Source organism: Salmo trutta, chromosome 16, assembly GCF_901001165.1.
Source record: "Salmo trutta chromosome 16, fSalTru1.1, whole genome shotgun sequence".
Taxonomy (NCBI): Eukaryota; Metazoa; Chordata; class Actinopteri; order Salmoniformes; family Salmonidae; genus Salmo; species Salmo trutta.
This window is the reverse complement of record NC_042972.1, coordinates 35,415,628-35,487,716: the sequence shown is the minus strand read 5'-3', so window position 1 is coordinate 35,487,716 and position 72,089 is coordinate 35,415,628. Positions and strand designations below refer to the sequence as shown.

Genomic DNA, 72,089 nt, shown 5'->3' with positions numbered 1-72,089 from the left:
TGTTTGTACAGATGAATGTGGTACCTTCAGGCATTTGGAAATTGCTCCCAAGGATGAACCAGATTTGTGGAGGTCTACAATTTTTTTTTTTCTGAGGTCTTGGCTGATTTTTCCATGACGTCAAGCAAAGAGGCACAGAGTTTGAAGGTGAGCCTTGAACTACATCCACAGGTACACCTCCAATTGACTCAAATGATTTCAATTAACCTATCAGAAGCTTTTAAAGCCATTACATTTTCTGGAATTTTCCAAGCTGTTTAAAGTCACAGTCAACTTAGTGTATGTAAACTTCTGACCAACTGGAATTGTGATACAGTAAATAATCTGTCTGTAAACAAATGTTGGAAAAATTACTTGTCATGCACAAAGTAGATGTCCTAACCTACTTGCCAAAACTATAGTTTGTTAACAAGAAATTTGTGGAGTGGTTGAAAAACAAGTTTTAATGACTCCAACCTAAGTGTATGTAAACTTCCGACTTCAACTGTATGTCTCTTATAAAAATATGTTCTTGAGTTTTTGACACAAATCAACTGTACTAAAATGTCAATTGTCTGCATAATCAAATAACATTCAGCTCAGACACCCATACATTTCCCACAAGACATGCCATCAGGTGTCTCATCACAGTCCCCAAGTCCAAAACTAATTCACGGCAACGCACAGTATTATACAGAGCCATCTTCAATTACTCAAGCAAACATCAAAATGACCTTTAAAAAACGGATAAAAAAACATCTCATGGAACAGCGGTGACTGTGAGGAGACAAGCACACAAACACATGGTTTTAGTTGTTTTGATTGTTTTCTTTTTTTGTTGTATTGTTTTTATTTTAAATTTGTGTGACTGTCCTTGTGTATCAGTGTTTTACTACTTATCATGTCTTGTGTTTTTTGTTGTGGACCCCAGGAATAGTATCAAAACATTTTCTGCAATTCTACACATTTTCCCATAGGCTGGAGGCAAATGTCTGCAGTTTTTAATATGATAACTGATAATCAATGGGCCCCACCTCCGGCGGTAATTCGACCATGCTTACATCAAGTTCCGATTGATAGGTTAGCTGGCCGCTAGACAATCTAAAAATGTTTTGCTGACATGGGCTAATTGAGTGACTGCTGATGCACAACCACATTTCAAAATTGCACCTTGTGTATTCTACTATTCTAACTCTCAACAGTAAGTTGAGAACACAACTGAGTTCCAAAAAATTGGTCCTTAAGTCTACAAAAGGGGGGCTGCCAGGTGCCCATCCCTGGTCTAGACCAATCTTTGTCTTCAATATTGACCCTAAATGATACAGCTGAGAGACCTAGTACCTTTTACATGTCAACCTAAATCAAACTGGCTTCATACAAAATAGACAAACTCAATATAATAAGAACCCTCCATATCATGGTTACTATAGACATAGATTTTTTCTTTCTAGTGAGCCTCAATGCAGAAAAAAGCATGACTCTAAACTGGGGCTTCTTTATGCCACAATGGAAAAATGTGGCTTTAACGAATCAAGTAGAATCATCCTAACTCTATACTGCAAATCTCATGCTAAAGTGGAAGTAAATGGACAACTATCAAATAAACCTAGAAAGGAAAGCAAGACAAGGTTGCTATCCCCACTTCTCATTTCCCTCTACATCAAATCATCGAACCACTTGCCCAAAACACAAAACAAAATAGACATTAGGGGTGAACAGAACACAAAAAAACAAAGTGTGTGTGTGTGTGTATATCAAATGTTATTAGTCACATGCGCCGAATACAGTGAAATGCTTACTTACGTGCCTCTAACCAACAATGCAGTTTTAAAAAATATGTATAAAAATAACAAAGTAAAGTGTGTGTGTGTGTGTGTGTGTGTGTGTGTGTTTTTCCCTGTCATGCAGACACTGCCTCCACAGCCACCCTACCAACTCCAGTCATGGCCAGGAATCTACTGAAGAACCCAGCTGGGGAAGGTATAAGAACACACCTGTCTGTAGGGATAGGTGAAAGCACATTTCCAATAGGCATTCTCCATAGTGCTTTCAGAGGAGTGAGATGTTGTCGGCAGAGAGTGACTCAACACTTTCCTCCCAGAGCAGATGGAATTCTGGGAGCTGACAGAGAACGGCGGGAGCCAATGGCAGGTGGAAGAGATGCCGGGAGACTGTGGCTACGACTTCGGTGACAATGGAGTGACCAAATACTTCAGCACCTCCTTTGAGTGAGTAACTGAACATGGTCACAAAGTAGGGTCTGTGTATAGACTGCTGTCCAACTCTCCTCTCTGAAGTGTGCAATCGTTCATGGATAAAGGATTGGAGTAGTGCAGGAAATATGGTGGAAACTCCCTTACACCAATCAGCGCTTTTAAAACCATTGTGGGGTGTGACCAATGCAAACTTGGGATATGTTGGGAATGCAGTCACAGGGTCCATCGTTACCACCAACAGAGTGACTGTGAGTGTGCTTGTGCAAGTATATGTTTGTGTGTGAGAACATCTCTCTCCGTCTCTATGTTGGCTCTGTCTCTCTGTGTGTTAGGCTGTGTCTGAAGAGGCAGGTGGTTGACCTAGTGGCAGAGGGTTACACTCCTGATGACCTCGATGCCCAGCCAGCTGTCAGTGTGGAAGACTGGTGAGACATACACACAGACATGCACATATTGTTTAGGACAGCCATTTCAGCTCAGCTAACACCAGCAAGAAATATGTGTGTTTTTGTGTGTGTATGTAGGTACAGTGGGAGGACAGACTGTGGGTGCACCTACCAGTTGACAGTGTGTCTGTTGGATGAGAATGAGGAAATTCTTCAGGAATTTAAACCAGAATCAGTCACCATGGACCCAGATTGTGATGACTGCTCCTGGAAACAGGTATTGTGGGAAAGCTCAAAATAGCATAATATGATCACTTCTCGTCACATCCATTTCTCATTTTTGTCTTATTTCCAGGTGAACCACACTTTCTCTGATTACGGTCCTGGCCTGCGCTTCATCTCGTTTGAACATGGAGGACAGGACACCAAGTACTGGGACGGCTGGTTTGGAGTTCGAGTCACTAGGAGCTCTGTTATTGTAGAGGCCTGAGAGGGGAAGGGGGCGGCAGGTATGGAGAGGAGGAGAGAGGGAAATTGAAATTGAGGACAAAAAGAACGAGAACAAGAGAAAAGAGATGAGGGGACCAGCAATGCCCTGTGCACCATCCTTACATGGCAGTAAATAAAAAGTCAAGCATAAAAATGTATGCCTTAGATACAGTAGTATCCACTCAATAGCTGCTTCAGAAACGTATGGCATGAGCAAGACCTGCAAGCTTGGACCCTTAGTGCTTAATAACACTGTAGAAACCATTATAGTATACAGATGAAATATTCTCCCAGTGTAGCTTTATAAACAGTTATGAATGAGTTATAAATGACTAACACTAAATGAGATGGGGTGAGTGAGGGTCTACAAACTGCTACCTATGGACAGATAGTTTGTTCTGGTGGTCTTATCAGCTAGGTTTCTTTTCTTGGTTAAGTGGTGTGTAAGGGCTCATTGCTGAGTGATCACTGATCATACATAGAGGTTGTAACCAATGATTAGAATGATGGTTGTAACATCTCATAGATTAGGATTGTAACATATGCATTATTTTGATCCAAACTGTATCAAATTCACACTAACCAGGTTCACTTTTCAGGTTATTCACAATGCAAATGAGAGCCAAATAAAAATCAATCAAGGATTTGCCTAGTCTGTTCCTGTATTACATTTAACTGAACATCCATGTAGGCAAATCATAAAGCTGTCATAGCATGTCCTAATTTGCCATAAGATGTACTTCCATTGTAAGGGGAGTTTTGCAATCTGATCTCTCCTTTCAGGATCAACACTGTCACACGCGCAAACATGCTCGCACAGAATCTGTCTGTGTGGAACACCTTGGTATGTATGCGTGCATCTCTGTCTCTACATGTATGTGTTCGCGTGACATGATGGAGTCATTATTGGAGAAGAGGCATTTCTAGGGCTCTGTAAAGCTGTCATCAAGAAGGGGAATAGGAGTGATGAGAGGGGTTACAGAGAAAGGGGTGATAACTGATTCCACGGGCAGACACTACAGAGAAAGAAAGCTTATTCTCATAACACCCAGGTCTGACCCACCCCAGAGACCGCTGTCTATATGGAGTGAGATCATTTAATCCAAGTACAAATTCCCTGTCTTAGGTCAGTTAGGATCACCACTTTATTTTAAGAATGTGAAATGTCAGAATAATAGTTGAGTGATTTATTTCAGCTTTTATTTCTTTCATCACATTCCCAGTGTGTCAGAAGTTAACACACTCAATTAGTATTTGGTAGCATTGCCTTTAAATTGTTTAACTTGGGGCAAACATTTCAGGTAGCCTTCCACAAGCTTCCAACAATAAGTTGGGTGAATTTTGGCCCATTCCTCCTGACAGAGCTGGTGTAACTGAGTCAGGTGTGTAGGCCTCCTTGCTCGCACACGCTTTTTCAGTTCTGCCCACCAATTTTCTATGGGATTGAGGTCAGGGCTTTGTGATGGCCACTCCAATACCTTGACTTTGTTGTCCTTAAGCCATTTTGCCACAACTTTGGAAGTATGCTTGGGGTCATTGTCCATTTGGAAGACCCATTTGTGACCAAGCTTTAACTTCCTGACTGATGTCTTGAGATGTTACTTCAATATATCCACATAATTTTCCTTCCTTATGATGCTATCTATTTTGTGAAGTGCAACAGTCCCTCCTGCAGCAAAGCACCCCCACAACATGATGCTGCCACTCCCGTGCTTCACGGTTGGGAGGATGTTCTTCGGCTTGCAAGCCTCCCCCCTTTTTCCTCCAAACATAATGGTCATTATTGCCAAACAGTTTTATTTTTGTTTCATCAGACCAGAGGACATTTCTCCAAAAAGTATGATCTTTGTCCCCATGTGCAGTTGCAAACCGTAGTCTGGCTTTTTTATGGTGGTTTTGGAGCAGTGGCTTCATCCTTGCTGAGCAGCCTTTCAGATTGTTGATTATAGAACTCGTTTTACTATGGATATAGATACTTTTGTACCTGTTCGCCCCAGCATCTTCACAAGGTCGTTTGCTGTTATGGGATTGATTTGCACTTTTCGCACCAAAGTATGTTCATCTCTAGGAGACAGAAAGTGTGTCCATCATGAGCGGTATGACGGTTGCGTGGTCCCACAGTGTTTATACTTGCATACTATTGTTTGTACAGATGAACGTGGTACCTTCAGGCGTTTGGAAATTGCTCCTGTTGTGGAAAAATATTGACTCCGATACCGGAGCTTGTGAATTCGATTAGACTTTATCACAGAGAGCAACGAAGCCGAGTTAGTTCATGAAACAACAGAATCTTCATTCTTAGTGCTTGGTTTTTATACAGTCTTACCCTTACATCACATTATCACCCCATTTTCCGAATCTTGTTGTCTTACTTAGTTTCCATTCTCTTATTGGCTCAGACATTGGGGCATAGATTCTATTGGTGGCATGACATGCATACCCCTTAGCTAATGCTCCTGTCCAAAGGTATTCACAAGTTCAGACTCACGTTGTCTTATGTATGATTAACCCATGTGCATGTCCAGTAGCCTTCACAAGATCAGATATGGCCCAGACCAGACACATCTTGTTCGTCTACCTTGCCTCATCTATACAAATTCTCCTTACGTTCTGTTTTTTACATGTCCAATGGTCAATTCGATGTTGGTCCAGCTTTGTACACTCACATGGGCTTCAGCCTTCACATGTCTAATATTTAACCTTATTGATTCTTCTTTCTACTTCAAAGAGAAAAGTATAGGTACTGAGAATCATCAGATGACTGGAAAATCTCCAACATAATCCCCCCTTTGAAACTCAGTTTCACACAATTACATTTTCCAGTATAGATGAGAATGGGAGCACCTTCTGAAACTCTATGGAGATAATCAACCTCACATCCATCTTAACAATCTGAGCTCCACTTTCCTATATACACTGGTGAGTCAGGACATAGTGTTAAAGCATGTGCATTTCTTAGCCTTACATGAGGTTCTCAGTTGAATACAAGAAAAATAGTAAACAATAAAATCAATATACATCCTAAACCCTAATGTCATTCTCAATATGATACCTAAACATATTGCCCTTCCTCACAGACATCTCTCTAACAACTATTTTTGACATAAGTGAAAAACCTGTTAGATTGAGGACAACCCTATGTCACATACATGTCTAGGTGAAAAGATATTCGGAAGGTCTAACAGCATTTATCATTCAGCAACTGTTACATTGAGTACATGGTTATACTTTGTTATACTATGTGTATACATTTTTCTGTCCCCACTGAGCCCACTTATACCAGCCATTTGTTATTGCTTTTCAAAATGTTTGGTCAATGTTTGATTCTGGGGTAGTTTCTTCATTATGGCTACACCAGTTGGTAACAGATGTCCAGATTTTCTGCAACAACTTAGTTGGTGTACTAATGCATGTGGGAGGTGAGTTTACAATTTCTTCTAGGTTGGTCGCTGTTAAGGCCATTCTACCGTTCTTCATCTGTCCTGGTTTTCACTTTCACTCTGTTAGAAAGACCATGTGAGGGCAGAGAAGTCGATGGTAAGAAAGTCTCCTTCCCATTCTCCTGTCGCTGTTTCTCCGCCCCCTTGGACAGCGCCTCTGTCAGGGGTATCTGCCAGAGTAGATATGTCCTCCCCATCCCTGGACTCTGGATATTCAGGCGAGAACATCTGTTGTTAGAAGATGCTCCTTGATCCGCCTCTCCTTCGGCTTCTTCCTGGCTCCTGCCTGGCGCACTGACCTCCTCTGCTCCCGTTCCCTCCGGACACCCGCCTGGTTTATCAGCATCCTCATGGCTCGGTGGTCGCCTCCTTCTCCCCGCTAGGACTCTGGTGCAGTGGTTTAGTTGGTACCAGAAGTTGCTTCCTTTCACCTGGACGACTGTTGGTGTTGCTAGGACCACTCTGTAGGGACCCTCTCGCCTTGGCTTGTTCCACTTCCTCTGGAACACTCGATGTAGTCCTGGTCCCCTGCGATCACTGGACGTGGAACCTCTGGTCCTGGTTCAGGCTGTTTCCATGAGGTTTTCAAACAGACTTATGGCCTCTGTTCTATGATTACACCATCTCTCATCACACAACAAAATGCCATTCCAGCTGAAGCTGGTGACTTCAGCTGAGCTGCTTTTAGTTTCTCCACTTTCTCCTTCTGATTCCTAAGAGAGTGATCGCATAAGACTTGCAAAGCAACGAAAAACACAAAACATAACCGTATTAATAATGTGGTAAGTTATGCCTAAGTATATTCATGAAACCCGAAGTCTGAGACCATGACAATTCCCACTCTCTCTTCACCTGATTCTATGCCTCCAGGATACTTTTCTGCTGGACTCCACAAAAATAAAAGCCCTTATGAAGCTTTCACCCAGTCTTCCCTTTTCGGCCCCAGGTTCTGAGAGGTGTTCCCAAGCCATGTCATTTTAACTTTTTTTATTGCCACTTAATAGGCACGTCACCTGATTGGCAAGTGCGTTTCCCTAATCAACGTTACATCCTCTTGAGGTAACTCAGCACTGTACATGCTTTCACATGAATGCCTTCAACATGTTGTTTAGAGCACAATTACCCTAACATCTATCCTTTGTCATATGATGCATTAACCAATAGAACAAGTAGCTCCTAGACTTAATAACCCATCTGCATGTATGTCTACAGTGGAATCTAGTCTCTCTCTCTCTTTAGCTCCGCTTCCTCTGTCATGGTGTTTTCAAGCTCATCCATTATGCAGCTGGACCTTACTTCTTGTGAGAATTATGCACCCACCGAAGAGAGACATGACGATCTTTACCACTGCTGCAAGGAGTACTGTATGTGTGGACCAGACCAAATCTATCCCAACACCCCCTCCTAGTGTATCTGGATGTTCACTCAATCTCCAGAATTCAGCCCATGCCCTTGGTTATCTCTGTTTTCACCTGAGGATATACACATGGGTCATTTCCTGACATCATTTGTGACATTTGAATAACCGCATCCCCTGTACTCCCATCAGTCTCCCAGTTACCAATCCATGTGGCATGAGTCTTCATATACTGATATCCCAACAATGCTATTAAAGTGACCCCTGCTACTACGAACATGGCCCATGCCTATAATCTCCTTCAATTACAATCCCTTCGGCAACTGCCATGAGAATAACTACTGCCTGTAATCTATCAAGTATTCGCCAGCTGTTAGAAATTGGGAAAGAGATTAACGAGTTGGAAGAATATTCAACCTACATATCCTTCCATCTAACCCATAACACACGTCACTACTCCTAATTTACCACCACAGTTAGACATACTAAAACATTCTCAAATCAATTTAGTCAATATACATCAATCCCTCCTTTGGAAAAGAGATCACTCTTATGTTCCACAACCTAAAAACATATTGACCTAACAAGAAAAGAGAAATAAATACATGTTTAATAACTTCCCACTAGTCGTAATGTAACTAAAACTGGGAAAAACTGTCCATCCGTTACGTGCCCATGTTATGCTGGTCTCCATGCTGTCTCCATCTCCATCGTTGGGTGTTATTACAAAACAGACTATAAACCTTATATGCAATGACTTGTATTCTATCACCCAGACATCTCTATTTATCAATAGTGTAACATGACATAATAAACCAAAAGAAACAAAAACCAAACACCTTTATGTTTACCCAAGCTTTCATCAAATAAATTCTAACCCCCCTAGCAAAGGATACTTAGCGATAAGGTTTCCAGAGCTTCCATAGGCCTAATACATTTCAACAGTTCTAAATCCAAAACATAACTAAAACATTTTATAAGTGATCCAACCCAAATTCAGAATAACAGTCCTTAGTGCTTACTATAACTGAAATTCAAACTTCTCAATTTAGCACATCATCCCTATTAAAATGTCCAAAAATAAAACAATAACTATTCTCATTACAACCCCCTCAGTTCCTGTTTTCCTGTCATGAGTGGCCTGGTAATGAAACATCAGCAACTCAATGCATACTTTAGTCCAAACTGTTGACAGTGTGTAGACTCAGAAGTGCTAAAGGTCACTATCATATTGCACACCCTTGTTGCCCTTTCTCCAGCCGGTTAGGAGGACTTTGAGGTTCACACACACTGTTTGTGGTAAATTTTTCCTACCATGCATTAAGACACAATCTGACGTCACCTTCCATGGATATCATAAGGTGAATGCACCAATTTGTAAGTCGCTCTGGATAAGAGCGTCTGCTAAATGACGAAATGTAAAAATAACTCGTTTATTCTACTGACGACGAGTTATTCTACTCTCGGACGAGTTACAGATCATGAAGTTATCAACATAACCCCTCGCAGAAACCCACACTCCAGTATCGCAATCTTGTGAATTTTGTATCGAAACAAACAAATTAAATCATCAATACATATCACAATCCATTTGGAGAAACTGTCATCCCTTGTTAACATATTTTTCCCTTCTATATGCAGACTGAACAAAGTACATAGAGGTCGACCGATTTATGAACACCGATACCGATTATTGGAGGGCCAAAAAAGCCGATACCGATTAATTGGTCTTTTTAAAATTTATTTTACATTTTATTTATTTGTAATAATGACAATTACAACAATACTGAATAAACACTTATTTTAACTAAATATAATACATCAAAATCAATTTAGCCTCAAATAAATAATGAAACATGTTCAATTTAATTTAAATAATTCAAAAACAAAGTGTTGGAGAAGAAAGTAAAAGTGCAATATGTGCCATGTAAGAAAGCTAACGTTTAAGTTCCTTGCTCAGAACATGAGAACATATGAAAGCTGGTGGTTCCTTTTAACATGAGTCTTCAATATTCCCAGGTAAGATGTTTTAGGTTGTAGTTATTATAGGACTATTTCTCTCTCTACGATTTGTATTTCATATACCTTTGACTATTGGATGTTCTAATAGGTACTTTAGTATTGCCAGTGTAACAGTATAGCTTCCGTCCCTCTCCTCGCTCCTACCTGGGCTCGAACCAGGAACACATCGACAACAGCCACCCTCGAAGCAGCGTTACCCATGTAGAGAGCAAGTGACGTTTGAAACGCTATTAGCGCGCACCCCGCTAACTAGCTAGCCATTTCACATCGGTTACACCAGCCTCATCTTGGGAGTTGATAGGCTTGAAGTCATAAACAGCGCAATGCATTGCAAAGGGCTGCTGGCAAAACGCACGAAAGTGCTGTTTGAATGAATGCTTACGAGCCCGCTGCTGCCTACCACCGCTCAGTCAGACTGCTCTATCAAATCATAGACTTAATTATAATATAATAACACACAGAAACACGAGCCGTAGGCCATTATTATGGTCGAATCCGGAAACTATCATCTCAAACAAAACGTTATTCCAGTTACATTGCACAACCTCCAGTGTTATGTCATAATTACGTAAAATTCTGACAAATTACCCAAAGTGTTGCATATACCCTGACTGCGTGCAATGAACGAAAAATTACATAATTTCACCTGGTTGTTAATGCCTGCTAACCTGGATTTCATTTAGCTAAATATGCAGGTTTAAAAATATATACTTCCGTGTATTGATTTTAAGAAAGGCATTGATGTTTATGGTTGTGCAACGATTGTGCTTTTTTCACAAAGGCGCTTTTGTTAAATCATCCCCGTTTGGCGAAGTCGGCTGTCTTTGTTAGGAAGAATAGTCTAAACAGTTTTCACAGTTCGTAACGAGCCAGGCGGCCCAAACTGCTGCATATACCCTGACTCAGTTTACAAGAGAAGTGACACATTTTCCCTAGTTAAATTCATGTTAGCAGGCAATATTAACTAAATATGCAGGTTTAAAAATATATACTTGTGTATTGATTTTAAGAAAGGCATTGATGTTTATGGTTGGAGCAACCTGTACGTAAGCGATTATATGCAACGCAGGACAGGCTAGATAAACTAGTAATATCATCAACCATGTGTAGTTAACTTGTTATGGATAGGGGGCAGTATTTTCACGGCCGGATAAAAAACGTACCCGATTTAATCTGATTATTACTCCTGCCCAGAAACTAGAATATGCATATAATTATTAGCTTTGGATAGAAAACACTCAAGTTTCTAAAACTGTTTGAATGGTGTCTGTGAGTATAACAGAACTCATATGGCAGGCCAAAACCTGAGAAGATTCCTTACAGGAAGTGCCCTCTCTGACCATTTCTTGGTCTCTGCTGTAACGTGACACTTCCTACGGCTCCCATAGGCTCTCAGAAGGCGGAAGAACGGGGAATGATGACTTTGCAGGACATGGCTGAAAAACAGTAGCGCATTTGGATAGTGGTTGATCTGAGAACAATAAGACTGGGGGCGTGTGCACGAGCCGACACCATGTTTTTATTTTTTAGTCTGAACGAAAACAGGGTTTCCCGGTCGGAATATTATCGCTTTTTTACGAGAAAAATGGCATAAATTGATTTTAAACAGCGTTTGACATGCTTCGAAGTACGGTAATGGAATATTTTGACTTTTTGTCACGAAATGTGCCGGGCGCGTCACCCTTCGGATAGTGTCTTGAACGCACAACAAAACGCCGCTATTTGGATATAACTATGGATTATTTGGAACCAAACCAACATTTGTTATTGAAGTAGAAGTCCTGGGAGTGCATTCTGACGAAGAACAGCAAAGGTAATCCAATTTTTCTTATAGTAAATCTGAGTTTGAGGGCTAAACTTGGTGGGTGTCAAAATAGCTAGCTCGTGATGGCGAGCTATCTACTCAGAATATTGCAAAATGTGCTTTCACCGAAAAGCTATTTTAAAATCGGACATAGCGATTGCATAAAGGAGTTCTGTATCTATAATTCTTAAAATAATTGTTTTTTGTGAACTTTTATCGTGAGTAATTTAGAAAATTCACCGGAAGTTTGCGGTGGGTATGCTAGTTCTGAACGTCACATGCTAATGTAAAAAGCTGTTTTTTGATATAAATATGAATTTGATTGAACAAAACATGCATGTATTGTATAACAATGTCCTAGGAGTGTCATCTGATGAAGATCATCAAAGGTTAGTGCTGCATTTAGCTGTGGTTTTGTTTTTTGTGACATTATATGCTAGCTTGAAAAATGGGTGTCTGATTATTTCTGGTTGGGTACTCTGCTGACATAATCTAATGTTTTGCTTTCGCTGTAAAGCCTTTTTGAAATCGGACAGTGTGGTTAGATAAAGGAGAGTCTTGTCTTTAAAATGGTGTAAAATAGTCATATGTTTGAAAAATTGAAGTTTCCGGATTTTTGAGGACTTTGTATTTCGCGCCACGCCCATCATTGGATATTGGAGCAGGTGTTCCGCTAGCGGTACGTCTAGATGTAAGATTAACTAGTGATTATGATTGATTGATTGTTTTTTTATAAGATAAGTTTAATGCTAGCTAGCAACTTACCTTGGCTTCTTACTGCATTCGCGTAACCTCGTGGAGTGCAATGTAAAGCAGGCGGTTAGAGCGTTGGACTAGTTAACCGTAAGGTTGCAAGATTGAATCCCTGAGCTGACAAGGTAAAAATCTGTCTTTCTGCCCCTGAACAAGGCAGTTAACCCACCGTTCCTAGGCCGTCATTGAAAATAAGAATGTGTTCTTAACTGACTTGCCAAGTTAAATAAAGGTCTAAAAAAAAAAAAAGATTGGGTGGGCTATTTACAGATGGACTATGTACAGCTGCAGCGATCGGTTAGCTGCTCAGATACCTGATGTTTAAAGTTAGTGAGGGAAATGTAAGTCTCCAGCTTCAGCGATTTTTGCAATTCGTTCCAGTCACTGGCTGCAGAGAACTGGAAGGAAACGCGGCCAAAGTAGGTGTTGGCTTTGGAGATGACCTGTGAGATATACCTGCTGGAGCGCGTGCTACGGGTGGGTGTTGTTATCGTGACCAGTGAGCTGATCCAAACTGTCTGAATCATAAGTCCTACTATTTCTCCCACATGGCAGTCAAGCACCCAAGCTAACGTTAACTTGCTAAAGTTGGCTAATTTATCTAACGCTACTTCCAGATATATACAAGAAAATACATCTTCCCTCTCCATTCTACTCACCTAGCAAAGATGATTAGGCTCTTTACTTGTTTGATAAACACGTTGGTGACTAACTGTGCTGCTTGCAATAATTCAAATTACGTTATTTCCCTGACGTTTACTGACACCGACCATGTTCAATCAAACTTCGAGATTTTGTAAAAGCATTAGTTATTCTGCACTCTGGTATACCCAATCTAGTACTTTGAAATTCAACCAAAATAGCCTGCACGACATTACCAAGTACCCCATTTTACACTACTCATTCTCAAAAATTGTCCAGTGAGTGTAATGACGCAGATAGAACGCTAACTTCAATACTCTTGTATATTGAGCTTCTTATTCTGGTTTTATGCGTTTGTTCTAATTCAGAATTGCCTCCCTGAATTGTTTATTTGATTTGAATTCTCCTGTTAATTAGGTAATGTTGCCCTACGTTATCTAGTTTACTCTTTCATATTCGACCAGAATTGGTAGAATTTTTGTGCGCCTCTTTCAGCGACTCCATGGTTTTAAAATAACTATTTTCCAAGGTAGGGCTATCCACTTCCCCGGACAATAATTAATTAGTCACGGCACTTAACCTATTTAATCCCATCAGTCACAATAGTGACCATAAAAAACGTTTCCAGTTATAAGGCTCTAAAACTTTAACTGCATGATATCAATGCATTTCCAGTAAATATTGAAATAATAAAGGGTTTCAATGAAATATGTGCAGTGTCACATGACCAGAGCTGTTTACTTCCTGGTTGCACCATGGGAAGACGATGTCTGCATCAAAGCTCCCAAACAAGAGGTTAGTCAAGTATGTTTACATTAAGATTGGACAAATATTTTTGGTACACATCATCTTTAAGGTGTCTAGTATTGATATATGCATTTGCAATTACTCAACTTTGTTCAGTGTGGTCATAGAATGAGTAAACATGGTAACGGCAACAATAGTGACCGGCGGGATAACACAGTGCATCTAGGTATACACATAGTTATACACACGCATAGTTCTTGTTCTACCCAACTTTCTACTGTTCTTTCTTTTAGTTTCACTTTGAGTCAAGTTCTGGATATGTTGGATCTAGGTGACTGCTCAGACAAGGCGTGCAACATTGCAGTTATCCTGCAGAGATTGTGATAGCGATGGGTCAGATATGGACTATGAGGGGGAGACAGGCCATTTGCCAGCCAGGATGTTGAATGTATATGCTGAACCTATACAAACTGATCATGACAGGAACGTTATCCCTCACCACCCCACACTCTCCTCCCTGAGACTGGGTTGGGTCATGGACCCAGTGTCATTCTTGGTGTTGCAGAGCAATCTCAGGTGCCTCAAGGTTGCAAGTTCCTTTATGACAACCTCTTCACTTCGCTTGCACTCCTCGATGAAATGACAAAAAGAGGATATGGGAGCTCTGGAACGATGAGGCAAAATCACCTGTTTGATGTCCCATTCAAGCCACAGAAGGACTTCATGAAGTTACCCCGGGGAACCTCTGAGGTTCTGACCCAAGGAGACAAGTTGCTGGTCCATTAGAAAGACAATAATATTGTCACAGTAGCAACAAACATGGAGGAGAAATACAGTGAGACCTCTGTCAAGAGATGGAACAAGGAGTGACGTGCCTTTTGACAAAGTCCCACAACCAAAATGCATCAACCGATACAATAACGACATAGGTGGTGTTGAATTTCACAACCTACAGGTTTCAAGATACCATATCTCCATCAGGTCTAAGAAGTGGTGGTGGCCCATCTTTGCATGGTCTCTCAACAGTGCACTCATAAACAGCCATTTATTTTACAGAGATGTTATGGGAGGGACCATCAACCTGCTTACCTTCTTATGGATAGTGCCACAGTCTCTTATGCAAAAGTTTGGCACGAAACCACTGAGCCACGGAAGGAGATGTCTATTGGCTGCTATTGTTGAAGATCAGGCAAGATATGACAAAGCTTCTCACTGGCCAATCAACACGATGCACCAGTTCCATAGATGTCGTCATTGTGACAAACGCATCACCTATGCATGTGAGAAATGCAAAGCGCCACTGCAAATTGAGTGTTTCAAGATATACCATGGAGAGTAGAAACGGAGATGAGAGCGAATGAAAAAGGGCTGAAAAAGCTAATAAAATAAAAATAGAAAAGTCAAAGGGTGAGGAGAAGCAGTACAACGGACTCTAGGAAGAAAAGAAAAGTTGACGAAAAAGACAATCAAAATGACTGAAATGTTTTTGGAAAAAAGGATCAATTGATTCAAGACATACTGTATGACAATAGGTCTGACTGATCGTAGTTCAAAATAGTGATGCACAAACTAATCGTGCACTTGGTTCCTACCTCTAACCTCTATAATACATATAAAATCGTGCACTTGGTCCCTACCTCACACATATATATTTATTTATTTATTATGTTCGGTGTAGGCCTCTACTTGACTGATCGTAGTTGTGAATGAATGACAAGACTGCTATACAGTTGTTTGTGAATGTTGCACTAAAATGTCACAATGAATATTGCACGAAAGTACAAGTTCAAATGTTACAATAAAGTTTCAATATTAATGTTTCAATACATGTTGCACTAAAGTAAATGTTACAATGTATGTTACAATAAAGTAACAATGTTGAAATACGTTGATGGTTGTTGTTTCTTTGTTTTGCTCTCAGTATTCATATCGGTGTTGTATAAGGGTTTTTGATATGTAAAATAGTCACATTAGAATGTGATGGGGCATTCTAGTGGCAATGCTGGGGACTGCCAGTGACAGAGTTTTAAGTGTTAATAACTGGGCTGGGATATGAGAATTTTCATGACTGCATAGGAGAAATATGTTAATTCAGTATACATCACATTATCCCACCGGTCACAATTGTGCCCGACCATAAAACACACTTTTTCATGAAAATTCAAAAAAATTATGATTATTTCAAAGGCTTACTAATGACACAAGATTTGGATATTTTCATGTCTGGAAAAAAATTGGGATTAAATGGGTTAATACCTTGTATTAGAATCTATACTATAATGTCTGCAAATTTATTACTGGTTTATATAGATGACGTAATGTCTTATTCCAGTATAGCGCCTCAAATATCACTTATTGATAACCCATGTTACCAACGCCATTCACACTTGTCTTCCTATTTCCACATAATCTTTCATAACAGTTAAACTTTTCTGGGTTCCTTCCTGCACCTTGCTCACCTTGCTCAGCTCCCCTGTCCTTTCCAGGTCCTTTTCTTTTACCTAAGAGGGCACAGAGAGAGTCTCCTTATCATCTTTCACCTCTATTTCTCTCTTTATTTCCACAACTCCAGGTTTTGTAAACTATTCCACCTTCTTTCTGTCTGACTTTTCATTGTCCTTCAACATTCCTCTAGCTTTCTTTATACTTTTCAACAATCCTTCTTTAAACATTCTCAGTTTTTTGTTTTCTTTCTTGTCCTATTGCTACTGATATCCTTACTTTCAAATTTGTATTTAATGTCTAGTTATTCTTTTAGCTTCCTATAATTTCCGCACTATCTATGCTGTCTTAGTTTTTTTTATTGTGCTATTCACCTAATTAAAACCAATCCTCCTCTGTTGCTTTAATATATATCTTCCTAGTGGTCTGTTAACTAGTATGGGCTATGTGGGACGCTAGCGTCCCACCTGCGGGACACAGCCAGTGAAATAGCAGGGCAGCAAATTCAAAAAAGCTAAAATCTCATAATTCAAATTTCTCAAACATAACTATTTTACGCAATTTTAAAGATACACTTCTCCTTAACCCAACCACGTTGTCCGATTTCAAAAAGGCTTTACGGCGAAAGCAAAACATTAGATTATGTTAGCACAGTGCCTAAAAAATAAAAGCCACACAGCCATTTTCCAAGCAAGGACAGGCGTCACAAAAACCAGAAATACAGCTAAAATTAAGCACTAACCTTTGATCTTCATCAGATGGCACTCATAGGACTTCATGTTACACAATACATGTTTTACTCGATGAAGTTCATATTTATATCCAAAAACCCCATTTTACATTGGCCCGTAATGTTCAGAAATGCTTTTCCTCTGAAAACCTCTGGTGAATGAGCACATCAATTTATAGAAATACTCATCATAAACGTTGATAAAATATTAAACTGTTATTCAAAGAATTATAGATAAACATCTCCTTAATGCAACCTCTGTGACAGATTTCAAAAAAGCTTCACGGGGAAAGCACACTTTGCAATAATCTGAGTACGGCGCTCAGAAAACAACAGCAGGCAATACAGATACCCGCCATTTTGGAGTCATCTAAAATCATAAATAGCATTATAAATATTCACTTACCTTTGATGATCTTCATCAGAATGCACTCCTAGGTATCCCAGGTCCACAATAAATTTTGTTTTGTTCGATAAAGTCCATTTATGTCCTCTTTGTTAGCGCGTTCAGTAAGCTACTCCAAATGTTGGAAGCGCGCAGAAAATTTTACAACGAAAAGTTTAAAAAAAAGGTCTATTTACGTTCGTAGAAACATGTCAAACGATGTATAGCATCAATCTTTAGGGCCTTTTTAACATAGAACTTCAATAATATTCCAACCGGACGATTCCAATGTCTTGAAAAATGTAATGGAACACAGCTACCTCTCACGTGAATGTGCGCCAATGAACTCATGTCCTTTCCTGAGTCAACAACTTCCTTTGTTTGCTCTCTGTTCACCATAGAAGCCTCAAACAACTTTCTAAAGACTTGACATCTAGTGGAAGCCTTAGGAAGTGCAAAATGAATCCTAAATCACTGTATACTGAATAGGCCCAGTCTTGAAAAACTACAAACCACTTCCTGGTTGGATTTTTTCTCAAGTTTTTGCCTGCCATATGAGTTCTGTTATACTCAGACATCATTCAAACAGTTTTAGGAACTTCAGAGTGTTTTCTATCCAAATCTACTAATAATATCCATATCCTACGTTCTGATCCCGAGAAAGAAGGCCGTTTAATTTGGGCACGTCATTCATCCGAATTTCCGAATACTGCCCGTCACTAAAAAGTTAAGTCGTGGATTGCTCGACCATACTCTGTTTCCTCCTACTGTTATCCACGCTACTTTAATATCTCTAGTTATTGTTGCTACGTGGCGTATCATATGTCCCGTCTTCACATGTCTATAATCATTATTCCTCCAGTAGTATAGTTTCTTTAAATGTTATTATATCCATGTTTCCCTGTACTGCATATTCCTCTACCTCACACCCCAGTATACATTTTCTATAAACCTTACTGGACACTCGCCTATGATGTTTATACACCTCTATATGATTCATAGTATTTCTTCCTAACTTCTAGTATTGTGCAATTCCACTAGTCTTCCTATATAATTTACACTCCTCTCTCCTAGTGCAGGATCAAATGCGTCCTTCCTGCCAGGTCACACTTAAGTGACGTCACAGGATGGTTGTGCAATCTCCCTCACTCAGGACAGGCAACTTCCACACACACACACTCTTACACACTACGTTTGACCTAAAACGACCTGCAGCTTCTAGCCTATCCTGATGCACTTCCTCAAACACAGGGAGACTTTTTATTCATACAGGGTTTTTGTGCAACAGGACCTTGCAAAATCGGGTCAAAGTTCTGTTGCACCCTAATTGTTCACCCAAGCGGACCCCTTTCCCTAAGGGCGGTATCGCGAACACCTATCCACACAGTCTCCTACTAATTTATTGGAGCTGTGTCATAGGCTTTCTACCTACTTATTTATGCAGACCTCTACTCTTTAGAGGTGCATTCATAAGTAACCTATCCAAGCAGACCTTCTACAAATTTTTATCGAAGCGGTATCATAGGCCTTTTCTATTTATTTATTTGTGTTGACAATACAAACAGGCAGCAGCGATGCCACACCAGGCCACGCAGCTAGCTAGTCAGGGCAGACAAACACACCAGCCAGGCTGGACAAGTTCCCCAGATGAACGGTCCGGAGAGAGGGACAACCTGAATCACACACCCAACTCGGACCGCCTGATCAAGTTGAATGGGTTGTGTTAACGCACAAGCCCAGACAGGTCCCGAAACAGTCGTGCCCGGCCAAGCAGAATCAGACAAATCCCTAATCAAACAGGCCACCCATGCAGGTCCGTTGGACAGTCCGACCAGAGCAAGTGAAAGCCCCTCCCTACCGACCACCCAACTCCAGCAAGGCACACAACTCCCTATCCATCAAATCCACACAAATGTCTATCAATAACTATTTTTAACCCCCCAAAGCTTAAGCATGCATGCAGTTATTGAATTCAAAAGCTTTCAGTATTACTTGGTTCTTTAAAAAATTTGGAGAGACCAACGCGGTGCTTCTATCGCCGAGACAGGACTCCCAAAGCAAATCACACAAACATTATACTATAGTAAGAACAAGCTTACCTGTAATAATTTAGTGGCCACCTGTTTGTGAGATTGCCCGGAAGGACCGTTGTCAGCTACAAAAGCGTCATTGTCTACTGGTCCCTATAGCCACTCCTGGCAAGCTCGCCATTATGTTGTGGAAAAATATTGACTCAAATACTTCTCAGATACCGGAGCTTGTGAATTCGATTAGACTTTATCACAGAGCGCAACAAAGCCGAGTTAGTTCATGAAACCACTGAATCTTCATTCTTAGTGCTTGGTTTTTACAGTCTTACCCTTACATAACGTCATCACCCCATTTTCCGAATCTTGTCTTACTTAGTTTCCATTCTCTTATTGGCTCAGACATTGGGGCATAGATTCTATTGGTGGCATGACATGCATACCCCTTAGCTAATGCTCCTGTCCAAAGGTATTCACAAGTTCAGACTCACGTTGTCTTATGTATGATTAACCCATGTGCATGTCCAGTAGCCTTCACAAGATCAGATATGGCCCAGACCAGACACATCTTGGTCATCTACCTTGCCTCATCTATACAAATTCTCCTTACGTTCTGTTTTTTACATGTCCAATGGTCAATTCGATGTTGGTCCAGCTTTGTACACTCACATGGGCTTCAGCCTTCACATGTCTAATATTTAAACTTATATTGATTCTTTTTTCTATTTCAAAGAGAACAGTATAGGTACTGAGAATCATCAGATGACTGGAAAATCTCCAACACTCCCAAGGATGAACCAGACTTGTGGAGGTCTACAGTTTCTTTTGAGGTCTTGGCTGATTTCTTTTGATTTTCCCAGGATGTCAAGCAAAGAGGCACAGAGTTTGAAGGTGAGCCTTGAACTACATCCACAGGTGCACCTCCAATTGACTCAAATGATGTCAATTAGCCTATCAGAAGCCTCTAAAGACATGATATAGTTTTCTGGAATTTTCCAAGCCGTTTAAAGGCACAGTCAACTTAGTGTATGTAAACTTCTGACCAACTGGAATTGTGATACAGTAAATAAGTGAAATAATCTGTAAACAATTGTTGGAAGAATTACTTGTCATGCACAACGTAGATGTCCTAACTGACTTGCCAAAACTATAGTTTGTTAACAGGAAATTTGTGGAGTGGTTGAAAAACAAGTTTTAATGACTCCAACCTAAGTGTATGTAAACTTCCGACTTCAACTGTAGGAGAGACAAGGGATGGGTGTTTTTGATATGATCACGCACATTGCTGGCTGTCAATAGCAGTCCTGTTATGCTCACTTCTTGGGGCAGGCATCGTTTCAGTCTTAGACAAGTCTAATAAGTCTCATTAACCACATTAAGGAGTCAAGTGTTAGTTGTGTAGATATATCTAGTTTAAATTGGTTGGAATCAAACACCCATTGCACATTTTCACTTCACCATAAGATTTATTAAAACCATGCTTTAATTAAAAACAGTGTATCAAACATGAACCAACAGAACAATAAAGGTGGTAGGCCTACAGTTAAGATTGTCACTATAACAGTGTGGAAGTGGACAGCTTAAACTAGGATACAGTAATTTTGACAGAACTGTATCAGTGACATATTAGCCTGTTTTATACAGATTGCTGTATAGTCATTGTAGTACACAAACAATAGGCTTCTCTAAAAACGTGTGTTAAAAACCAAGCAGTAAACATAAGCACCATTAATACTGACAATGTAGATTATGAGAGTTAGATGGGGGAAGAACATTATAATTTGCACTGTGGACATTCACTTTAGGACTCCACAAAAGATTATCATTGAAAATCTTTGAATCTTGGTCATGATTTGTCTTTTAGGCAATACAGGGAGAAGGGTGATATTAAGCTTTGGCTTGGAGTGTAACACAGTGGTAGCACCTCAGATCCATAACATCCATTCTTATGAATAGATTACACCAACGGGTGGGCATATCTAGTCCTGTAGGGGCGCAAAAAAGCCTGGCCATCCCATGTGGCCCTCTGGGACTGAACACCTCTTCATTACACAGTCCTTCTCTGTATATAAACTCAGCAAAAAAAAGAAACGTCCCTTTTTCAGGACCCCGTCTTCAAAGATAATTCGTAAAAATCCAAATAACTTCACAGATCTTCATTGTAAAGGGTTTAAACACTGTTTCCCATGCTTGTTCAATGAACCATAAACAATTAATGAACAGGCACCTGTGGAACGGTCGTTAAGACACTAACAGCTTACAGACGGTAGGCAATTAAGGTCACAGTTATGAAAACTTAGGACACTAAAGAGGCCTTTCTACTGACTGAAAAACACCAAAAGAAAGATGCCCAGGGTCCCTGCTCATCTGCGTGAACGTGCCTTTGGCATGCTGCAAGGAGACATGAGGACTGCAGATGTGGCCAGGGCAATAAATTGCAATGTCCGTACTGTGAGACGCCCAAGACAGCGCTACAGGGAGACAGGATGGACAGCTGATCGTCCTCGCAGTGGCAGACCACGTGTAACAACACCTGCACAGGATCGGTACATCCAAACATCACACCTGCGGGACAGGTACAGGACGGCAACAACAACTGCCCGAGTTACACCAGGAATGCACAATCCCTCCATCAGTGCTCAGACTGTCCACAATAGGCTGAGAGAGGCTGGACTGAGGGCTTGTAGGCCTGTTGTAAGGCAGGTCCTCACCAAACATCACTGGCAACAACGTTGCCTTTGGGCACAAACCCACCGTCGCTGGACCAGACAGGACTGGCAAAAAGTGCTCTTCACTGACGAGTCGCGGATTTGTCTCACCAGGGGTGATGGTCGGATTCGCGTTTATCGTCGAAGGAATGAGCGTTACACCGAGGCCTGTACTCTGGAGCGGGATCGATTTGGAGGTGGAGGGTCCGTCATGGTCTAGGGCGGTGTGTCACAGCATCATCGGACTGAGCTTGTTGTCATTGCAGGCAATCGCAACGCTGTGCGTTTCAGGGAAGACATCTTCCCTTATGTGGTACCCTTCCTGCAGGCTCATCCTTACATGACCCTCCAGCATGACAATGCCACCAGCCATACTGCTTGTTCTGTGTGTGATTTCCTGCAAGACAGGAATGTCAGTGTTCTGCCATGGCCAGCGAAGAGCCCGGATCTCAATCCCATTGAACACATCTGGGACCTGTTGGATCAGAGGGTGACGGCTAGGGCCATTCCACCCATAAATGTTCGTGCCTTGGTGGAAGAGTGGGGTAACATCTCACAGCAAGAACTGGCAAATCTGGTGCAGTCCATGAGGAGATGCACTGCAGTACTTAATGCAGCTGGTGGCCACACCAGATACTGACTGTTACTTTTGACCCCCTCTTTGTTCAGGGACACATTATTCCATCTCTGTTAGTCACATTTATGTCTCAGTTGTTGAATCTTATTTTCATACAAACATTTACACATGTTAAGTTTACTGAAAATAAGCGCAGTTGACAGGGAGAGGACGTTTCTTTTTTTGCTGAGTTTAGAATATGCCAATAATCTTGTCTTGTTACATTCACAATGCATGTCCACTTATGACAACATATGGAGCATGTTGATAACCAATGGCTGTATCCCCAGAGTGTTTGAGTCTGTCTGCGTGTTATTGTCCTTACACTCCATGCACTAAAACTGTTTTGACTGGTGCAGTGACAACATTGCACATACCAGAAAACACAACCGTTTCAGCGCATGATGACAGGAAAGGCAATAGGAGAGCACACCACCAGCGATCCACATGATTCTTATGTCTATGGCAACCACTGCATAACAGGACCAGGATTGAAATATCCCTCAGCAAATGATTCACAGTTAGTGCTAAACGATTAGTGCTTTTTGAGGTCGGTTCGGGTTCGGTTTGATTATATAAAAAAATAAAATCAAGGTTTTGGATTATTTGGGTTGTATGCTGTAATTCAGAATAAAACAATGAATCAAAGTCCCATGATGGTAGTGACTGCTCATTACTGCTTATCACTTATTAACCATTTATTCACAATTTCAGTTGTGTATATTACATTTGATTTATGACTTATTTCATTCCAAGTCAATAGCTCATCTCTATAGAGCTGCTGCATATGCTTTCTGACAAAATCTCTATTTTGTAGTTCAAAGTAAATAAGGCATACTTTTATGACTGCTGAATACCAACTATCAATCACTTAGAATAGATCATTTATTTTCAGGTGGAGATACCTCGGGAAGTAACAACTGCTCTCTATATCCCCCTAATGATTGTGCATTCTTCTGCCTCTTCTGTAGCAGGCATAAAAGAAAGACCGAGCAAGTAAATGTGCAATGGATAATGGTCATTGTAGTTAATTACGTTAAGTAGAATATTGGCCTTTTGGAAACTACAACTCCCTACTACATTGCACAGTTCAAGCAGGATCTGATTTATCTCTAGAGAAACTGTGCAATGGGCACAGAAAACAAAAAAATGGAATTCAAATAATTGAACCCAAGTAGGTGAATTTGTTGTTTAAAAAAACGTAAAATAACTGACCCCTCGGTTAATCGCTCAGCAATATTCACAGTTCAAAATGTCTGTATGATATGTAAGAAATACTCTTGTTTTACTGGTTAAGACTGTAGTTGAACTGTGGGACAGGGCTGCTGAAGGTTAGGGTTTATGGTCCTGGGCTGCCATTGGGAGGTTGTCAGTCACTCTCCCTGGGACTGCATCTGCTTACAAAAGGCCTCAAACTGCTGCTGCTCCAGCTCTGTCATCACCTTATTCAGGGCGTAGATCTAAAATACACACAACAATGAAGATCAGCCAACTAGTAGTGGCATCATAAAGCATGGGCAAAGGTTGTGTGTAGGGTAACTATTGTAGGTTATCCTTATCACTGAAACATGTCATTTGACCTCTGCAGAAGCTTGAGCAGTTTGAACTAATTCAACCATCCATGGAATTGCAGCCAGTTATAGCCTGTGTACTGTCAAATGACATGTTTGACAGACGTGGGAAAAGACGGACCATTTAACCAACTCTTGTCATTTAGCTAGTTTGAAAGAAACGGCCACCCAAGCAAGCCATTGTGACTTTACCTCTGCCCGTTGTCGTTGTTTCAGTTCCTGCTGGGCGGATTTCTGCTTGGCCCTGTCGCCGCGTGTAGGAGTGGAGTTCAACTTCGCTTTGTCTTTGCGACAGGTGGGCTCCATGGTTACTGACTGACAGCCACCACAGCACAACGACTCGATCAACTCAACCTGAAGTAAGATTACGCTTTCAATCACGTGAACATTTGAACAAATAACTAATGGACAGTGCGATCAACAATTTATACTACTGTGTCCACAAACACACACACACGGTAAGCTGCCATCTTTGCTACCTAACCTAAATTAACTACTGTAGCTAGCATTCCAATTCTAACGTTAGCAACTAACGTTAGTCGGAGAGCACTTAAACTCGCCAGCTAGCTAGCCACAGCTTTAGCACAAACACATACAATCAAATTACGTTTATTTGAAAGGTATCTGGTATTAAAAACACTTACGTTCAATAAGAGCTCAGATTGTCAACACAGAAAGTGCAGACAACAACAGTCGCCTGTTCAAACACTGAGGTGTAAAACAGCTGTTTGGAAGGAAACCGTGTGTAACCAGAAAATAACCCCGGAATGGTTGTCATAACACGTACCAACGTTGGTTCCTACCTGAGATAGCTGTTATTTCCATTCAAGTTAACGGCAAAATAACGTCGGTATTTAGTTTTATTTATTCACATTAGAATAACCACTTAACGTGTCCAGTTTTTAATCGCATAAATCTAATGAGCTTTTGCAGTTTATATCAGAGGACGAAAGTCTATACAGATGACTAATAATCGACCAAAAGATGTCACTCTTGCCCCACTGATAAAACAATAATTTACAGTATTGAACATAACATAAATATCCAATTGTATAGGTTACCTTAGTCTATTTGGGTGAAAGTGGATGTCACATGATGTATACACATACATACATACATACATACATACATACATACATACATACATACATACATACATACATACATACATCTGCCAAAATAATGGAAAGACTTGAGTAAATGAGAGATACAAAATATATTGAAAGCAGGTGCTTCCACACGTGTGGTTCTTGAGTTAATTAAGCAGTTAACGTCCCATTATGCTTAGGGTCATGTATAAAAATACTGGGCAGGCCATCATTTTGGCTACGCACCTATAGGATGAGAATGCCCCCATCCACAGGGCACAAGTGGTCACTGAATGGTTTGACGAGCATGAAAACAATGTAAGGCATATGCCATGGCTGTATCAATCACCGTATCTCAACCCAACACTGAGACATCATTTTCCACCACTATCAACCAAACACCAAATTATGGAATTTCTGGTGGAAGAATGTTGTCGTTTCTCACCAATAGAGTTCCAGATACTGGCTTGTGGTGGCCCAACGCCCTATTAAAACACTTGATGTTTTCCTCTATTTTGGCAGTTTCAGTGTGTGTATACACACACACAGTGTACAAAACATTAGGAACACCTTCCAATTTTTGCCCTCAGAACAGCCTCAATTCATCAGGGCATGGACTATAAGGTGTCAAAAGCATTCCACAGTTGTGTCAAGTTGGCTGGCTGTCCTTTGGGTGGTAGACAATTCTTGATACACAAGGGAAACTTAAGAGTAGGGGAAAACCCAGCAACGTTGCAGTTTCAATTGTTTCAAGGCTTAAAAATAATTACTTAACCTGCCTCCTCCCATTCATCTACACTGATTGAAGTGGATTTAACAGGTGACATCAATAAGAGATCATAGCTTTTACCTGGATTCACCTGGTCAGTCTATGTCAGGGCTGCCCAACCCTCTTCCTGGAGATCTACTGTCCTGTTGGTTTTCGGTCCAACCCTAATTTGGAATATCTGATTCAGCTAGTTCAGGTCTTGTTGAGCAACTAATTAGTAGAATCAGGTGTGTTAAATTAGGGTTGGACTGAAAACCAACAGGACGGTAGATCTCCAGGAAGAGGGTTGGACTGAAAACCAACAAGAGGGTCGATCTCCAGGAAGAGGGTTGGGCAGCCCTGGTCTATTTCATGGAAAGAGCATGTGTTCCTAATGTTTTGTACACTCACAAAACTCGGTTTCATGCTGTAAAATATTTTACAGTTCACAGATCACCTCATCCACAGCTCTGTACATCTGTGGTGTGGATGCCTGTGAGTGTTAGGAGGAGAAAGCTGCAGGCCTCTGTGTGGATATTTTTTTTCTCTATTCTATTATATTCTTCCTTCTAAATGCATGGGAAAGTACATTTTTTATGAGTGTCTGATCAGTGAAGTGAGGAATGTGGATAGGAGAGATTCTGTGAACAAGCAGATAGCTTCTTCCTGAAGCTGGGACAGTTTAATGCCTTACTGAACTCAGCTTTGATTACCTAGGTGCCATCATTCAATAACTTAATTTGGGGGCTGTTTGGTAGGTGTTTATCTTTGTGAAGGAGGAGAAGATGAGTGTGTATGTGTGTGTACGCGTAAATATGTGCTTAATCTGAGAGTGGCTTGACTGAGAGTATGTCTCAGGCTGGGAGCCTTTGTTATCCCTGGAGATTCAATATGTTCATGAGTCTACTGTCGCCAAGGAGACAGGCATACTCACATATAAACCCCCACAGACCACCCAGACCCACCTGTCACACACACACACACACACACACACACACACACACACACACACACACACGGGGGTGGCCCAGTATAGGTTCATCACCATGGCAACACAAACATCCATTACTGTATAGAACAGAATAAGACACTGAGTCTTATGGGAGAATCTTCTGAGAACACATTTCTCTTCATGAATGTCCACGTAGACTTGATGATATCACTGATGGTGAGGCTGGGGGGGGGGGTGTTTGTGTGTGTTTTGTAGTGAACCTGTAGAAGTTGGCATGTGTGTCCTCTTGCAAGGCTGTGTCAGATTTATCACGCCGCATTCCTATGGAAGTCCAATGGAATTCCGATGGCATTCCGATGGTTTACCTGGATTTCATCCCCAAACTCAAAAGAGTGCTCACCCTGGAATAATACAATATCCTGAAAGGAACAACTGATCCCAAACACATACACAAGCGCACACACACGCAGTGGGATTCTGTTGGTAGAAATGTGGAGGAGTGAGTAAGTAAAGAAGAAGAGAGAGGAGGGGTAGAGAGGTAGAGAGAGGAGGGGTAGAGCAGAAGAGAGAGGCAGGGTAGAGAGGAAGAAAGGAAGAGGGAGGAAGGGTAAAGAAGAGAGGTAAAGAGAGGAGGTAAACAGAAGACGTAGAGAGAGATGAGGTGGAAAGAGGAGAAATGTAGAGAGGCGAGGTAGAAAAGGGGTATTATGGGGTGAGGAGCAGAGGAGGGGTAGATAAATTAAAGGTAGGGAGGAGGAGGGTATAGTGGTGTGACTCTGTTAGGAGCGTTGTTGATCTATATCAAATTCAGGGGAAGCGTCACTCTGACGCCTCTTTCACACGACCTACACAGGCACCTTCAACCATCCACATACACTGCCTTACCACAGCCTCCCAAGCCTGCCAGTCTGCTCTGATGCCAACACACACATACACAAGCAAGCACATACAGATGTAGGATCTTAATTTGAGCGAGTTTGCTACAGCAGGAAAATAATCCTGCAGCAACAGGAAATGTAAATTATTATGTGGATTATATATCATGGAGATTTTTGTAGAGGTTTATACATTTTGAAACTTCAAATACACTACAAGTTTGCATTTCCTGCTTTGCAATCTGTAGGTATACATACACAGCATGTCATTCAGCACAACACACACTCAGTCCATCAATCCTAAAAATAACTTACTGGGTTGACCGTGCCTAAAATAACTTTCTAACTGAGCCTCTGTCTCTCTCTCTCTCATGCATGCACGCACATAGACACAGAGTTGCTCCCTCTCCACACCTGCCCCGCAAACAGAGCGAGATGTGTCGCCATCACAAACAGCGCAGCACCAGCCGGCAGGAAATAGGTTAGGAACGACCTGACGAGCCGGGGTCAGCTCGCTTCTGCCAGCTCTGTCAGGGTGGATATTAGACTGCATTGCCACACACACACATTCTCCCATATACTGTCCGTATATTACTCTCACTTTCTCTCTCTGTCTCTCTCACACACACACACACACACACACACACACACACACACACACACACACACACACACAAAGACACTAATGTTAATGTAACTTAGCACAGGTGGTTCAGAGATGCTTGCGTGATGACAACCTAACATGTTGTCTGAAAACTTGTGTGTGCTCCCCTAGCTAATGCCTAGGCTTAAGCTCAGTAAGGTAGGCTAGCAAAGTCATGTTGCAGACAAGCCAGGTTTCGATATTTGGTAGGTGAATGCTATTTATATACAATGCAAGAGATGATTCTGGATCTAGAGGTTGTATTTACAAAAATATACACATGATATAAATAATTGATCACATTGATATTGCGCCTTTCCAGGTGCTCTAAGCGATGTAAGGGTGGGAAATTCACCACATCCACCACCAATGTGTAGCACCCACTTGGGTGATGCACAGCAACCATTTGTGCCAGAACACTCACCACACATCAGCTATCAGGTGGAGAGGTGAGGAGTGATATAAGCCAATTAGGAATGATGGGGATGATTAGGTGGCCATGATGGAAATGGGACAAGGTTGGGAAATTTAGCCAGGACAGCAGTGTTGTTGGTCCGATTGTGTGGGAATGGCGCTTTGTTCTGGCTGAAGCTAGACAGTTGTTTCTGTTCTGGCAGTTGTTTTTGGAGTGCCAGGTTGATCGGGAGGAGGTGATGGCTGTGAGTTGGCTGGGCTGGATATTGCAGAACTTAAGATTGTGTTTAAGGTTGTCTTTGAAGCGCTTTTTGGGTTGGCCTGTCTTCTGGTGCCCGTGCTGTAGCTCGCCAAAGAAGATATTTACATTTACATTTAAGTCATTTAGCATTCTTGGGAGACGGTGTTGGGGCATCCTGATGGTGTGGTTGGTCTATCGGAGCTGTGCCTTAATGATCTTAGCCCCAATGCTGGTGTTGTTAGATATCTGCAGTACCTCCCAGGTTGGACACATTGTCTTGCCACCAGATACCCATAATAGATCTTAGAGATTGTGTGTGGAATATCTTCAGCTGCTTGACGTGAAGTTGGCTTTAAGTTTTACAGCCATACAGCAGGGTTGTGATCACTACAGCATGATATATTTTTATCTCTGTGGAAAGAGTGAGGGTGTATGGTTAAGTATCCTGTTCCTCAGCCTTCCCAATGACTGGCTTGCTTTCAGGATTCTGCTTATTATATATTGGTTGAGTGAGCTGTCCTTGGAGATGGTGCTCCCCAGATATGTGAAGTGGTCGACATTCTGGAGCTCAGATCTACTGAGGTGGATGCTGGGCGGTCAGTGGGTTGGACATGGGTGATAGTTGACTGAGGACTACAGTTTTTTCCAAGCTGATGGTAAAACCAAAACTCTGGTAAGCTTCATCAAAGCAGTCTGCCAAAGACTGGAGGTCTACCCCTGTGTGCATGAGGAGGGCACTGTCAATGGTGAAGATATTCTTGTATTTTGGTTTTTGCTCGAAGCCCGCGCAGGTTGTAGATTGAACCATCATCCCTGTATCTGATGCGGATTCTTTTTTTGAGGTCCTTAGTAGCGTGGATGAGGACGGCAGTGAAAATTATGTTAAAGACCACCGGGCCCAAGATACATCCTTGCTTCATACTGTTGGAGATGGGAAGGCTTCAGAGATGTCACCACCACAGCGGATCTGGCCTTGCATTCAATGGAGCTGAGTATTAAACAGAGCGGTTTCTGTTTTCTTCCTAGAATTGTGACTCTAACTTTTTAATGGTTTAAGCTACAAAATATTTTGACCCCATATGTGTCTTCTGTTTTCCTCAGAACCCCTTAGAACAGAGTGGACAGGACCAGGCAGTAAATCAGACTGGTTTAAGAAGAACATTATCAATGATGATGTTCTTTTCTACACAGAAGATCATTCACAATTTGTGCCTAATGTTTTCCTGAACTTCCTTTCTGATGCATTTTAAGCCATACTTCCTTCAGATTGAAATATTATTACAAATCAGTCTGAAACTTTTTTTGACATAGAGGGGTTATTTCGTAAGCCAAACCGTTTGGACACTACAGAGTTATCCGCTGTATCTCAGCCACCTTCCACCACAGATGCGGAAGGCCGCAGTTGACAGATGTGGAGACGCAGCCCATGCAAAATAACAGAAATCTCTGGCTTAGACAGATGGATTTCGATGAGGACTTTCTTTATTATGCTAATTTGATTTCCGTGGGGGCACGGACATGAACTCTAGGGGTTAATTAATGCAGGGAAACTGAAATCTGTTTTACATCATTTCTACCAGCATGTCACCTGTGTAACTATAAAACTCTAAATCACCTTTACTCCACACACAGAAACGCATACAAAGCTCCCCCTCGCCCTCCACTTGGCAAATCTGACCATAACTCTATCCCCCTGATTCCTGCTTTCAAGCAAAAAGTCAAACAGGAAGTACCAGTGACACGCTCAATACGGAAGTGGTCAGATGAAGCAGATGCTAAGCTACAGGACTGTTTCAATAGCACAGAATGGAATATGTTCCGGGATTCATCCGATGGCATTGAGGAGTTTACCACAGCAGTCACCGGCTTCATTAATAAGTGCATCGACGGTGTTGTCCCCACAGTGACCATGCATACATTTCTCAACCAGAAGCCATAGATTACAGCCAACATCTGCACTGAGCTAAATGCTAGAGCGGCTGCTTTCAAGGAGAGGGACGCTAATCCGAACGCTTATAAGAAATCCCGCTATACACTCCGACGAACCATCAAACAGGCAAAGTGTCAATACAGGACTAAGACTGAATCCTAATAAACCGGCTCTGACGCTCGCCGGATGTGAGCTGCCCAGTGACGAGAGCCTACCAGAAGAGCTAAATGCCTTCTATGCTCGCTTCGAGGAAAACAGCACTGAACAATGCATGAGCTCACCAGCTATTCCGGACGAGTGTGTGATCACGCTCTCCGTAGCCGATGTGAGTAAGGACCTTTAAACAGGTTAACATTCAAAAGGCCCTGGGGCCAGATGGATTACCAGGATGCATACTCAGCGCATGCGCTGACCAACTGGCAAGTGTCTTCACTAACATTTTCAACCTCTCCCTGATCCAGTCTGTAATACCTACATGTTTCAAGGAGACCACCATAGTCCCTGTGCCAAAGAATACCAGGGTAACCTGTATAAATGACTTTTGCCCCGTAACACTCACACCTATAGCCATGAAATGCTTTGAAAGGCTGGTCATGGCTCACATCAACACCATCATCCTAGACACCCTGTACCGCTACGGAGGGTTGTGCGTGAGGCCCAGTACCACAGGGGGGCTGAGCTTCCTGCCATCCAGGACCTCTATACCAGGCGGTTTCAGAGAAAAGTCCTAAAATTGTAAAAGACACCAGCCACCCTAATCTACCGCACGGCAAGCAGTACCAATGCACCAAGTCTGGAACCAACAGGACCCTGAACAACCCCCAAGCCATAAGACTGCTAAATGGTTAGTCCAGATAGCTATTTGGTTAACTATTTAACTATCTGCATTGACCCTTTTTGCACTAAAGTTTTTGAGTCATTACATAACCTGCTGCTGTTTATTATCTTTCACTTTATTCCTAGTTATATGTACATATCTACCTCAATTACCTCGTACCCCTGCACATCAACTCGGTACTGGTACCCTGTGTATATAGCCAAGCTATCGTTAGTCATTGTGTTTTATTACAGGTAGCCTAGCGGTTAAGAGCATTGGGCCAGTAACTGAAAAGTCGCTGACTACGTGAAAAAAATTGGTCTGTGCCCTTGAGCAAGGCACTTAACCCTAATTGCTCCTTTAAGTTGCTCTGGATAAGAGCGTCTGCTAAATGACAAAAATGTAAAATTATTACTTTTATTATAACGTGTATTTCTTTTCTATTATTTCTCTATTTGCTTTCTCTCTACATTGTTGGGAAGGGCCAGTAAGTAAACATTTCACTGTTAGTCCACACCTGTTGTTTACGAAACATGTGACGAACACAATTTGATTTGACTCTTCCAATCATATGAATGCTCACAGCAAGGGCATGTCTGCATGATGCTGATGAGGGCCCCCTTGCTGGACTTCTCTATCCTGTATGTTCGGCTGCAAACAGAATATCTCTCACACAACTTCAGCATGCAATCGTATGAGGTGGTGTGGACCGGGAGGGGGCTGTGACAGGGTGATATAATAGACAGCCAAATGGTAAATTGCATTTTGCTCTGAAGAAAGGACAAAGCTTTTTGCTAATGCACTTCACATCCAAAATGACTGTACTAGTTGTATCTTCTTGGCTGGGAAGTCTGGTATTTTTTAATACAACTTTTCACATTTCACATAGCACACTTTACCTGTCGTTGTTGATGAAGCCGTCTGTGTTCTCAGGGCAGTAACTCAAGTCACTATCAGAGGCCTCATTATGGCGTGTCCTCTCATAGGAGTCAAGGGAGACTGGCAACAATGGAAGAGGTGTCACAAGGCTACTTGTGTCACATGACACACTTTTATTCTGAGGTCTTGCCTGACAAGCTGTGAAAATAGTGAACATTGAATGAAATTATTTTTTTTTGGGGGGGGGGGGGGGATGTGTTAAACCATTGCAATCACATTGCTGGACATGTTATGATAAACACCTTTGCTCATTCTGGTAGGTTCCGGCATCCGTTCATGACCAGGGGATCAGTCTGGCACCTAACTGTGCGCTTTGTCTAACAGAAAAACAGGGTCAATGATTGTCATCATGCCTCAATTATAAACATAGCTCGAGAAATAACAATATCTCGTTTGGAAGCTAATTCTATGCTTTACAGATGTAGACTGACTGGCTCCAGATTGGATTAAATTCAGGTTGGTGACGCCGTTACACTATGCAACCAACTGTGAATTGTTTTGCTATGGCCCTGGGATGGTTTGAGTTTGTTGCTGCTAGTCAGACATGAGTTAGTTAGTACCACCATAGCTGAATACAATATTTATTTGTGCCCTAGACATAGGTTGCACCTCGTAGGCTAATGTGACTGTTTCGTCTAAATTACACTAACTTAGAGTGGCATGGAAATATGATGACATTGCTAAAGTAGACAAATAATTAGAAGGAAACAATTTTGCCATATTATGATGTCAAATTTACTCTAGGGAGATGGCAATGTTGCCATTACTCTTACTAACAAAGTTTGTAAAAAGCTAAAATACGGTGGTCCCCTCAATCTTAGTTAGCTTGCTAAAGTTAAACTGCATCTAAAGTCAATAAGGTGACATCATCATGACATTCTTTTGAAATGTTATTGTTTTTCCAAGCCAAATCCAAGTTGTATTAAGGTAGGCTAATGTTAGCCAGCTAGCTAGCTAGTTAGGTAGCTAGCTAGTTGGTAGCTAACGTCAGCTATGCTAGTGATGATAGTGATAATGATTACCAAAATATACTTATACCATTGCGTTGTTGAATACTGGTTTCTGATTGGCTTGAAGGGCATTCTAGAGCGTGCATTATTTCCTTATAGCACACTGTATATTTGCATGGTAGAATTCAATGGCTATAGTTAATCTGCTTTTGAAAGCAGAAGTCAAATTGAAAACATTATTGGCATTGTTGAATTCAATTTTCATAATAGCAAGCCAGGACTGTTGGTTTGGTTAGCTGGTCTAGCTAGTCTGTTTGTTTAGTTACCAAGGCAACTACAGTCACTATCTAGTAAACTTGGTAGCTACTTCAGTAGATGTTGAATACATTTCTACTGGCAAATGAACACATTTCTAGTGGTAATTGTGTTAAATTATAGCCTTGGTATAAAAGGGATAATCAACTGGGGGCTCTATGTGTTGTCTGGAAAATAATGCAACTCCGTGGAAGGTTAATTCCACTCCGCTAGAGAGTTGTGGAACACACCTTCCAAGTCATTCATTTTTTCCCGTAGAACACATAGCCCCTCGTTGATTATCTCTTACATAACCAGACACATATCCAGTGGTCTATGGTCTAGCTACCGGTATACTCAGCACCACTGGAACAATGAACTCAAACCACCTGTTCCGCATGCAAACAAACCATAGTTGTTGGCTGTACATCCTGCTGGAAGCATGCATTGTGTAGGGCTTTTCAGTCTCAAATGGCTGTGATCCTTTGAACGCCGGTGGTTGGGGACGGCGAAACAACGGAGCCCCATTCAATGAAGGGAAGCGACGTGAGCGGAGGGGCGATTTGCACGTGGAGCTTGGCAAAAGGGGGCATGATTTGTTGATAATGGTTATCCAAACCCAACCTTCATTTACTCCTTGTGATGGACGGCTGTTCCAAGCTCTGTTTTAGAGGAGACTGACTTTATGACCAAAATTATCCTATTTACACTTTGTAGTCAATTTTTAAACTAAAATAAATATCAGAACTTATATCGATACCACATATGCCACTTTCAAATGGATTAGTTGGTTTTTAGGGGCAGTTACTCTAACATTTCTAAATCATTTCAATAATATGATAACAAGATGAAGGTGTTTGAGTTCACCCAATATACTGTATAAAGCACAATGTTTGATGGGACTAGCGAAAGCGTAGTTCATTTAGTAGGCAATGCTTGTACCAAACAGTCAGTCTGTTTGTGTAGGAAGAAATGGAGGGCAATGTCTGACCGGATATTTAGCAGGCATGTGATGTCGAAGCTATTTACATGAGCAGCTTTTCAGCTCAGCCAGTATGAGGCTCATTCAGTTAAAGGGTCACTCTTATCTGGACTGACTTAAGGAGGAGGTTCTTCTGTTTTCTGTCTCTTTTTCCATCTCTCCCACCTCTCCCCTCTCTCTCCCCTTTTTTTCATTCCCTATGTCTGTCTCGTCTGTCTGTCTTTTCTCTTCTCTCTCTCCTCCTCCTTCCGCCCCTATTCTCTCTCTCTCTCTCTCTCTCTCTCTCTCTCTCTCTCTCTCTTCCTCTCTCTCTCTGTCTGTCTCTCTCTGTTAAAATAGGAGTGGTAGCCAGGCAGGCAGGCTGGATTGTCCTGGAGACTGAGAGACTTTAGACCCTAATCTCCCGTCTCCTCTTCCCCTGTACACACACAGACACACACTCACCCACCCCCAACCATGGCTGTGTGTGTTTGTTTTTTAAAATGATATTGTATGTTATGTGGTCTCCCCTCTGGTGTTTGGTTAATGCATCTTGTGTATGCTATACTGCGTGTATATTTATGATAATGTATGTTACTCACAGACAAACACACCCACAAACATCTGGTGATCACAGAGCACAGAGCAGGCTTTTATAAGGTTTTATCTCCATTGTTGGTTCACAATCAAGTACAACAATTAACTTGTGTTTTTCAGAATTAGCTACCGTTCTCTCTCTCTCTTTCAGACTTACACACACACACACACACACACACACACACACACACACACACACACACAGTCCCTGTGGATAGGACACACTCCACTGGTTTCCTGATACAAGATCTGCTTGTAAATTGTGATGCCCCCTAACCCATACCATATCAACCCCTAACCTTATCAACCTTGCTCCTTACACCCCCTCATCTACCCCTCTCACACTTTAACTCCTGCGCTGTCTGGTGTGGGGTGGAAGAGGTTGGAGGGGTGGAGAGGTGGAGGTGGGGGGTGAACAGGCCTCTCTTTAAGCCTGTGTGGGAGACAGCAGGGCCAGTGTGTTTGGGCTGGCGAGCCCAAGGCTTCAGCCCCGGCCTCCTCTCTTCCCCAGGAGCTGCTTCTCATTAGAGCTGTTTGTTTTGGCAGCGGCCTGGTGGCACTTAGCAGCTCCACGCACACACATGCATGCCCATGCTCAAACACACACACAAACACACATGCGACGTACACGCGTGCACACTATTTGTTTTGGCAGTGGCCAGGTGGCACTTAGCGGAGCTGCGCCACATTAGCAATCAGGCTAACACACCACCATGTTTATGTTTGCAGAGCCCGGACAAAACACACACCTTTTTCTCTATCTCCCTTAGCTCTCTCCAAACTCTACTCACACACACACATGCACACGCACAGACACACACACACAGGCCAGCATGCCTCACTGTGTTTTTATGTTTGCTGAACACTGACACCCGTTTGGTTTAGATAGAATTGATAATACACTAAAAAGAGCCTGTCAGTCCTGCCTACTCGTGCCAGGAGAAAAACACACTACACTTACACACACACACACACACACACACACACACACGCGCGCGCGCGCACGCAACACTACATGCATACGAAACACAGTGTAGAAAACAAACTCAGTGTTCTCTCCTCTCCCAGAGTGTTATTTGGACACTAACCCTCCCAATTTTCTGTCTGGGTCAGGCTGTGGACAGCGGCTTGTGTTAAGGTTGGTGTTAGGGATTCGGTTTCTCTGGCTGTTTCTCTACACACACCAGGAATGTGATAAACAATACACACATTCTTGGGAGCTGGCACACACACACACATTTGGCTGACTCTGGCCAAATGAATACACACTCAGTTTTACATGAGGAATTCTCCAGTTTCCCAAATAGAGAGTCAGGACCCACCGATGGTTTTTGGATTGTGGGCAGAAACATTGATTTTGTTTATCGATGGGTCACTGGAAAATTTTAAATGCTTTTGACGGCTGACACAGTATTAAAAGTTTGAGAACCAGCTTTAGTCACATGGATGCAAGGAAGCTTGATATCTAAAAGTGCCTTTAGGGGTAAATTGTGAAAACTGTCATGTGTAGGATGTTGCTGGCACGTGTCTAAATCCTATCCATAATAGTATTCTTCATAAACCATGGCCTCGAGGGCATTATGGTGATTTGGATGTAGTTCATTAGCAGATACGTGTGTATTAGCCTTGTGTAGGAGTTTGTCAAAACGAGGTGTGAGGTCAGAGGGTCAGTGTTCGAAGGGACGACTGAGGACCCTGTTTTACCCAGCATTCTCCAGTCAGACCCAGCTGTGAAAACACATGCACATACACTCACAGGGGAGCCAGGTGTCTCTGCATGAATAACCTCAGTGTGTCCTACCTACACACGCACACACACACACACACGCACACACACACACACACACACGTCCATCACCTCATACAGCACCCACAGTAAAGCTGCTCAGCCACTCAACTGTCATCTGCTGGCTTGCTCTCGAGGGAGCAGTGGGTTAGTCGATGCCGGAGCGTTAAGACCAAACACTCCTAATTGAAGAAGATGCTTACAGGCCTTCCTCTGTGTGTGTGTGTGTGTGTGTGTGTGTGTGTGTGCGTGTGTGTGTGTGTGTGTGTGTGTGTGTGTGTGTGTGTGTGTGCGCACGCATGCATGCATTTTAACAGTGCAAGTCCTGGTAGACAGTCAGGTAGTGTCCCGTTGGGGCAGCACCACTATAGGGTCTAAACAAAAATGTACCTGAGCTAATGAAATAACAACATTCAATTTCGTTATTCATTTGAAAAGGGTCCGCTCATTTTTCAACCTACTGTGCAACAGTCTCTGAATCTCTCTATCCTGAATGCAGTTGGGTTGGTAGCAGCCCAGTTTCTGGGGTGGATTATTTTACTTGTTCTGACTCTGCAGCCAACTATGTGTCCCAATCTGACATTGATGTGTGCGTATGTCTGTGCTAGGGTTGAATGGCGGTTACCGAGATTTACCAGGATTTACAGCCCAAAACCACTCCCTTTTCCCGGGATAAATAACTGTGAGAAACCGGTAAATTATAGTAAATTATTTATATGAACAGCATGGCATGACATGGAACTTAAATTATATGCAATGTCTAAATCTGTCTTCTCTACAGCCTCTGCGTGATGAATCAATGATCAGGGTGGGGACAGACCATCTCAGTATGGAGCTCAATTCACAATCCATGTAGACCTATCATCTCATCATCTTTTTTCTTCTGACAGGTAGGCCTACATTTTTTGCAGCATAGTCTATGCTACAGAAATATAAAGACTGAATGTGCGTCTTATTTACCCGTCTCCCATCTGGCTTTCGGGGGTCACCCTGTTTTTAATTGTAAAAATGTAAAAATAATAATTGGTGGTGCAGTTTTAAAACAGCCTATCACTCGATTATCTTTGCTATAAATCAGTGCACGCGCGAGCACTCTCTTGCAGGCTCTCTCTCCATCAACTCCATTCCAATTGCATCCAAAATAGATAATCCTGTTCCAGATTGATATATATCCCTATATATAGATGTTCTAGCCTACCTCTTTCAGGTAATAAATTCAATGCAGTATTAGCCTTATATTTAACTAATTAATGATGTGTTATGCATAATAAGCTTCTAAATTATAGCCTCTGTTTCTTGCGCAATATGCAAGCACCTGTGCCTCGCTGGCCTTTCCTTAAGAAATGCTCCTTAGCTCTTGGAGTCCCATACAGGAAAAGCTAGACTAGAATAGCTTTCTGGACATTATTGTTTCTTACATTTCTTATATCAATTGACTATTCGAAGAGGGACGCAAGCTCTTTTTTGCTGAATGTTAAATACAGCAGCCAATAGAACTCAAGGATAGTTTGAAAGAAGCGCTAACGCGCGATGGCGGTGACCTATAGCAGTTGTTTATTCAGACCCATAACCATTCAATCTTCGTGAAGGGAAGTGAAAACCTTTTGCATCTAATTCTAGTCCTATATTATTCAAGGGATGTGATTTGAATGATGAAGATAAGGAGAATGAAACTTATTTAATTGAACTGTTGAAAGCGAGGAAGGAATAAAGCAACAATAGAGAGATAAAAGGGAGGTAGGCTAATAACATTAGGGGAAATATTATGAAATGTGTATATGCATCAGCCTACTAATTATACAAATAGGCCCTATTATATTTAAAAATGTTGTTAACGTAGGGCTCATTAAATGTGGTTAACGTAGGGCTCATTAAATGTGGTTAACGTAGGGCTCATTAAATGTGGTTAACGTAGGGCTCATTAAATGTGGTTAACGTAGGGCTCATTAAATGTTGTTAACGTAGGGCTCATTAAATGTTGTTAACGTAGTGCTCATTAAGTGTTGTTAACGTAGGGCTCATTAAATGTGGTTAACGTAGTGCTCATTAAATGTCGTTAACGTAGGGCTCATTAAATGTTGTTAACGTAGGGCTCATTAAATGTGGTTAACGTAGGGCTCATTAAATGTTGTTAACGTAGGGCTCATTAAATGTTGTTAACGTAGGGCTCATTAAATGTTGTTAACGTAGGGCTCATTAAGTGTTGTTAACGTAGGGCTCATTAAGTGTTGTTAACGTAGGGCTCATTAAATGTGGTTAACGTAGGGCTCATTAAATGTGGTTAACGTAGGGCTCATTAAATGTGGTTAACGTAGGGCTCATTAAATGTGGTTAACGTAGGGCTCATTAAATGTGGTTAACGTAGGGCTCATTAAATGTGGTTAACGTAGGGCTCATTAAATGTGGTTAACGTAGGGCTCATTAAATGTCGTTAACGTAGGGCTCATTAAATGTTGTTAACGTAGGGCTCATTAAATGTGGTTAACGTAGGGCTCATTAAATGTTGTTAACGTAGGGCTCATTAAATGTTGTTAACGTAGGGCTCATTAAATGTTGTTAACGTAGGGCTCATTAAGTGTTGTTAACGTAGGGCTCATTAAGTGTTGTTAACGTAGGGCTCATTAAATGTGGTTAACGTAGGGATCATTAAATGTCGTTAACGTAGGGATCATTAAATGTTGTTAACGTAGGGCTCATTAAATGTGGTTAACGTAGGGCTCATTGAATGTGGTTAACGTAGGGCTCATTAAGTGTTGTTAACGTAGGGCTCATTAAGTGTTGTTAACGTAGGGCTCATTAAATGTGGTTAACGTAGGGATCATTAAATGTCATTAACGTAGGGCTCATTAAATGTATGTAATATATGGCTCGTCAGGCATCAGGTTTGAATTTTCATGCTGATCAAAGCTCTAATCAAATCTAGACATATATATGCTTTATAATGCTCTTGAATGACACTTCCGGTTTTGGCATTAAATACCGGGTTACCTGGGAGAAAAGTGATTTATTCTCGGGATGGAACATTTGTAAAATACCGGGAAAATATTCAACCCTAGTCCATGTGTGTCTGTGTGTGTGTGTGTGTGTGTCTGTGTATGAGTGTGTGTGTGTGTGAGCGTGACGCTGAGTGTCAGTGGCGTTAAACAGGCAGGTGCTGCAGGTGTTGCAGATCTGCTTAAGGCCGTTTTGCTCTCTGAGCTGCGTTCAATGCGGGCGCTGTAAGTAATTGCTTGATTTGACTCTTTCAGCTGTTTTCCTCAGTGATTACGCCAGAGGGGTTTGCTTAAGGCTTGGAGCGTGACAGGTTCTGGAATTTCTCTCCCCAGAGCGAGAGAATCTGTCTTGGGTCACCAAGAGACTCCAGTTACAGAAGAGCAGCCCATTCAGAAGGTGATCCACCTTATCAAAACCCCTCACACGCACACACATACATGCACACTCAAACACACGGACACACAGACACCTGTACACAGACACACACACATCTCCTGTTACAGAGTTCTGCCTGTCAGTAAAACCCAGCAGCTTCTTTCTGATAGCAGAAAGGTAGATAGAGGATGGAAAAGACATTATAAACATTATAGATACAGTAAAGGTGGTGTTACATTGTTTCCACTAAGTGAACTCTAGCCAACCAGTCAGTGTTCTCCATCATTACTACCCTTTTTATCATCAACGCAACAGTCGGATGCTTATAAAATGTCTGCATTTTAGTCTGTCAATGTCTCCGTCTTCCAGTCTGTCCATCAGTTGGTCATGTATTCTGATGCTAGGTGGTTTCAGTTAGTCTCTCTCACTCTCTCTCTCTTTCTCTCCAAGTTAGCATGGCAACACTTCCTGCTGGGCTGAGCTGTGATTGGATGGTCAGGAGAACTGGCTGTGGCCGGAAATCAAGACTTTTGTCATGCTATGCTGCGTGTATCCACTCTGTACTCAACACAAATGCGTAAAATAGATTGTTGATGGTCTTTGGTTCAACATTATAGGGTAAAGGCGTTTCTGTGTGTTTCTGCTGAGCCTGCAACAAGCTGGGCCATGGGAGAGAGCATAACCTAAACTGGGAGAACGCCAGACAGAAAAACAGCAGATGAGGGGTGAAGAGGGTCCATTGACTGATAAAGTGAAGTAGCTTTGGCATGAGACTGGTGCCCTCAGCTCCTAGTGCCATGCATGCACACAAACACACATACACACGCCTTCAGGCTTGCACAAGCATGCGCACAAACACACATACACACGCATTCAGGCTCGCTCAAGCATGCGCGCTCACAAACACACACACTCACACACGCAATGAGTGAGTGTGGGCAATTTCATGGGACTATGCCCTCAGCCCCTAGTGCTGCGCTCAAACTCCTGAAGATAAAAGCCTTAAGGGCCCCTCTAATCTCTATACACCACCGGTGGTTGGGGCCACAAGGTGTGTGTGTTTAACCCACAGGGAAAAGGTGGGTGGGCAGTGGTTGTAGGTAGCTACTGACAAGCATCAACAAACACACACAACAACAGTCAAGCGCCAAGCCATCCACAGACCAGAACGAATAACCTCCTGCTCACTGCACTGAAGTCCCACAGAGCCACATCAATACGCAGGGAGACCCTTCTTAGTCCCTAAATGAACTGGAGATTTCATCTGGCCTAAGGCATAGGGGACCCAACAGCAGGAGAGTCTGTGACACAGTAGGGAGAGAGATAGAGAGAGACTTGTTTGGCAATGTTAACATATGTTTCCCATGTCAATAAAGCCCCTTGAATTTAATTGAATTGAATTGACAGGGAGAGAGAGGGAGAGATATACAGAGAGAGAGAGACAGAGATGGAGACGGAGACAGAGAGAGAGACAGATAGAGACAGATAGAGACAGATAGAGAGAGCAAGAAAGTTTCGAATTTTTATAAACCTGTATTTTAAATATTGGCACACTGCCTTTTCAGAAATTACACAACAAATGTGTCCTTCTTATATAAACATATAAAAAACGAATAAATAAAATTAAAAATAATTTACATTCAACTTATTAAATCAACAAAACATTATTTCCCCTCCTCCACAAAACATACCTCTCCATCATAAGTCAACTTCTCCTCAAACAATGGGAGGTCTTTTTCAGCCAAGAATAACTCAACATCCACTTTTATTCTCGCTTTTACTGATCCTTTAAAAACCCATCTTACATCCTTACTATATCCAATAACTATCTTATTTTTCCTACTCAGATTTTCAATAACAGTGTTATTGAAAATCTCCCCCACAGCTGTAAACGAAGACTCTAGTATTTCAAAGAGAGGCTTTATTCCCTCACACTCCATAAAACAGTGAAAAATTGTTCCTCTTATATTACAAAAAGGACATCCATCTCCAACATCTGAATTAATGACAGATACAAAAGCATTAACTGCAATGATGTCATGTAACACAGTCCATTGCATATCACCGGTAGCCTTTTGTAATGGTGGCTTGTACATTGCTCTCTATGCTGGCTTTACCTTGTCATCAAGGCCCAGTTTTACCCTCCAAGTAGTGTCTTTTCTATTTATCTTTATTTAAAACCTTGACACACCCCCTATATAACTTCTTCCCATTCACCTCATCCAAACCCACCTCTTCCAACCCTCTCAAATCCAGTACTAAAGCCTTTCTATCTGACTCTGGGGTATTTGGTGTAATCCTTAGACTTGGAAATGGGGCGTCTTCATCTTGTGCCTTTTTGTGTTAACTCCTGATGATAATCCACTCTTCTGCTGCCAGAGACTTCCTGCAACTTTCCAGCAGTTGTCCGGCAATCCTTTCCGACCTCACCCCCAAATGTTCAGCCACCCGTCCTCCATCCATTAATGTGGGCCCAGCCATGTCCATTAACTTCCCCTTAGGCTGATGATTTTGCCCTTCACCAGCATCTTGGAGAAATGTGGAACAGCTTCAGTTGTACAATCCAGTCTTGCCCCATAATACACCAGAGGTTCCTTCAACAGCCAATGCACTGACTCCGCCTTAGTGCGTCTGGACACCTTCATTATGCTCCACACCCTAAGAAGGCCTCTGTAAAACGGAGGTACTCCATCCCTAGAAATCTGGCTACTGTTAACCAAAAATAAAGCCTTCTTTAAATCTAATCCCCCTACCTTCTGTAATACCAGACCTGCCACCCCGCTCCACACCACATTTTTCGGTCCATAAAGAAACATTTGAATAAAGATGTACAAGACCTTGTCCCCCCTCCTCTTTTGACAAATACAAAACACTTTGTGGAACCCAATGATATTTATCCCCCAAAAAATCGACAAAAATTGTGTGTATCTTGGCCAGAAGCCAGACGGTGCCTCTAAACATGACAACCAATGCCACAGTGCAGAGACAACCACATTGTTAACAATAATAGTGTGCCCCCTGTATGACATATGAGATAGCAGCCAACATCATCTCCTCATCCTCCCTTCCACCATTTCAACCACCCCATTCCAATTTTTTGCCATTGTCCCCTCATCCCATAGGTACACTCCAAGATACTTGAAACCTCCAGACCATTTCCCAATCTGTAAAGCACTACTTTTCCCCCCCAATTTACCTTTGCAGAGGATATTCCCTTAAACCGATCAATTATGAGACTCAAACTATCCACCTCCACTTGATTTTTCAACAAAATAACTACATCATCAGCATATACTGAGAGACGAATAGGAGGAATATCCTCTAAATCCCCTTCAATGCGACTATAACGATACAGGGTGAGACCCAGATGCAGACACGGGAGGCAGATGGTTTGAGTCTCTGATATTTATTATAATCCAAGGGGCAGGCAAGAGCCAGGTTGTGGACAGGCAAAATATCAGAATCCGGGTCAGAATCCAGGCAGGCTCGAGGTCAGTGCAGGCAGAATGGTCAGGCAGGCAGGCAGGCTCAGAGACAGGGCAGGCAAGGGTCAAAACCGGGAGGACTAGAAAAACGGAGATTAGGAAAAAGCAGGAGCACAGGAAAAACACGCTGGTTGATTTGACAAGACGAACTGGCAACAGATTAACAGAGAACACAGGAATAAATACCTAGGGACTAATGGGGAAAACATGTGACTGCTGGAGATGGGTGGAGACAATCACAAAGACAGGTGAAATAGATCAGGGCATGACAGCGACTTCTAATGCTATTTAGTAGTGGCTCTATAGCGATGGCATACAACATTCCGGACAACGAACACCCCTGCCTTATTCTCTACATACTTTAAAAGGAGCACTCAAGCCACCGTTAACTTTCAATACACTTTCAATGTCACCATATATCACCCTGATCATGGCAATAAAACCAGAGCTGAAACCAAAAGCCTCAAAGTGCGCCATAGGTATTGATGTTCAACTCGGTCAAATGCCTTTTCCTGATCAATTGAAATTAGACCAGCATCCAACCCAATAGCCCTAGAGACATCCAGAATCAGGGAAATGTAATCCCCTATCTGCCTGTCGGGAACACAGTAGGACCGACAAAGATGGCTGCCTCGCTTCGCATTCCTAGGAAACTATGCAGTATTTAGCTTTTTTATGTGTTATTTCTTACATCGTTACCCCAGGTAATCTTAGGTTTTACTACATACAGTCGGGAGAAACTATTGGATATAAGAGCAACGTCAACTCACCAACATTACGACCAGAAATACGACTTTCCCGAAGCAGATCCTCTGTTTGGCCCACCACCCAGGACAATGGATCGGATCCCAGCAGGCGACCAAAAACAACGACGCCGTAGAAGGGGCAGACGGAGCGGTCTTCTGGTCAGGCTCCGTAGACGGGCACATCGCGCACCGCCCCCGAGCATACTACTCGCCAATGTCCAGTCTCTTGACAACAAGGTAGACGAAATCTGAGCAAGGGTAGCATTCCAGAGAGACATCCGAGACTGTAACGTTCTTTGTTTCACGGAAACATGGCTCACTCGAGACACGCTATCTGAGTCGGTACAGCCACCTGGTTTCTTCACGCATCGCGCCGACAGAAACAAGCATCTCTCTGGTAAGAAGAAGGGTGGGGGCGTATGCCTTCTGATTAACGAGACATGGTGTGATCATAACAACATACAGGAACTCAAGTCATTTTGTTCACCTGACTTAGAATTCCTCACAATCAAATCCCGACCGCATTATCTACTAAGAGAATTCTCTTCAATTATAATCACAGTCGTGTAAATCCCCCCCCCCCCCCCCAAGCAGACACATCGACGGCCCTGAAAGAACTTCATTGGACTCTATGTAAACTAGAAACCACATATCCTGAGGCTGCATGTATTGTAGCCGGGGATTTTAACAAGGCTAATCTGAAAACAAGGCTCCCCAAATTCTATCAGCATATCGGTTGTGCTACCAGGGCAGGCAAAACTCTAGACCACTGTTATTCTAACTTCCGCGACGCATATAAGGCCCTCCCCCGCCCTCCCTTTGGAAAAGCTGACCACGACTCCATTTTGTTGCTCCCAGTCTATAGACAAAAACTAAAACAGGAAGCTCCCGCCCTCAGGTCTTTTCAACGCTGGTCCGACCAATCGGATTCTACGCTTCAAGATTGCTTCGATCACGTGGACTGGGATATGTTCCGCATTGCTGCGAACAACAACATTGACGAATACGCTGACTCGGTGTGCCAGTTCATTAACAAGTGCATCGGTGATGTCGTACCAACAGCGTCTATTAAAACATTCCCCAACCAGAAACCGTGGATTGATGGCAGCATTCGCGCAAAACTGAATGCGCGAACCACTGCTTTTAATCAGGGCAAAGTGACCGGAAACATGACCGAATACAAACAGTGTAGCTATTCCCTATGCAAGACAATCAAACAAGCTAAGCGTCAGTACAGAGACAAAGTGGAGTCTCAATTCAATGGCTCAGACACGAGAGGTATGTGGCAGGATCTACAGTCAATCACGGACTACAAAAGAAAAATCTGCCCGTCGCGGATCATGATGCCTTGCTCCCAGACAGACTAAACAACTTTTTTGCTCACTTTGAGGACAATACAGTGCCACTAACACGGCCCGCTACCAAAACCTGTGGGCTCTCCTTCACTGCAGCCAACGTGAGTAAAATATTTAAACGTGTTAACCCTCGCAAGGCTGCAGGCCCAGACGGCATCCCCGGCCGCGTCCTCAGAGCATGCGCAGACCAGCTGGCTGGTGTGTTTACAGACATATTCAATCAATCATTTTCCCAGTCTGTTGTCCCCATATGCTTCAAGAGGGCCACCATTGTTCCTGTTCCCAAGAAAGCTAAGGTAACTGAGCTAAATGACTACCGCCCTGTAGCACTCACTTCCGTCATCATGAAGTGCTTTGAGAGACTAGTCAAGGATCATATCACCTCCCCCCTACCTGACACCCTAGACCCACTCCAATTTGCTTACCGACCCAAAAGGTCCACAGACGACGCAATCGCCATTATACTGCACACTGCCGTGACCCATCTGGACAAGAGGAATACCTATGTAAGAATGCTGTTCATCGATTACAGCTCAGCATTTAACACCATAGTACCATCCAAACTCGTCATTAAGCTCGAGACCCTGGGTCTCGACCCCGCCCTGTGCAACTGGGTCCTGGACTTCCTGACGGGCCGCCCCCAGGTGGTGAGGGTAGGTAACAACATCTCCACCCCGCTGATCCTCAACACTGGGTCCCCACAAGGGTGCGTTCTCAGCCCTCTCCTGTACTCCCACAACTGTGTGGCCATGCACTCATCCAACTCAATCATCAAGTTTGCAGACGACACTACAGTGGTAGGCTTGATTACCAACAACGACGAGGCGGCCTACAGGGAGGAGGTGAGGACCCTCGGAGTCTGGTGTCAGGAAAATAACCTCGCACTCAATGTCAACAAAACAAAAGAGATGATCGTGGACTTCAGGAAACAGCAGAGGGAGCAGCCCCCTATCTACATTGACGGGACAGTAGTGGAGAGGGTGGAGAGTTTTAAGCTCCTCGGCGTACACATCACGGACAAACTGAAATGGTCCACCCACACAGACAGCGTGGTGAAGAAGGCGCAGCAGCGCCTCTTCAACCTCAGGAGGCTGAAGAAATTCAGCTTGTCACCAAAAACACTCACAAACTTTTACAGATGCACAATCAAGAGCATCCTGTCAGGCTGTATCGCCGCCTGGTACGGCAGCTGCTCCGCCCATAACCGGAAGGCTCTCCAGAGGGTAGTGAGGTCTGCACAACGCATCACCGGGTGCAAACTACCTGCCCTCCAGGACACCTACACCACCCGATGTCACAGGAAGGCCAAAAAGATCATCAAGGACAGCAACCACCCGAGCCACTGCCTGTTCACCCCGCTAACATCCAGAAGGCGAGGTCAGTACAGGTGCATCAAAGCTGGAACCGAGAGCCTGAAAAACAACTTTTATCTCAAGGCCATCAGACTGTTAAACAGCCATCACTAACATTGAGTGGCTGCTGCCAACATACTGACTCAACTCAAGCCACTTTAATAATGGGAAAATTGATGTAATCAATTTATCACTTGCCACTTTATATTATTTATATTAGATAATGTTTACATAACCTACATTATTCATCTCATATGTATATACTGTACGCTATACCATCTACTGCATCTTGCCATCTTGATGTATTAGATGTATCACTAGCCACTTTAAACAATGCCACTTTATATGTTTTCATAACCTACATTACTCATATCATATGTATATACTGTACTCCATACCATCTATTACATCTTGCCTACGCCGTTCGGCCACCACTCATTTATATATTTTTATGTACATATTCATATTTTTTATTTTTTTATTTTATTTAACCTTTATTTAACCAGGAAGGGCTCATTGAGATTTAAAATCTCTTTTTCAAGAGCGTCCTGGCCAAGATAGGCAGCACCAAGTCATTACAAAAATTACAAACAACATGAAAAACTACACGTAATCTAGTAAAAACCATAGAATTCACAAGAGTATAACAAAATCAAAAACAGCAAATTAAAAACATTGACAGGTCAGGGAATCAGTCTCAAGATCATTCATCAGTGATTTAAAAATACCAATCGGGACAAGTTCTTCCAGTTTAAAAGTATTTTGTAAGGCGTTCCAAGACGATGGCGCAGAGTACATAAAAGCCCTTTTACCAAATTCAGTTCGGACATTTGGAACAGTTAGCAGGATAAAGTCCAGCGAACGAAGAGAGTACCCACCACATTTCTGAACAATAAAAATGCCCAAATAAAAAGGTAGTAAACACAAAATGGCTTTGTAAATAAAAGTATACCAGTGACTGAGCCTACGAGTGACTAGAGAAGGCCAGCCAATCCTGGTATACAAAGTGCAGTGGTTCGTAAGGGTTTTGCAGTTTAAAATAAATCTCAAAGTGCCATGGTAAAGGGTGTCAATTGATCTCAAACACTGAGCGGATGCATTCATATATAAAATATCCCCATAGTCTAGTAAAGGCATAAATTTAGCTGATACTAGCCTCCTTCTGGCTTCAAAAGAAAAACAGGCCTTATTCCTAAAATAAAATCCCAATTTCAGCTTCAATTTTTTTGTAAGTTGTTGAATATGCATTTTAAAAGAGAGGCCATCATCAATCAAAATTCCAAGATATTTATATGAGGTTACAACCTCAATCTCCTTGCCCTGACAGGTAGTAATAGGTGAAAGGTTCAGAGGTCTATTTCTTGCTTTAGAAAACACCATTAGTTTAGTTTTGTCAGTATTGAGGATAAGCTTCAATTGACACAAGGTATGTTGAACAGTATAAAAAGCAGTTTGCAAGTTCTGGAAAGCTTTTGTAAGAGACGAGGCACAACAGTAAATAACAGTATCATCAGCATAAAAATGAAGTTGCGCATTTTGGACATTTTTGTCTAAATTATTTATATAAATAGTGAATAAGAGAGGACCAAGTACAGAGCCTTGGGACACACCATTAAAGACAGACAATTTAACAGACATAAGCCCATCAAATTGAGTGTACTGAGTTCTATCAGACAGATAGTTAACAAACCATGCAACTGCATGCTCTGAAAGACCTACACTTGACAATCTCTGCCTTATAGCATGATCAACTGTATCAAAAGCCTTGGAGAGATCAATAAAAAGTGAGACACAATGCTGTTTTTTGTCAAGAGCTTCAGTGATATCATTTAAAACCTTCATGGCTGCTGTAATTGTGCTATGCTTCTTCCTGAAACCCGATTGGTACATTGATAAAATAGAGTTAGTAAATAAAAACTCTTTTAGCTGTTCACTCACAAGGGTTTAAAGTATTTTCACCAGGGGTGACAGCTTTGAGATTGGCCTATAATTATTTAAAATAGTTAGATCTCCCCCTTTTAAAAGTGGCAGGACAAATGCTGATTTCCAGATCTTTGGAATTTCATTACATTCCAGGGTTAGATTGAACAGATATGTAAGTGGTTCAGCTATGAAATCCGCTGCCAGATTTAAAAAGCAGGGATCCAAAAGATCAGGACCTGCAGGCTTTCTCTGATCTAAGGATGTCAGGGCTTTATGTACCACCTGCACTGAGAATGGCAAAAAGCAAAAAGTTTGACCAGCTCTCACTGGTTCATCCACACAAGGTTGTACAGAGGACACTGAATCAAACAGCCTACCAGATGATACATTCCTTTACACTTGTGTGTATTAGGTAGTTGTTGTGGAATTGGTAGATTACTTGTTAGATATTACTGCATGGTCAGAACTAGAAGCACAAGCATTTCGCTACACTTGCATTAACACCTGCTAACCATGTGTATGTGACAAATAGATTTGATTTGATTTGCACCATCACCTCCCTCACCCAAAGCCTTGGACAGGATCTTATAATCAGTGCACATTAAGGCCACCGGCCTCCAGTTCCTCACTTCCATAGGGTCACCCTTTTTTGGCAGTAGGGTGAGGACAGCCCTTCTGCAGCTTGGTGGTAGTAACCCTCCGATCAAACTATCATTAACTACTGCTAGCCAATCCTCTCCCAACATAGCCCAAAAAGTCAACAGGAAGCCCATCGGTGTTCTTCCATTTTCCATGCCTTCTAATGCAGTGTATAGCTCCTGCAAAGACAATGGTTGCTCTAGTTCAACCTGAGCTTCTGCAGCCACCTGTGGGAGCCCATCAAGGAACTACTGTGTCACTGTTTTATCCTCTTGATACTCAAACTTGTAGAGCTCAGCATAGAACTCTACTGCCCTCTTTCTAATTCCACTAGGTCTAGTGAGCTCCTGTCCAACAGCTGATTTGAGACAATGAATAATTCTTCTTTGTCCATTCTTTTTCTCTAAACCAAAGAAAAGTTTGGATGAAGCATCCATTTCAGAGATTCCCTGAAACTTACTTCTCACCAATGCCCCCTGTGCTCTGAGACCCAGCAGGTCTGCCAATGCGGCTTTTTTCCTCTTGAGTGCCTGAATATGGCCTCGATCTCCTGTGGTCTCAACTAACGTCAGGAGTTCCACTTTTTCAGACTCTGGGGCGTTCATTGATCTGGTGATATATTTTGTGACATTCATGGTGTATTGATTACAGAATTGTTGAATCTGGATTTCCCCTATATCCCACAACTGTTGAAGAGATACAAAACTTTCCTTTTCAGACCTCCACCTCTCCCAGAAAATCTAAAATGTCCTGAAGTGAGTATCATTCAATAAAGTTATATTAAAATGCCAGTATGCACTTTTGGGTTTTACAGCGTTAATGTACACCACCTCTGTTACTATACAATGATCAGAAAATCCCACTGGGGTCATCACACTTACAGTCATCACACTTATCTAGCCTAGCCAGAGAGATTATGTTCTCTCTCACATTATCCCATGTGTACTGTCTCGTGCCTCCATTTTGACTCCTCCAAATATCACATAGTTCATGTGTTACAATAAGGCGTTTTTAAAAAGTCCTTGAGGCTATATGAGGTTCTTTCTGATTTCTATCTAAATCACTGACTGCACAGTTAAAATCCCAAGCAATAAATAAATTATCCTCAGTATTACATTTCTCAATGCTATTTGATAATGTCTCTAAAAAACATACCCTCTCAACTGCCACTACTGGGGCATATACATTTATTAAACACATAGTGATATCTCGCTCTAACTTTTAATAACCTCCCCTCAACTACCTCTTCAACCTCATATGACAAAGGCAAAAAACCTTTTGAGAACCGGAAGGCCACACCCCCACTTTTTGAGTTTTTATGACTACACACCACTGCCCCCCCCCCACACTCCTGTTGCCACATAACTTAATTTTCCATATTACTATGCGTTTCTTGTAGAAAAGTTATGTCACTTACCTTTCCCTTTATTAACTCATACACTACGGCTCTTTTTCTCTCATACACTACGGCTCCTAAAGAAGAAATCTTAAAACAGCTCATGGCTGAAAATAAAATAGAATAAGAAACAGAACACATCTCTTTACAGAGTTAAGGCTTCTGTCAAGTGTCAGTGTGCAGCGGGTAGGACGGAGTCAGGCGCAGTACACAGAACTGAGTAAAAAAACTTCCTTTACTCGAATAGAACAACAAAATTATTCCACGCAGGGAAACACACCAGCTCACAGAAATCTCTGTCACGTCCTGACCATAGTAAGAGGTTATTTTCTATGGTAGAGTAGGTCAGGGCGTGACGGGGGGTGTTTAGTGTTTTTCTATGTTTTGTATTTCTATGTTCTAGTTTTTCTATTTCTATGTTGGGTTTTTTCTATGTTGTTTTTTTTCTCCAATTGGAGGCAGCTGGTCCTCGTTGTCTCTAATTGGAGATCATATTTAAGTAGGGGTTTTTCTTCCTGGGTTTTGTGGGTTATTATATTTTCAGTAGTGTTTGTTTCTCTCTGCGTCACGGTTTGTTGTTTTGTCAATTCAGTTATTTATGTATTGCAAAGTTTCACGGATTAAATAAAATGTGGAACTACAACCACGCTGCACTTTGGTCTGCTCCTTTCGACAGCCGTGACAATCACGAACACTTAACAATGAACAAACACGCACAAAAACCATGGGGAAAACAGAGGGTTAAATAATGAACATGTAATTGGGGAATTGAAACCAGGTGTGTAAAACAAAGACAGAACAAAAGGAAAATGGAAAGTGGATCGGCAATGGCTAGAAGACCGGCTCCAGCAATGCGCCGACACCGGCCTCGGGGACGACCCGGAGGACCGTACTCTTCCCACTCCACGAGGTACTGAAGGCCCCTCGCCCGACGCCTTGAGTCCATGATGGCTTGAACAGTATACGCCGGGGCCCCCTCGATGTCCAGAGGGGGCGGAGGAACCTACCGCACATCAGACTTCTGGAGCGGACCAGCCACCACCGGCCTGAGGAGAGACACATGGAACGAGGGGTTAATACGGTAATCAGGGGGGAGTTTTAACCTATAACAAACCTCATTCAGTCTCCTCAGGACTTTAAATGGCCCCACAAACTGCGGCCCCAGCTTCCGGCAGGGCAGGCGAAAGGGCAGGTTTCGGCTCGAGAGCCAGACCCGGTCCCCCGGCGCATACACCGGGGCCTCACTGCGGTGGCAGTCGGCGCTCGCCTTCTGCTGCCTGATGGCCCGTAGCAGGTGCACATGGGCCGCGTCCCAGGTCTCCTCCGAGCGCCGAAACCATTCATCCACCACAGGTGCCTCGATCTGGCTCTGATGCCACTGTGCCAGCACCGGCTGATAACCCAGTACACACTGAAAAGGAGATAGGTTAGTGGAGGAGTGGCGGAGGGAGTTTTGGGCCATCTCTGCCCAGGGGATGAACGGCGCCCACTCCCCTGGCCGGTCCTGGCAATAGGACCGCAGAAACCTACCCACATCCTGGTTCACTCTCTCCACCTGCCTGTTACTCTCGGGGTGAAAACCTGATGTGAGGTTGACCGAGATCCCCAGACGTTCCATAAACTCCCTCCAGACCCTAGACATGAACTGGGGACCCCAATAAGAAACAATATCCTCAGGCACCCCGTAGTGCCGGAAGACGTGGGTGAACAGGGCCTCCGCAGTCTGTAGAGCCGTAGGGAGACGGGGCAAAGGAAGGAGACGGCAGGGCTTAGAAAACTGATCCACAACGACCAGGATCGTGGTGTTTCCCTGTGACGGAGGGAGATCTGTCACAAAATCCACTGATAGGTGTGACCACGGCCGTTGTGGAACGGGTAGGGGTTGTAATTTCCCTTTGGGCAGGTGTCTAGGTGCCTTGCATTGGGCGCACACCGAGCAGGAGGAAGTGCTGGGGGATGGAATGGACGAGCCCCGATCTGGACGTCCGCGGGTGGCCAACAGGTTATCCAGCCGAATGGATAAATCCACCAGCTGGTTGAGGTTAAGGGTGGTGTCCCTGCAAGCCAGCTCCCGACAAACGTCCCCACGCAGACTGCACCGGTAATGGTCGATCAGGGCCCTCTTATTCCATCTCGCGCTGGCAGCCAGGGTCCTGAAGTCCAGTGTGAAGTCCTGTGTGCTCCTCATCCCCTGTCTGAGATGGAATAAGCGTTCCCCCGCCGCATCCGGGCGGTCTTCGATCATCCGCCTGAGGGGAGAGTGGCGGGGGAAAATTCTCATAGCAGATCAACGCTGCGTCTACTCCTCCCCATACGGCGTTGGCCCACTCAAGCGCTTTCCCAGACAAACAGGAAATGAGGGCGGACACTCTCTCGTGTCCCAAGTCGCCAGGTTGAGCTCCAACTGGAGCAGGAACCCCTGGCACCCGGCAGCCGTCCCATCATACGCCCTCGGGAGCGAGAGCCGAATCCCACTGGGTCCAGGTGACGGAGGGGTGGACAGCGGTGTGGGTTGGGGTGAAGTAGATAGGGGTGTGGGAAAACCCCCTCTCTCCCATCGCTCCATGGTGTGCAGTACGCGATCCATGGCTGTGCCAAGATTTTGGAGCATCGTCGCGTGCTGCTGCATGCGCTCCTCCACCAGTAACGGAGGACTGGGTGCACCTGCTGAATCCATATTTTGGGTGCGTGTTTCTGTCAAGTGTCAGTGTGCAGCGGGTAGGACGGAGTCAGGCGCAGGACACAGAACTGAGTAAAAAAACGTCCTTTACTCAAATAAAACAACAAAATCATTCCACGCAGGGAAACACACCAGCTCACAGAAATCTCGACCACTTAACAACGAATAAACACGCACAAAAACCATGGGGAAAACAGAGTGTTAAATAATGAACATTTAATTGGGGAATTGAAACCAGGTGTGTAAAACAAAGACAAAACAAAAGGAAAATGAAAAGTGGATCGGCAATGGCTAGAAGACCGGTGTTCGAACACCGCCCGAACAAGGAGAGGGACCGATTTTGGCGGAAGTCGTGACACTGCGACTGTACTCTTTAATTTCCTTTCTTTACTCTAGCAATTTATGGGCTTGTCAAACCTACACCTGTTATTTTTGACATCAGAAACTTTGCTGATTCAAAAAACAATTCACTTTCAGGAAAAAAAATCTGTTACATTATAATCCTGCATATATTTCTTCCCTTTTGTCAAATTCAGAAATGTAAGTACCATTTCAATCCCATACCTCCCTTCCACCCCATTTCTCTCGCTATTTTGTTGTGACGTATCAGATGCCTCACTCTCACTATCATCCCCAGAAGAAACCTGCATCTCAACAACTTGTTTTTCCTCAACTGATTTATCATCTCTCCCTTCCTCTTAGAAATAGAACCTTCACCACCTCTTAAATTCTTCCTCTTACTCCTCGGTACTTTGAAAACAGCTGTTTCATTTCCCATTGTTTCACTCTCCTCTTGAACTCCCATTTCGTTCTCCAGCACCCCCTTAGCGACCTCAATCGCAGTCTCTACCACAACTTCCCCCGTAGCCACATTGCTCTCATTTCCTATTTTTCCCACCACATCTGCCCACCTTCTCCCTTCTCCCTTCTCCTTAGCCTGTTCATCCCTTCTCAGTGGTGCTTCAGTTGCATCAGTGCTAGAGATGCTACTGGGCTCTGCGCACTCGTTCTCTGGACAATTATGCACCAAATGCCCCTCTCTTCCACACCCAAAGCATTTAATTGATTCAGTAGAAGCGTGGAACACATAATCAAACCCATCAATCTTGAAACTGAACGCTAAATTCAGTTTGTCAGTATCCTTCTTTAAAATCATGTGCAGTTCTCTCCTATGAGATACGACATGTTTCAGCAAAGGCGATTTGCATCCAAAAATAACCTTTTTTATGGTAGAAACAAGTTGTCCATGAGGAGAACTCTCGCTCCAACACTTCATCGCTAACAAAAAGGGGCACGTTAGAAAGTATAACTTTCTTCGCCAGATTCATAATACCGGCGTCTGTGTCTCCCGCAACACAACACCACTCTCAGCTATCATATTCACCTTTTCAATGGAATCTAAGAATATTACTACAGCGCTATTTATCCTTGAGGCTGATTTTATGCTATCATGCCCACTGCTAAACTACATTCTTCCACCAAACAACCTGTCGCAGCGGGAATCTTCACCTCATGCTGCCGACTGGGTTTTTCAAACTCTACACCTCTACGTGTGGCCATTACAAGCCAGCCCCTCCCACTGGTTGTGCCCTCGAGAGAAACAACCTCAACGGTCCCACCACCTATCTATCTATATATATATATATATATATATATATATGAGAGAGAGAAACAACCTCAACGGTCCCACCACCTATCTATCTATCTATATATATATATATATATATATATATATGAGAGAGAGAAACAACCTCAACGGTCCCACCACCTATCTATCTATATATATATATATATATATATATATGAGAGAGAGAAACAACCTCAACGGTCCCACCACCTATCTATCTATATATATATATATATATATATATATATATATAATGAGAGAGAGAAACAACCTCAACGATCCCACCTCCTCTGTATATATATATATATATATATATATATATATATAATGAGAGAGAGAAACAACCTCAACGATCCCACCTCCTCTGTATATATATATATATATATATATATATATATATATATATATATATAATGAGAGAGAGAAACAACCTCAACGATCCCACCACCCCTATACGTGCTTAGTGATAGTGAGACAAAATAACCTTAAAACAACTCAACTAATTAATATATATATATTTATACACACCGAAACCCAATAGGGTGAAAAGGCAGAGAGAGAGAGGAGAGAGCGAGATAGAGAGAGAGAACGAGAGAGAGACAGAGAGAGAGACAGAGAGAGAGAAAGAAAGAGAAAGACTAATTGCTGTCTCTCTCTCTGTCTCTCTCTCTGCCCTCACTCTCTGCCTCTCCCTCTCGCTCTCTCCTCTCTCTCTCTATCTCCCTCTCTCTTCTCTCTCTCTGCCCCTCTCTCCTCTTTCTCGCTCTATCTCCCTCTCTCTCTCTCTGCCCCTCTCTCCTCTTTCTCGCTCTATCTCCCTCTCTCCTCTCTCTCTCTCTGCCCCTCTCTCCTCTTTCTCTCTCTTTCTCTTATATCATTTTCTATAACAGCTCAGCTATGTCTCCAAGTCAACCAAATCATAAAGCAGCCTTTGGGAAGGGTTCCATTTTTTTCTGGGCTACAGAGTGGACTAGAGAATGTGGCTCTCTGGTGTGTGTGTGTGTGTTTCTGTATTGCTCTTCAGGACAGCAGCAGACTGGAGGTGGGGGTGGAGGTGGGGGGGGTCTCAGGTCTCAAGGCTACTCATCACACTGAACAATTAGACCACCTTGGCTCCCAGGAGTTCACTGGCAAAGCTTGCTTTTGTGCTTGACAAAAACATATTTTGATTGATGTTTGATTTATTTCAGTACGGATATTCAGTACGATGCTTAGTATTGCGTATGTGTGTGTGTGTGTGTGTGGGTGTGTGTGTGAACAACTGAAAAGCTTGACTCATTGGAGAGTCAGGACACACATCTGCTTCTAATGGTAAACGCATCCTGGTCAGCCCTGCCTTTCCATCGCTATGGGATTTCACAGTTTCCAAACTCACAAATATTTACTTTGTTTAATAATGGATACGAAACGATGGCCCCAGTATGGCCCATTCATGGGCTGCTGTTTGAGACAAGGTGCGTTAGATTGCACAGAGCATGATAAAGTGTTCACTCTGTGTTTCCGTTCCTCAGTGTAAGCAACGGTGATCGTGGCCTATAGAGATAGACTGATGAAGAGGCATCATTGGTTGTCTGGAGAATATGAATCATTCCAAAGTCTCTTCACCTATTACAGATGAGATTCACTACAGGCCTCACTCAACTGACTGACTGACTGCACCTAGCATAAACACACACACAGACAAACTTACCATAGGGGTTATTCCAGCACTTGGTGTGCATGTGTGTGCATGTGTGTGTGTGTGTGTGTGTGTGTGTGTGTGTGTGTGTGTGTGTGTGTGTGAGCGGGTCCTACTGTGCCAAGGTGACGAAAGAATGGGCCCCTTTCCTCTCTCCCTCCTCACTCCTCCCCCCGCCATCCATCCCTCCCCTCCGCCCTCCATCCCTCCCCTCCGCCCTCCATCCCTCCCCCCGCCCTCCATCCCTCCCCTCCGCCCTCCATCCCTCCCCTCCGCCCTCCATCCCTCCCCTCCCCTCCGCCCTCCATCCCTCCCAATCTCAGGTGAAGCGGTGTGTAGAGAGCAGCAGATGATCCTGATAAGAAGATTAGTTTATTAATCATCTCCTCTCCCACAGCTGAGCCACGATCAGAGAGATAGGCCTACACACGCACGCACACATACACACTAAAAGAGCTGTGCCAGGATAAGGGAGATGGGGCTGCCACTTAGACTCATCAACACTAGGGGAAGTGTGATAAATCACCACCCAATGGATCTCTGGGGATTTTCAGAGCAAGTTTGTGTGTGTGTGTTGGAATACAACACAGCAGGATAGAACACAGCTAATGTTGCTGTTTGGCCTTTTCCGCCTCATGTGGAAATTGATGGTGAAATTTGTTTGTGATGATTTCCAAATTGCTTCCTTTCCATACTGAGAGAGAGTGTGATTTCTCCAAGTGTGTGGGTGTGTATGTGTGTGGTTGCGAATGTGTGTGGGTGTGTTTGTGTATGGATGTGTATGTGTGTGGGTATGTGAGTGGGTGTGTGTGGTTTGGTATGTGTGTGTGTGTGTGTGGGTGTGTATGTGTGTGGGTGTGTATGTGTGGGTGTGTATGTGTGTGGGTGTGTATGTGTGTGGCTGTGTATGTGTGTGGGTGTGTGTGGGTGTGTGTGTGTGTGTGTGGGGGGGGGGGGGGTGTGGGTGTGTATGTGTGTGGGTGTGTATGTGTGTGGGTGTGTGTGTGTGGGTGTGTATGTGTGGGTGTGTATGTGTGTGGGTGTATGTGTGTGGGTGTGTATGTGTGTGGCTGTGTGTGGGTGTGTGTGTGTGGGGGGGGTGTGTATGTGTGGGTGTGTATGTGTGTGGGTGTGTATGTGTGTGGTTGTGTGTGTGTGGGTGTGTATGTGTGGGTGTGGGTGTGTATGTGTGGGTGTGTATGTGTGGTTGTCTGGGAGTTCTTTGTCTTGTTATGGATTTCTTACCATAGTTTTAATCCTGAATGAATAACAAATGAAGGACACAAATATACACACACGCATACTGACTCACGCTAAATCCTGAATCAATAACAAATTAAGGACACAGGTATACACAGAAATACACTCACGCTCTCTCTCTTTCTCACATGAACACAAATGCACACACACACACACACACACACACACACATTTGTTTTGCTATCCTTGCGTGGACCAAATAATTGATTTCCATTCAAAATCCTATTTTCCCTATCGTATAATCCTAATACTAACCCTTACCCAAACCCTTATCCTAACCTTAACACCAAACCCCTAAACCTAACCTATCCCAGTTTACCTATTTGCTTATTTGGTATTTTTCATTCGCTGTTGCAAAACTCCTCCTGTGATCCACACAAAACATGAAATAATACAGAACATTAATAGACAAGAACAGCCCAAGCTTCTAGCCTTGCCTACACCTGGCGACCTGTTTTTTTAATGATATGATCAAAGAATATTCCATTTTATTCGGAATGGCATGCCAGACAAAATTAAAAGGGCCTATTTATATAATGAATATGAATTTGGAGGGCAGAAATGATTAAATATTAAAGCATTAGACCTCTCACTAAAGGCATCAGTCATACAAAAGTTATACTTAAATCCGAACTGGTTCTCTAGAAAATTTGTTAGAATGTCTCACCCCATGTTCAAGAATGGCCTTTTCCCCTTTAATCAGAATACAACCTCTCACTTTCGGTTATTTGAAAATGTAATAATCTCCAAAATATCGCTATTGTTAAAACAATCTTTGGAAAGTTGGTTGCAATTTCAGTTTAATTCACCAGAAAATACATAACAAATAATACAACAAATATTGTGGTTAAACTCAAATATACTAATGCATTAAAAAAACTTCATTTTTTTCGAATAATAACAACAACAAAAAAATATATAGATATAATATTTGTTAGTTATATCATAAATAGGACTGGTGGAGTTATGTCACACATGCAGCAAACAAAAATATATGGAAATGTCTGCTCTACCCAAAGAAGAGGCAAGTGAAAAGGGGAACAAGTAAGGAACTTGTCTGTCGGCTCTGCATTAAAGACCAAAATTGTTTAAATGAAATTATGATAAATAAAAAAGTACACCAGTTTCATTTAAGTACCAAAACATTTACAGCTGTGCCATATGTGAGTAGTGCAGCGCAGCCAATGGGAGTAAGACCTTTAAACAGGTAAACATTCACAAGGCCGCAGTGTCAGACGATTACCAGGACGTGTACTGCGAGCATGCGCTGACCAACTGGCAAGTGTCTTCACTGCCCAACATGTTAGTCTCTGGACTCCACACTGCCCTTTCCCACCTGGACAAAAGGAACACCTATGTGAGAATGCTATTCATTGACCACAGCTCAGTGTTCAACACCATAGTGCCCTCAAAGCTCATCACTAAGCTAAGGACCCTGGGACTAAACACCTCCCTCTGCAACTGGATCCTAGACTTCCTGACGGGCCGCCCCCAGGTGGTAAGGATACGTAACAACACATACGCCACGCTGATCCTCAACATGGGGGCCCCTCAGGGGTGCGTGCTCAGTCCCCTTCTGTACTCCCTGTTCACTCATGACTGCACAGCCAGGCACGACTCCAACACGATCAACTAAGTTTGCAGATGAAACAACAGTGGTAGGCTTGATCACAGAAAATGACGAGACGGCCTATAGGGTGGAGGTCAGAGACCTGGCCGTGTGGTGCCAGGACAACAACCTCTCCCTCCTGATCAAGACAATGGAGATGATTGTGGACTACAGAAAAAAGAGGACCGAGCATGCCCCCATTCTCATCGAAGGGGCTGCAGAGGAGCAGGTTGAGAGCTTCAGGTTCCTTGGTGTCCACATCACCAACAAACTAACATGGTCCAAACATATCAAGACAGTCGTGAAGAGGGCACGACAAAACATATTCCCCCTCAGGAGACCAACAAGATTTGGTATGGGTCCTCAGATCCTCAAAAGGTTCTACATTTACATTTACATTTCCGTCATTTAGCAGACGCTCTTATCCAGAGCGACTTACAAATTGGTGCATTCAGCTTATGATATTCAGTGGAACAACCACTTTACAATAGTACATCTATATCTTTTTGGGGGGGAGGGTAGGGGGGGAGGGTTAGAAGGTTTACTTAATCCTATCCCAGGTATTCCTTAAAGAGGTGGGGTTACAGGTGTCTCCGGAAGGTGGTTATTGACTCCGCTGTCCTGGCGTCATGAGGGAGCTTGTTCCACCATTGGGGTGCCAGAGCAGCGAACAGTTTTGACTGGGCTGAGCGGGAACTGTGCTTCCGCAGAGGTAGGGAGGCAAGCAGGCCAGAGGTGGATGAACGCAGTGTCCTTCCTTGGGTGTAGGGACTGATCAGAGCCTGAAGGTACGGAGGTGCCGTTCCCCTCACAGCTCCGTAGGCAAGCACCATGGTCTTGTAGCAGATGCGAGCTTCAACTGGAAGCCAGTGGAGTGTGCGGAGGAGCGGGGTGACGTGAGAGAACTTGGGAAGGTTGAACACCAGATGGGCTGCGGCGTTCTGGATGAGTTGTAGGGGTTTAATGGCACAGGCAGGGAGCCCCGCCAACAGCGAGTTGCAGTAATGCAGACGGGAGATGACAAGTGCCTGGATTAGGACCTGCGCCGCTTCCTGTGTGAGGCAGGGTCGTACTCTGCGAATGTTGTAGAGCATGAACCAACAGGATCGGGTCACCGCCTTGATGTTAGCGGAGAACGACAGGGTGTTGTCCAGGGTCACGCCAAGGCTCTTAGCACTCTGGGAGGAGGACACAATGGAGTTGTCAACCGTGATGGCGAGATCATGGAACGGGCAGTCCTTCCCCGGGATGAAGAGCAGCTCCGTCTTGCCGAGGTTCAGCTTGAGGTGGTGATCCGTCATCCACACTGATATGTCTGCCAGACATGCAGAGATGCGATTCGCCACCTGGTTATCAGAAGGGGGAAAGGAGAAGATGAATTGTGTGTCGTCTGCGTAGCAATGATAGGAGAGACCATGTGAGGATATGACAGAGTCAAGTGACTTGGTGTATAGTGAGAATAGGAGAGTGCCTAGAACTGAGCCCTGGGGGACACCAGTGGTGAGAGCACGTGGTGCGGAGACGGATTCTCGCCACGCCACCTGGTAGGAGCGACCTGTCAGGTAGGACGCAATCCAAGAGTGAGCCGCGCCGGAGATGCCCAACTCGGAGAGAGTGGAGAGGAGGATCTTATGGTTCAAAGTATCAAAGGCAGCAGATAGGTCTAGAAGGATGAGAGCAGAGGAGAGAGAGTTAGCTTTAGCAGTGCGGAGAGCCTCCGTGACACAGAGAAGAGCAGTCTCAGTTGAATGACCAGTCTTGAAACCGGACTGATTTGGATCAAGAAGGTCATTCTGAGAGAGATAGCAAGAGAGCTGGCCAAGGACGGCACACTCAAGAGTTTTGGAGAGAAAAGAAAGTAGGGATACTGGTCTGTAGTTGTTGCCATCGGAGGGATCGAGTGTAGGTTTTTATGAGAAGGGGTGCAACTCTCGCTCTCTTGAAGACGGAAGGGACGTAGCCAGCGGTCAAGGATGAGTTGATGAGCGAGGTGAGGTAAGGGAGAAGGTCTCCGGAAATGGTCTGGAGAAGAGAGGAGGGGATAGGGTCAAGCGGGCAGGTTGTTGGGCGGCCGGCCGTCACAAGTCGCAAGATTTCATCTGGAGAGAGTGTGGAGAAAGAGGTCAAAGCATAGGGTAGGGCAATGTGAGCAGGACCAGCGGTGTCGTTTGACTTAACAAACGAGGATCGGATGTCGTCAACCTTCTTTTCAAAATGGTTGACAAAGTCTTCCGCAGAGAGGGGGGAGGGGCGGGGGGGGAGGAGGATTCAGGAGGGAGGAGAAGGTGGCAAAGAGCTTCCTAGGGTTAGAGGCAGATGCTTGGAATTTAGAGTGGTAGAAAGTGGCTTTAGCAGCAGAAACAGAGGAAGAAAATGTGGAGAGGAGGGAGTGAAAAGCTGCCAGGTCCACAGGGAGGCTAGTTTTCCTCCATTTCCGCTCGGCTGCCCGGAGCCCTGTTCTGTGAGCTCGCAATGAGTCGTCAAGCCACGGAGCAGGAGGGGAGGACCGAGCCGGCCGGGAGGATAGGGGACATAGAGAGTCAAAGGATGCAGAAAGGGAGGAGAGGAGGGCTGAGGAGGCAGAATCAGGAGATTGGTTGGAGAAGGATTGAGCAGAGGGAAGAGATGATAGGATGGAAGAGGAGAGAGTAGCAGGAGAGAGAGAGCGAATGTTGCGACTGCGCAGCACCATCTGAGTAGGGGCAGAGTGAGTAGTGTTGGAGGAGAGCGAGAGGGAAAAGGATACAAGGTAGTGGTCGGAGACTTGGAGGGGAGTTGCAGTGAGATTAGTAGAAGAACAGCATCTAGTAAAGATGAGGTCAAGCGTATTGCCTGCCTTGTGAGTAGGGGGGCACGGTGAGAGGGTGATGGTCAAAAGAGGAGAGGAGTGGAAAGAAGGAGGCAGAGAGAAATGAGTCAAAGGTAGACGTAGGGAGGTTAAAGTCACCCGGAATTGTGAGGGGTGAGCCATCCTCAGGAAAGGAACTTATCAAGGCGTCAAGCTCATTGATGAACTCTCCAAGGGAACCTGGAGGGCGATAAATGATAAGGATGTTAAGCTTGAATGGGCTAGTGATTGTGACAGCATGGAATTCAAAGGAGGAGATAGACAGATGGGTCAGGGGAGAAAGGGAGAATGTCCACTTGGGAGAGATGAGGATTCCAATGCCACCACCCCGCTGACCAGATGCTCTCGGGGTATGCGAGAACACGTGGTCAGATGAGGAGAGAGCAGTAGGAGTAGCAGTGTTTTCTGTGGTAATCCATGTTTCCGTCAGCGCCAAGAAGTCGAGGGACTGGAGGGTAGCGTAGGCTGAGATGAACTCTGCCTTGTTGGTCGCAGACCGGCAGTTCCAGAGGCTGCCGGAGACCTGGAATTCCACGTGGGTCGTGCGCGCTGGGACAACCAGGTTAGAGTGGCAGCGGCCATACGGTGTGAAGCATTTGTGTGGCCTGTGCAGAGAGGAGAGAACAGGGATAGACAGACACATAGTTGACAGGCTACTGGAGAGGCTACGCTAATGCAAAGGAGATTGGAATGAAAATGAACTAAACAACTGGGGAAGCGAGAGAGCAGGGCCTCCCTCACTAACCATTCACTGAAACACTCAAATATAACTTTTCCAACTTCCACTTTAGAAATTATAATTGATGTAAACTACAGTGGTTCAATGTTTCCAGGAATAGGCTCAAACTTAGTTTATTCAGCTAGGTAACTTTGTACAGTATTCTTCCGTGAAACCCACCCAGTGCACCGTGTCCTATGACGCCGTAGCTAACTAGCATGCTAGCATCCAATAACACACGGTTAGCACCAATACTTGGTTACAACAAACTACCAATGGATCATTCGTGTCCGTGTCTAGTTCCTTTCATAACGCAGAAGTAATTAAACGTTGGCTAGCTAACACAAAGTCAGTCCTGCTAGCTACACAAGTAGACTACACAACTTGAAAGTTCAGAAAGTTAAGCTTACGTTGCAAAAATCTATTGACTAAAAATGATACAGTACTGCTACCTTTTATCTTTACCTTTTATCTTTGATACAGAGACAACTATGTAGCTATGTAGCTAGCTAACATTACACTAATCAAAACGTTCCGTTGCAATGTAGTTTCTACAGTACTGCTAGTTGGTAAAGTTGGCTAGCTAGCAGTGGCTGTGGTGTTGTGGTGTTGACGCCTTTTGGAAAACGGCGCGAACGAACGAACGAATACAGCTGGCTAGCTAACCTTGTTAGTTTCTCAAAGTTAGTTTCTCAAAGCTACACCTTTAGCTACACCTTTATCCTTGACGCAAAGACAACTATGTAGCTAGCTAACATTACACTAATCAAATCGTTCCGTTGTAATGTAATGTAATGAAATGTAATTTTACCCGCGGAGCGAAGTACAGCACGACTACTCACTCCAGCATCCGGAAGTAAAAAAGCTGCACCATCTAGAGCATCTTAACTGGTTGCATCACTGCCTGGCAACTGCTCTGCCGCCGACAGCAAGGCACTACAGACGGTAGTGTGAAAGGCCCAGTACATCACTGGGGCCAATTTTCATGCCATCCAGGACCTCTATACCATTGTTATCTATGCAGTCACTTCAATAACTCTACCTAAATGTACATATTACCTCAACCAGCCCGTGCCCTCATACATTGACACTGTACCGGTACCCCCCTGTATATAGTCTCACTATTGTTATTTTACTGCTGCTCTTTAATTACTTGTTACTTATATTTTTCATTCTTATTCGCACAAAAGTAAGCATTTCACTGTAAGGTCTACACCTGTTGTATTCGACACGTGACTAATAACATTTGATTTTATTTGATATAGATTGGAAGGTTGTTGGGAACCGATTCCATGGAACATGGTTTATGAACTGATACACAAAACGACGACAGATTCAAAATAAATATTCCATTTAAATTATTATACAAAATTCTTGCAACCAATAGAATGTTATGCACTCAGCAAAAAAGGAAACGTCCTCTCACTGTCAACTGCGTTTATTTTCAGCAAACTTAACGTGTAAATATTTGTATGTACATAACAAGATTCATTAACTGAGACATAAACTGAACAACTTCCACAGACATGTGACTAACAGAAATGGAATAATGTGTCCCTGAACAAAGGTGGGGTCAAAATCAAAAGTAACAGTCAGTATCTGGTGTGGCCACCAGCTGCATTAATTACTGCAGTGCATCTCACCCTCATGGACTGCACCAGATTTGCCAGTTCCTGCTGTGAGATGTTACCCCACACTTCCACCAAGGCACCTTCAAGTTCCCGGACATTTCTGGGGAGAATGGCCCTAGACGTCACCCTCCGATCCAACAGGTCCCAGACGTGCTCAATGGGATTGAGATCCGGGCTCTTCGCAGGCCATGGCAGAACACTGACATTCCTGTCTTGCAGGAAATCACACACAGAACGAGCAGTATGCCTGGTGGCATTGTCATGCTGGAGGGTCATGTCAGGATGAGCCTGCAGGAAGGGTACCACATGAGGGAGAGGATGTCTTCCCTGTAACGCACAGCGTTGCGACTGCCTGCAATGACAACAAGCTCAGTCCGATGATGCTGTGACACACCGCCCCAGACCATGACGGATCCTCCACCTCCAAATCGATCCCCCTCCAGAGTACAGGCCTCGGTGTAACACTCATTCCTTCGACGATAAACGCGAATCCGACCATCACCCCTGGTGAGACAAAACTGCGACTCGTCAGTGAAGAGCACTTTTTTCCAGTCCTTTCTGGTCCTGCGACGGTGGGTTTGTGCCCATAGGCGACGTTGTTGCCAGTGATGTCTGGTAAGGACCTGCCTTACAACAGGCCTACAAGCTCTCAGTCCAGCCTCTCTCAGCCTATTTCGGACAGTCTAGGCACTCATGGAGGGATTTGTGCATTCCTGGTGTAACTCAGGCAGTTGTTGTTGCCATCCTGTACCTGTCCCGCAGGTGTGATGTTCGGATGTACCGATCCTGTGCAGGTGTTGTTACATGTGCAGGTGTTGTTACATTGACATTGCAATTTATTGCCCTGGCCACATCTGCAGTCCTCATGCCTCCTTGCAGCATGCCTAAGGCACGTTCACGTAGATGAGCAGGGACCCTGGGCATCATTCTTTTGGTGTTTTTCAGAGTCAGTAGAAAGGCCTCTTTAGTGTCCTAAGTTTTCATAACTGTGACCTTAATTGCCTACCATCTGTAAGCTGTTAGTGTCTTAACGACCGTTCCACAGGTGCATATTCATTAATTGTTTATTGTTTATGTTCATTGAACAAGCATGGGAAACAGCGTTTAAACCCTTTACAATGAAGATCTGTGAAGTTATTTGGATTTTACGAATTATCTTTGAAGACAGGGTCCTGCTGAGTTTATATATATGGGGGATACAACCTTCCCAGCACTGCATATTTTGCTGCGAAGAGACATGGTCATTAGATCATTTATTTTCGTACTGTCGTAGCTTGTTTTGGTCACAGGTCCAGGAATGGCTGACGATTTGCAACATTTACCTGGAGTTAACTGCAGATAGCACTACTGGGTGATTTGAAAAGTCATAATCAATCGATCAATAATATAATAATACTTATAGCAAAAACGTTTATCTTTAATTTACAATCTGTAGAAACTATGAGAATAGAAATGTTCATAACTTTTGTGAAACTTCACAGCACAGTTGAAAAATATTTGGCAAATAGAAATCCAATGTGGATGGTGTTAAAACCTGTTGGAGCTAGGGGGCAGTATTTGCACGGCCGGATAAAAAACAACCGATTTAAACTGGTTACTACTCTTGCCCAGAACCGAGAATATGCATATAATTAGTATATTTGGATAGAAAACACTCTGAAGTTTCTAAAACTGTTTGAATGGTGTCTGTGAGTATAACAGAACTCATATGGCAGGCCAAAACCTGAGAAGATTCCAATTTGTTGTCCTTCTGTTGCATCTCTATCGAAAATACAGCATCTGTGCTGTAATGTGACACTTTCTAAGGCTCCCACTGGCTCTCTAAAGCCGCCAGAAAGAGTAATGGGGTGTCTGCTGTCTCTGGGCGAAGAACAGCAGGAGAATTTGTGAGTGGTCAGCCTGGGGACAGTGACACTGGAGATGCACGTTCATGAGAATTCTAAAAAATTTTATTTCAGCCTTTGAATGAATACAACGTTGCCCGGTTGGAATATTATCGCTATTTTACGAGAAAAATAGCATAAAAATGTATTTTAAACAGCGTTTGACATGCTTCTAAGTACGGTAATGGAATATTTTTACATTTTTTGTCACGAAATGCACTCGCGCGTCACCCTTCGTATAGTGACCTGAACGCACGAACAAAACGGAGCTATTTGAATATAACTATGGATTATTTGGAACCAAAACAGCATTTGTTGTTGAAGTAGAAGTCCTGGGAGTGCATTCTGACGAAGAACAGCAAAGGTAATCCAATTTTTCTAATAGTAATTCTGAGTTTAGGTTGTCCCAAACTTGGTGGGTGTCAAAATAGCTAGCCGTGATGGCCGGGCTATGTACTCAGAATATTGCAAAATGTGCTTTCGCCGAAAAGCTATTTTAAAATCTGACACCGCGATTGCATAAAGGACTTCTGTATCTATAATTCTTAAAATAATTGTTATGTATTTTGGGAACGTTTATCATGAGTAATATAGAAAATTCACCGTAAGTTTGCGGTGGCTATGCTAGTTCTGAACATCACATGCTAATGTAAAAAGCTGTTTTTTGATATAAATATGAACTTGATTGAACAAAACATGCATGTATTGTATAACATAATGTCCTAGGAGTGTCATCTGATGAAGATCATCAAAGGTTAGTGCTGCATTTAGCTGTGGTTTTGGTTTTTGTGACATATATGATTGCTTTGAAAATGGCTGTGTGATTATTTTTGGCAAAGTACTCTCCTGACATAATCTAATATTTTGCTTTCGCTGTAAAGCCTTTTTGAAATCAGACAATGTGGTTAGATTAACGAGAGGAGTCTTGTCTTTAAAATGGTGTAAAATAGTCATATGTTTGAGAAATTGAAGTTATACCATTTTTTAGGTATTTGTATTTCGCGCCACGCGATTCCACTGGCTGTTGACTAGGGTGGACGCTAGCAACGGGGAAGTTTAGAGATAAATGGGAGGGTGTGTATGGAGCTGAAGGGTGGGGCTAATAACAAGATAACTCATGTAAAATATACTGTGTCCGTAAAATGTAGGTTCAGAACTTTTGTGAAACAGCACAGTTCAAAAAATATATGGGAAACAGAAATTAAACTGGATGGACATCAGAAATATATGAGAGAGGTTGAGGGTTTTAATTTATTTAACCTTTATTTAACCTTTATTTAGAGTTTGAGGGTAGATGAAGGACAGGACTAAAAACAAACAGAATATACATTTTACGGACACATTCTATTTTACAAAAGTTATGTATAAGCTGGAAGTAGAAGCCTAAGTGTTGTTGTTCATTAGTTTACTCCAATTATGGGAGGGGTGGTAGGGTTAGTGGATAATAACAAAGGAAAATACATTTCAAAAATATATGTATACAGTACCAGTCAAAAGTTTGGACACACCTATTCGTTCAAGCGTTTTTCCTAATTTTTCAAACTTTTACATTGTAGAATAGTAGTGAAGACATCAAAACTATGAAATAACACATATGGAATCATGTAGTCACCAAAAAAGTGTTAAAACATATCAAAATATATTTTATATTTTATATTCTTCAAAGTAGCCACCCTTTGCCTTGATGACAGCTTTGCACACTCTTGGCATTCTCTCAACCAGTTTCATGAGGTAGTCACCTGGAATGCATTTCAATTAACAGGTGTGCCTTGTTAAAAGTTAATTTGTGGAATTTCTTTCCTTCTGGTCCCCGCAAGGATAGTAATACACACACACACGCGCACACACACACACACACACACACACACACACACACACACACACACACACACACACACACACACACACACACATTATGCAGAGCACATGGACAAGCCTAACGCTACAATCCGTCTCACGACAGTCCTGTCTCAGAGCTTTGAACTAAAATGTGTTATGCTAATGAGGTGTGTTAGAAGGTCCTGGTCCAATCACAGAGTTTACACTCTCTGGGCGTTTCCATGGGGACGGGGTTGCTCTGTGGTGAAGGAGAGTCTCACGGACACAGATGGACGGATTGACGCATGATGACAACCTTAATCGACTCTGAATGTCTCAAGCACACACACGCATATACATACACACACAGGCGCAAGGAACAGAACTGGCACTCACACTGGAACAGATGTGTGACAGACGGGACCCAGGAATGCATTAAGATCCACAACACACGCTCTTACACACATACCAACACATAACACAGTATACACGCACAATGCTTATATGCAGTCACATATACACGCAACAAATGGGCACTGACAGTGTTCCTTCTCTCCCTGCCTTATGCTGCAAGAACAGTGTTCATGTTCACTAGGTTGGAAATGGGAGAAGAAAGTTTCACTACGTTGTGCTGTATTGAACATGACCCCTGATAGCTGGGTCAGAGCTAAGGGCTAGGTGTTGTGGTGCTGGTTCCTGTGTGACTCTGATGTTAACCTGATGTGCTGTACATCTGTGGTTCTTCTTTTCTGCTGTTCCCTGTTTGTTTCTCTGACACTAACCTTGTTTCTGACTCGCCTTTTGGAGGAATTCTGTCACAGAGGAACCAGAACTACCACTTTCCTTCTGTATCAATTCACCATGGTCAGGCAATGGCACACACACACTGCCCTCCACCCTCTCTCTCTCTCTCTCTCTCTCTCTCTCTCTTTCGCTCTCTCTCTCTCTTTTGCTCTCTCTCTCTCTCTCTCACACTCTTACTCTCTCTATACATCTCTCTTTCTCTACCTCTCTCTCTTTCACACACACTCTCTATATCTCTCTCTTTCTCCCTCTACTCTTTATTTTGTGTCCAAATGCACGTTGTGACTGGCTCTTATACGCTCTCCTCCTCTCGTCCTCTCCTCCCTTTCCTCCTCTCCTCTCTCTCTCTCCTTTCCTACTTCTGGTGTACAGTGTTATATACTCCTCTGATGTGTAATCTGTAATCTTGTCATCAAAATTGTACTCCTAGGTAGCTAGCTAGCAAACGTAGCTACACACAATAATACCAAAGTCAATATCAGCATGTAAAGTAGCTAAATAGCTGTAAAATCACCTAAACAAACTGTACTATCAATTTAGGAGTCTACAATATCACCATGTTCAACCTGCAGATCCATGTGCCTGACATTCGCAACGGCACCATGCAATGCACCCTGGACTGAAGAGGCAGTTCAATTACACATTTCGAGGTAGGACTATCACAAAAACATGATCAATTGCTAATTCGAGAGAAGACAACTCCCGTGTTATGACATAGGCCAGTATTGAAATCTGACATGTACAGTATAGTATGATAGACGTTTTCACCATCTAAAAGTCGTATTCCTATTAACTTCCAGTGTAGAGAGACTTTATCACAGGGCTATGTCACACCGGACGGATTTCTGCCTGCTTGAACCCCTATAACTCAGATACACATGAAAACATGAAATGACCCAGGGAATAGATAGAACATCACTCAAAGATGCACAAAAACAATATAACAGTCAAAATAGCTGTATCTTTACTTTAAGTGACAAGTGGATTTTGCACCCCTCAAACACAGGAAACAGATGGCTGAAAAAGACAGCTCCTCAGGTGGGCGGGACGTTGCTAGTGTGTGTACTCCTGTGTGTGTCTGCCTCAGCCACCACACCAGCTGTAATATAAAACTGCATGAATTCTGACCTAAACACCCTGCCAACCGATCTGACAAATTATACACAGTCACAAAACATCAGAACACCGGCCCAGACCAGCTCTGAAAATACAAAACAACAATCACTCCACACTTCTACATCTGTTTATTTACTGTGGGAATGATAGGATCTTTGTTTCAGGCCCACACTGTGTCACACACACACACACACACACACACACACACACACACACACACACACACACACACACACACACACACACACACACACACACACACACACACACACACACACACACACAGAGAGAGCTCCCCTAGCTCAGCATATTGGGCTCTAGTTGAGATCCCATTGAAAGTGATATGAAAATAGGCAGATGATAAATATAAGAGTGTGTGATGTAGAGGTGTGTTTATTCTGCTCACTAATGATGTTTAAAGACTTTCCATCATCACGCCAGACTGTTTCTTCTCTCTCTTCGGTGAGTCAGAGACGTGGTAAACACTTGTAGTTTTCCACCAAATCTTCCCCACAGGAGAGACCAGGGACATAGCAGAGGGCGCACCAACCTAAACTTTATTTACTCGCCTTTATATTTTCGGGAATAGTGTTTACACACCTT

At 43.1% G+C, this 72,089-nt stretch overlaps 2 protein-coding genes and 3 long non-coding RNA genes across 7 annotated transcripts in view; 4 read left to right on the top strand and 1 right to left on the bottom strand.

Moving 5' to 3' along the window:
* The window catches only part of fbxo2 (F-box protein 2), a 7,361-nt gene extending 3,647 nt beyond the window's left edge, over positions 1 to 3,714 (top strand). The window contains exons 2-6 of the mRNA XM_029694168.1: positions 1,888 to 1,959; positions 2,081 to 2,207; positions 2,528 to 2,620; positions 2,720 to 2,858; positions 2,937 to 3,714. Coding sequence (XP_029550028.1) covers positions 1,923 to 1,959; positions 2,081 to 2,207; positions 2,528 to 2,620; positions 2,720 to 2,858; positions 2,937 to 3,071 — 531 coding nt within the window. The 5' untranslated portion in view covers positions 1,888 to 1,922 and the 3' untranslated portion in view covers positions 3,072 to 3,714. The remainder of the gene's footprint in view (positions 1 to 1,887; positions 1,960 to 2,080; positions 2,208 to 2,527; positions 2,621 to 2,719; positions 2,859 to 2,936) is intronic.
* A 9,689-nt stretch (positions 3,715 to 13,403) lies between these two features.
* On the top strand, positions 13,404 to 15,722 carry LOC115150663 (uncharacterized). The gene is made up of 2 exons (XR_003867141.1): positions 13,404 to 13,883; positions 14,129 to 15,722. It is a non-coding gene; the product is annotated as an uncharacterized LOC115150663 (long non-coding RNA).
* Positions 15,723 to 22,921: 7,199 nt separating this feature from the next.
* svbp (small vasohibin binding protein) lies at positions 22,922 to 24,641 on the bottom strand. The gene is made up of 2 exons (XM_029694165.1): positions 24,507 to 24,641; positions 22,922 to 24,203 (listed from the first exon to the last, which is right to left on the bottom strand). The coding sequence occupies exons 1-2, from the start codon at positions 24,618 to 24,620 to the stop codon at positions 24,117 to 24,119; spliced, it is 201 nt and encodes a 66-aa protein (XP_029550025.1). The 5' UTR covers positions 24,621 to 24,641; the 3' UTR covers positions 22,922 to 24,116.
* LOC115150661 (uncharacterized) lies at positions 24,524 to 30,831 on the top strand. Its single transcript, XR_003867137.1, has 2 exons — positions 24,524 to 24,673; positions 30,126 to 30,831. It is a non-coding gene; the product is annotated as an uncharacterized LOC115150661 (long non-coding RNA).
* Positions 30,832 to 38,153: 7,322 nt separating this feature from the next.
* Positions 38,154 to 42,229, top strand: LOC115150662 (uncharacterized). 3 transcript variants are annotated; one of them, XR_003867138.1, is made up of 4 exons: positions 38,154 to 38,242; positions 38,331 to 38,439; positions 40,798 to 40,939; positions 41,373 to 42,229. It is a non-coding gene; the product is annotated as an uncharacterized LOC115150662 (long non-coding RNA). The 3 variants fall into 3 exon arrangements; XR_003867140.1 differs by having other exon boundaries at positions 41,369 to 42,229; XR_003867139.1 differs by lacking the exons at positions 38,154 to 38,242; positions 38,331 to 38,439 and adding an exon at positions 40,640 to 40,767 and having other exon boundaries at positions 40,876 to 40,939.
* Positions 42,230 to 72,089: the final 29,860 nt, after the last annotated feature.

What these genes read in the sequence shown, in the direction of transcription:
- svbp (XM_029694165.1), bottom strand. Translation starts at nt 24,620, where the DNA reads ATGGAGCCCACCTGTCGCAAAGACAAAGCGAAGTTGAACTCCACTCCT. An exon ending in AACAACGACAACGGGCAGAG is followed by an intron (nt 24,204 to 24,506) that starts GTAAAGTCACAA and finishes TGTGTATTTTAG; the next exon opens with ATCTACGCCCTGAATAAGGT.